The 61,051-nt window shown below is 46.1% G+C and overlaps 1 protein-coding gene, 1 long non-coding RNA gene and 1 pseudogene across 2 annotated transcripts; 1 reads left to right on the top strand and 2 right to left on the bottom strand.

The window, feature by feature from the left end:
* Nucleotides 1-28,713: 28,713 nt before the first annotated feature.
* LOC136471832 (protein NRT1/ PTR FAMILY 4.3-like) lies at nt 28,714-34,677 on the bottom strand. The gene is made up of 5 exons (XM_066469573.1): nt 34,358-34,677; nt 33,991-34,208; nt 30,308-30,766; nt 30,095-30,222; nt 28,714-29,991 (listed from the first exon to the last, which is right to left on the bottom strand). Exons 1-5 carry the CDS (start codon nt 34,452-34,454, stop codon nt 29,088-29,090), a joined length of 1,806 nt encoding a protein of 601 aa, XP_066325670.1. The 5' UTR covers nt 34,455-34,677; the 3' UTR covers nt 28,714-29,087.
* Nucleotides 34,678-43,705: 9,028 nt separating this feature from the next.
* On the bottom strand, nt 43,706-48,357 carry LOC136476262 (receptor-like protein EIX2; annotated as a pseudogene).
* Nucleotides 48,358-50,407: 2,050 nt separating this feature from the next.
* On the top strand, nt 50,408-59,020 carry LOC136476263 (uncharacterized). The gene is made up of 3 exons (XR_010763493.1): nt 50,408-50,468; nt 58,229-58,400; nt 58,501-59,020. It is a non-coding gene; the product is annotated as an uncharacterized lncRNA (long non-coding RNA).
* The last annotated feature ends 2,031 nt before the right edge of the window (nt 59,021-61,051 follow it).

Consider the following 61,051-nt stretch of genomic DNA (forward strand, 5'->3'; position numbering starts at 1 on the left):
TTCCTTGAGTGGTTGGTTTGTTGTAGTCTGGGACTATTGGGGTCGACAACTCCCTGAGCCGTGGGAGCTTGGATGAGTTGATGACGGCAGTGGCGAGCTCGTAATGCTCGCGGTCACACGTGAAGGCGTGCGAGAAGGTGCTACCCATAGTGATGACACCATTCGGTCCTAGCATCTTTAGCTTTAGGTAGGTGTAGTTGGGGACCGCCATGAACTTGGTATAGCACGGCCACCCCAAGATGGCATGGTAAGACCCCGGGAAGTCCACCACCTCGAAGGTAAGCACCTCCGAGCGAAAGTTGGCTCGGTCGCCAAACGTGACGAGCAGGTCGATCTACCGTGCGGGTATGTCTGCGCTCCTAGGATCACGCCGTGGAAGGGAGAGCTCGCTAGTCGGAGTTCTGACCAGGGGATGCACATGGCGTCGAGAGTGTCGACGTAGAGGATGTTGAGGCCACTACCTCCATCCATCAGCATCTTGGTGAGGTGCTTTTTGCGGACGATGGGGTCGATGATGAGTAGGTAGCGTCTTGGTCTAGCGACATGGGAAGAATAGTCCCTCCGATCAAAAGTGATCAGAGATTCCGACCAGCGAAGGAAGGAGGAGACGACCATTTCGGCGACGCACGCCTCTCGATAGCGCACTTTGTGCTGGCGCTTGGAGTAGATGGCATCATATCCCCCGAAGATCATGATGCATTCCTCAGGGTTGGGGAAGCCATCCCCATCCTTGCCTGTCGTGCCTCCTTTCTTGTCTGCTACCTCCTTGCCTTTTCCTTCTTTTGGCCCGCCGTCCTGTTGTAAGAAGCGCTTGAGGAGCTCACAGTCCTTGTAGAGGTGTTTGACGGGATAAGCGTGGTTGGTGCACGGGCTATCCATGAGCTTGCCAAAGTGGTTAAGCAGGCCCTGCTAGGGCTGCCTACCCACGCGATCAGCTACGACGACCAATGTGGAGTTGGGCGGTCAGCGTCGATCCTTCTTATTCTTTTTGCCCCTCTGCATGGAGGGGCCCTCGTCTTGGTCCTCATACTTGGCCTTGCCCTTATCCTGGCCTCTATTGAAGACCGCTCCGACCACCTCCTCATCGGAGGCATGGTTCATGGTGACGTCGAGCAGGTCACAGGTGGTTCGGGGCTTCAGGCAGCCAAGTTTGTGGATCAGGGACTCATAGGTTGTCCCAAAGAGGAATGCGCTGATGACGTTCGCGTTGATGACAACAGGTAGGGAGTTGCACCGCCTTGAGAACATGTGGATGTAATCCTGTAGGAACTCGTTGGGCTCCTATTGGCAGCTCTTGAGGTCCTAGGAGTTTCCAGGGCGGACATACGTCCCCTAGAAGTTCTGAACAAAGACCCTCTTGAGGTCCGCCCAGTCGTAGATGCTGTCATGCGAGAGGATTTTGAGCCACGCTCGAACATGTTCCCCCACATAGATGGGAAGGTACTAAATGATGAAGTGATCATCATCCACTCCCCCGGCTTGATAGGCGAGTCGGAAGTCTTCGAGCCATATACCGAGATTCGTCTCCCTGGTATATTTGGAGATGTTGGTCGATGCTCGGAAGCGCTATGGGAATGATGCTCTCTAGATGCATCGGCCAAAGGCCCATGGTCCTGGTCCATCCGGGCTGGGACTCTGGTCATTCGGTCGACGACCATGCCTGGGGTGCGTCTCCCCGGTCTCCTCGATGGTCCGGTCGAATCCTGTGTCGTCTACTCTCACTACCGCCTGATGGACGTCATCATCAAGTCGGGCCCAATGCTGGTTGCTGATGACACTATGAGCGTCTTGGTTCGGCCCAAGGCATTCGCACATAGGTGGTCGGTGTGGAGCGGGTGCTAGGTCAGGCTGTGGCACAATTGCGCCCTCCTGTTCTACGCTTGGTGGCTGTAGTGGCGAGCGGATGGAGCGATGTGTCTGGTGTGTCCCCGCCCCCTAGTAGAGAGAGAGGTCATGAGTTGGTGTCACGACACAGAGCTCTCCACCTGTTGCATGGCGGTGGTCTCCTCCAGTGCCCAGAGGTTTTGGTGGATCACCTGTTTCTAAGGGTTGTCCGGCTCGAGGAGGCCACGTAGGAGCATCGCCACTACAACGATGTTCTGGCTTGCCCCAGTGAACTATGGGGGATCGCCCCCTGTGGGGGATATACCCCCAGGTACCACAAGATGGTAAATGGGCCACACCATCCGAGGTGGCCCGGCCCGTAAGATCAAGGCGTACACATCAAGATTACAAGTTGTACTAGATATTGCAATAGTACCAAATTGGATACTTTACTTGTAACCTTGTCTCTTCAGAGTATATAAGGAGAGACAAGGGTCCCCTAGAGGATAGGTTAATCTGTATACATCTCAATACAATACACCAAAGACATAGGACATAGGATATTACGTCGATCAGATGGCCCGAACCTATCTAAATCGCTGTCTCTGCGCCTTGTGTCACCATCTGGTTCCTAATTACACGCACCGTCTACCGATAATCTACCACCACGGGCACCCCCTTGGTGGACTACCAACCATATTTCGTCGATAGTGGCGTGCCAGGTAGGGGGTGTGCGTGCTGATCCATGGCAAATCAGATGGGAATTTTCTTCATCAAAGACGTCACGGTAATTCGACTCCCGCGACGGTGTGCTTCGGAGACGAGCCGTGATTCCAGCGCTCCCATGCATCCATGTGTCGCAGCAAGCCACCACTGATGATTCACGGAGTTTAGCGACAGCCTCATGGATCGATAGCATGTGACATGTGGAGCAGAAGTGACGGGGCATCATCGTAACAAGGGCATTCGGCACCTTACTGTGAGGCCTAGATCTGATCTATAGGATCATACAACCTGGAATAAAGCAAGACGTGACCGGCAAAAAGAAAGCAATCAACGTATCATGTATATGCATGTATACATCATGGATGCATGTGCATACAAGGAAAATTCCTTTGATGATCGCCTATGTCTCCAAGATCAGATGACCACTCCGGTTAAATAAGCTAAGTCAAGTCAAGATTTACTATTTAGCAAAATACATATTTTTATATATTATAGTTCTGGCTATGTCTACGTGTCTCCTTGTCTACTATGGGTAGGAATCAGATACGGTACCCTTGCCATATGGGCGGTTTCCCTTATCGACGATGGAAGAATCATCACGGATCATCACGCACATCAAGCGGCACCGCAACACGATTCTGTCCCAACGGCGGACTCTGCGGCAGACAAGAATTAGAAGACGAGTTCACCTGGAGGCTAGCAACGAGGCCGTGGAGTCATGCAGATCACCACGTCGACGGCGCCCTGTCTCCACGAGACGGCGAGATCCGATCTAAAGCCCAAGTATCGTAATCAGAGCATAAGTCGGACTACAACGCCGTCTCCATCTCCAACACGGCAGTCAAGGTTTCGTCGATCAAGACTTTCCTCTTATTATGAGAAAATAGGAAGCAAGCAGGGCTAAGGCATCTATGGATATATGCATGCATTGTATACGGGTATATGCATGTGAACGTCATGGCCATGCAAGCAAACAAGGAGCCACCGTGCTATGTTACAGAACCATGCAACCAAGGAAGCATATATGTGGTACAGGGCCATGCATCAATGGAGTGTGTATACATGTATATGTCACCATTTCTTGCATAGCATCTGATACTTCATACAAGTCCAAGTTAGATCACCACACAAGCCACCGACGACGATGAATACTCCATCAGCGGCAAAGGCTGTTCCTACTGCTCCTACACCATCACCGATTGAGCAACCCGTCCGAGCTCACGTCGACCACGGACCACGTCAACCACGTCCCAAATGGCTACACCGAGCTTCGGCCACGTCGACCACGGACCATGTCCCGAGCGGCTCCGCTGAGCTCCGACCACGTCGACCACGGACCACATTGACCATGTCTCAAGCGGCTCCACTGAGCTCCGACCACGTTGACCACGTCTCGAGCGGCTCCGCCGAGCTCCGACCACATCGACCACGGACCACGTCGACCATGTCCCGAGCGGCTTTGCCAAGCTCCGACCACCTCGACCACCAGACCACGTCGCAATGATGATCGCCACGAAGAATGACGCTACAACAACCGCGACCACTGTGGCAGAACCTCCTAAATTATAGGACCCACATGCACCTGTCACTGTCCAACGACCTCTGACGACTATGCATATGTTTCCGGTAACTTAAGAAGACTGTCGGGTGTCCTCGGGGAACCCCGAATCATCCACGATTTACGAGCAGGATCACATTACAGAGTCATTGCAGTAATACAACATTTATTCAAATATATACATCAGAGTAAAAACAGCGAAAGTCTTACAATAACTTAGTTTACAAACCAGTGATTTCAAACCTTACAAACTAAGTTCGATAGTTAATACAAAATGTAGTAGTGGAGTGGCATTATACATAATACAAAACACACAATAGAACTGCCCTGCCCAAGGGCCACACATTTACTTCTCATCGTCAGATCGAACAATAGTCATGCAGCACGATCCAAAACAGATCTGCTCATGAGGCTCACCTGCAACAAGGGTCAACGAACCCTGAGTACAAAAGTACTCAACAAGACTTAACCGAAATAAAATTGAGAAGACTCAGGAATGCAGGCTCAGGGATTCAAGGTATGGCTTTAGCAATAATCAAAGTTCTTTTGCTTAAAAGCTTTTTAACAAAATTCTTTACTTTAACATGCAAAACTTTATAAGTACCACATATGAATCTGCCATGATCCATAATGAGATCATGAACTTCATATCAATCTCTTTTGCAAACCTTTCTCAAGTTCTAGTTATTATACTACGATGATGAACAGAGAAGTGAGTCTCCATAACCGAGGAGCAACGACGATTCGAACCGATTATAAACCCAGCTGGGGATTCTAGACCACACGACATATGCAGGTCCCCGACCTACATATACCAACCTACCCTTAGGTCCTCTAAAACAAGAACGGGTCCGCGCCACCCGAGAATACAGTACTCCACCAATCCAGCCCATTGCCACGTGGGTACACGCTATTCCCGCCATCTCTCCACTCCCAGTGCGCGAGTAGCCATTCTTGTAATAGAATAGCCAAGTTAAGGCTTACCGGAGTATGTGGTTAGTACTACAAAGTCTCACCGCACACAGTTCAACAACGGTGCGGACCTTAACCGACACAGACGGAAAGAATCCGCTCACAAGACCTCCATGTCTTGTGGCTCACACACACCGAGTCTGCCCGGTCTAGATTTATTACTTCACATGCTCATATTCCATGATAACATAAGTAACCAAAGATCCATTTAAAACTCGTAGGTGACAGGTAATCATCCGACTAAGCATGACTAAGCATAACTAGTCATTTACGAATAAAACAGGTAATCAAGGTAGATACGGAAAAACAAGGCTGGTAATGCACCAATTAGGTTTTCACTTAACTCCTAATCACTTAATGCAGTACTTGAAAGCAAAAGCGATATAAATTTGTAAAACACAAGGTAGGTTTAAATGCATCCGGGGCTTGCCTTCGTTGATGGAAAAGTCCGGTTCCTGCGATGTTCCACAAATATCTGATCCGACCTCAACAGACGAATTAACTTCCTCAACCACTTGATTAACTACCACGTGTTCACCTTCGTTCACTACACGTAGTAACAATGCCATGTTTAACATGATGCGAGATATAAAACATGATGCTCGATGATGGATGCAAAAGTTAATAACTTGAATATAACTTTCCTTCGCGGTACAGTTACAAATAATTATCATAAAGCATTTTTAGTCGTGCTTCTAATAAGTCAAAGGTTCACTTATTATACATGCTTACCAACTAAAGCCTCATCATGAAAAGACATGTATAAACAATATACAAGGAAATGTATAACTTTTACTTTTTACCCAAGAGGTTGCATCTAAGAAGCAATCAAGTTTATTAACATGCATTTACTAACGAAATTCTTAACTAAGTCATTTATAATTATTAACTAAAGGGCGAACCTAAACATATCAAGAAGGTAATCACTTGGCCATGACACAGCAGGGGTGGGGTGTTTCATGATCTATAATCAACTCCAAAATCATTCAGGACATCTCATGATCTATGTTTATCATTTTGACAATTATTAACTAATAATTAAGGCATATAAATAAGAGTATAATTAAACATCATCAAATTAATCCCAAACTTTTTGTGGAGGCAGGTTTTAACAATAAACAAATACACTAAAAATTTCATGGTCACCGGATATTTATTTTGGCCTATAAAAATTACACAGCAAGCATTTCTTAATTAAAAGGACTAATTTTTAAGCATCCAAAAACTGTTGATTTTTATGGTTTCATATTTTTCCTACATAGAGGACATCATGAAGAGGCTACACAAAAAGTTTCATGATTTTAGCGTGCACCAATAAATAGCAATCAAATTCACAAGTTTCAGCTGAAAATAGAAAAAGAAAAAGAAAAACCCTGTAGCGCACTATTTATCTGAGTCACAAGATTCACAATTAGGCCCTTGCCTTTGTTCTAATTGTTGCACGAAGCCCCTGTCGCGATTTCAGAACAGAGGACGTGGAGAAGCTCGATTTCCGGCCGGTGAAGACTCGTCGGCGGCAATTGGAAGGATGGTCGAGCGACGGGGTGGCGAGGCGAGCCTGAGGGTGGTCGCAGCTCGGCTCGTCGCGACCCGTGACGGTCTGGCCACGCGAGCCCGCGGCTCAGCGACGAAGAAGCACGTCGGCAGGGAGTCACGACGGCGAAGCGAGGTCGAAGTGGAGTTGCGGAGGTACAGCTTGGTCCGGGGAGGCTGGTGGCTGTGGTTACTAGGCACAAGGAGACGCAGAGGCTCAGGAGCTAGTGATGGCTGTGGAAACCGGCACGGCGGCCATGGCAGCGAGAAAAGCAGAGGACACAAACGGAGAAGAACGGCGACGTCGGAGGCTTTAAAATGCGGCCAGGAAGAATGAAGAAGCCACGTAGAAGCCTTTCCCACGCCAGCGCGGAGCCGAAGGCGGTCACATGCGCGACTGGAAGACAACCGAAGCTCGTCGTCGGTGAGTTGGTTTCCGCGGGTACTGTTCATCGTATTTACAGAATTGCCACTCACTTAATTTCTCCATTTACTCCAAATTTTATATGGTAACTCAAAAATCTCCAAAAATAAAAGTTGTTCAAAAACAAAAGTTCTACAACTTTGCTTTTATAACCATCCCCTAATTCGGTCTACATTTTGAAATGAAAATTTGAATTAAAAAAATGGGACATTTAAAGAATTTCGCCTTTTCGAATTACTTCAAATTTTTCATAACAACTTTAAAAACTCCAAAAACAAACTTTACATAACTTGACAAGCTCTACACTTTTGCTTTTGGGCTCAGCCCCAAAATATGCTTAGATTTTGAAATGAGTTTTCAGGGTAGAATTTAAATGCTAAAAATCCGGGTTGTCTCGAAAATTCCAAATCCAAACCAAAATTTTGAACTTGATTCAAACAATTCAATTCAACACTCATAACATAAATGTAAACTTGTTTTAGTGAATGCATATCAAAGTTTGCAATATGACCAATGCCTTGCAATGCATATGATGACATGTCCTGTTTTTAATATTTAAACACCCGAGGTGTTACAATCCTTCTCCCTAAAAGAAATCTCGCCCCGAGATTCAAAGCCATAGGGTAAGTAATGGAAAAGGAAATGTGTCGCAAGAACACATACAAAATCTATCCATAAAACAGTTGAGGTCCCTTTACAAAACATAACTAGTAAAACCGAGCTCAACTAACATTACTCTCTATTAACGCAAGAAACTCTAGAAAATTTTCTAATAAGTAATCTTCTGATTCCCAAGTAGCTTCTTCTTCTGAATGTTGATTCCATTGTATCTTGTAGAACTTGATTGTCCTTCTTCGAGTAACACGATCTTTCTGATCCAAAACTCGGATAGGATATTCGGAATAAGTCAAATCTGGTTCAAGTTCCACTCCTTCAACCTCAACATTCTGCTCAGGCACTCGGAGACACTTCTTCAATTGAGAAACATGGAACACATCATGCACAGCTGCGAGATGTTCTGGTAATTTCAAGCGATATGCGACTTTTCCATACCTCTCTAAAATTTGAAATGGTCCAATATATCGAGGTGCCAACTTGCCTTTAACACCAAAACGGGTAACTCCCTTCATTGGTGATACTTTCAGATATACAAAATCTCCTTTGTTAAACACCAACGGTCTACGTCGTCTATCCGCATAACTCTTTTGTCGGGATTGAGCTATCTTCAAATTACTTTGTATTTGCTTAACCTTGTCTTCTGTTTCTTTCACAAGGTCAACCCCAAAGAATCTTCTTTCTCCAGGCTCAGACCAACTCAGCGATGTTCTGCATCTACGACCATAGAGTGCTTCAAATGGAGCTATTCTAATGCTTTCCTGATAACTATTGTTGTATGAGAACTCAGCCAGAGGTAAGCATTCGTCCCACTTAGTGGAATAGTTAAGGACACAACACCTTAACATATCTTCAAGCACCTGATTGACTCTTTCAGTTTGTCCATCAGTCTGCGGATGATAAGCTGTACTAAACAGTAGTTTGGTACCCAATGAAGAATGCAATTATTTCCAAAAATTGGAGACAAACTGTGTACCCCTATCGGACACAATAGTCTTGGGTACTCCGTGAAGACTCACAATTCGCTCTAAATACATCTTGGCATACCGTATAGTGGGATATGTATTCTGAACTGGAAGAAAATGTGCTGATTTGGTTAGTCGATCTACAATAACCCATACTGAATCAAATCCCTTGGATGTCTTGGGTAGACCAACAATAAAATCCATACTTATATCCTCCCACTTCCAAGATGGAATAGGTAATGGTTGTAATTCACCAGCAGACCTCAAATGTATAGCTTTCACCTTTTGACAAGTATCACACTTTGCTATATATCTAGCAACCTCTATTTTCATTTTAGTCCACCAGAATCTTTGCTTCAAGTCATGGTACATCTTGTTGCTTCCTGGATGGATAGATAACCTAGTAGCATGTGCCTCTTCCAGAATTGACTGCCGCAACTCAGGAACCTTTGGTACTACCAGGCGATCCTTGAACCATAACACACCTTCATCATCTATGCTGAAGCATTCTGCTTTTCCATTCTTGACTCTTTCCTTGATATGGGCGATACCCAGGTTTTCCTTCTGAGCAGCAATAACTTGATCTCGAATAGTGGTTTCAACAATTATGTTGGTCAAACTACCTTGTTGAATTACTTCTACGTTCAACTTCTCCATTTCTTGACATAGCATCAAACCCATTGTTCTCACTGCCAGACAATTGCAATAACTTTTGCGACTGAGGGCATCTGCAACCACATTTGCTTTACCGGGGTGATAATGTACTTCCAAGTCATAATCTTTAATCAGTTCTAACCATCTTCTTTGTCGCATGTTCAACTCTGATTGAGTAAAGATATACTTTAAGCTCTTATGGTCTGTATAAATATGGCACGTATTACCAAGCAGGTAATGCCGCCAAATCTTCAGAGCATGGACCACAGCTGCTAACTCCAGATCATGAGTCGGATAGTGTTCTTCATGTAGCTTAAGTTGCCTGGATGCATAGGCAATGACTCGACCTTCTTGCATCAACACACATCCAATACCAATACCTGAAGCATCACAATAAACATCAAATGGCTTCTCAATATTAGGTTGAGCTAATACTGGTGCAGTAGTCAACAGTCTCTTCAAAGTTTGGAAAGCCTCTTCACAATCAGATGACCAGACAAACTTGACTTGGTTCTTCAACAACTCAGTTATGGATTTTGATACTTTAGAGAAATCTGGAATAAACCGACGGTAATACCCTGCCAATCCCAGAAAACTCCGAACTTGATGAACTGTGGTTGGCGGTTTCCAATCAAGCACATCCTTCACTTTGCTTGGATCAACAGCAACGCCTTCAGCTGACAAGACATGTCCAAGAAATTGTACTTCCTTAAGCCAAAAATCACACTTGCTGAACTTGGCATATAGTTGATGTTCTCTCAAGCGGGTCAGAACAATTCTGAGATGTTCCGCATGTTCTTTCTTATTCTTGGAATATACTAGGATGTCATCAATAAACACCACTACAAACTTGTCTAGCTCAAGCATGAATACTGAATTCATCAGATACATGAAATGAGCTGGAGCATTTGTCAATCCAAAAGACATTACCAAGTATTCATATAATCCATATCTTGTGGTAAATGCCGTTTTGGGAATATCTTCAGGCTTTATCTTAATTTGGTGATATCCTGACCTCAAATCGATCTTGGAGAAAGCTTTGGCTCCGGCCAATTGATCAAAAAGCAAATCTATCCGAGGTAAGGGATACTTATTCTTGATGGTCACTTCATTCAACGGACGATAGTCAACACATAACCTTAGGGTCTCATCTTTCTTTTTCACAAAAATTGCCGGACATCCCCAAGGTGATGAACTAGGTTGGATAAACCCCTTCTCAATCAATTCTTGTAACTGAGTCTTCAACTCGGCCAATTCCTTGGGTGGCATCCTATAAGCTCTTCGAGAAATTGGAGCTGTTCCAGGTTGCAATTCTATGTTAAACTGGACATCCCTATCAGGTGGTAGACCGGGTAAATCTTCAGGAAACACATCCGGAAATTCACACACTACCGGAATATCTCTAATCTCTTTGACATCAGTTGCACAAATCTTGCCCACTGATCTTCTTAAGGTTGGAAGTTGGATGAGAAGTTGAGAATTACTATCAGGCAAACTCACCCTTAATGTCCTATTCAAAGCATCTATAACCGCCTTATGCTGATACATCCAATTCATTCCCAAGATTACATCTATATCCTGATCCTTAAGGATAATCATGGTAGTGGGAAAAATATGCCCACCTAGGTTTATGGGTACCCGGTATACCATTTCCTTAGTACACAGACGTCCCCCGGGCGACTGTATAAAGAAATTTTCCTTTGTTGCCCCAATTGAAAGTTCATGCTTTACCACAAATGTTCTATTGATGAATGAATGAGATGCACCCGAATCAAAAAGTATAACTGCAGGGTGATTGGCAACAGGAAACATACCCATCATCACTGGCTCCCCTTCTGGAATTTCTCCAGCTTGAATATAGAACACCCGTCCTGTCTTCCTCTCATCTTTGCCCTTCTGAGCATTCTGATTGGGGTTCTTGTTTGGTGCCTGACCCTGTTGTTGATTGGTAGGGGCCTTCTGATAATTTTGATTAGTCTGCCTGGGATACGGACATTCCCTAGAGAAATGACCGATCCTTCCACAATTGTAACATGGATAATTGTGACCCTGGGACATTGGAGCATTACCACCAGGAGCATTGGTCGACTGTGAACTCGGGTAGGTTATAGCAGGACGGACATTCGACTGTTGCCCGGCTTGAGACTGCGGCGGACGATAAGGAGGACGATTATGATGTACTGGATGATAAATCATCCTCTGCCTCTTCTGATTTCCCCCAAACGATCCAGACGGCATACTCTTCTTCTTTTTGAGCTCCTTATGCTGCCGATACTTTGACTCTGAAGCAATTGCAATATTTACTGCCTCATGATAAGTAACATTAGTACAAGTTGTCATCATTGTCTGCAGCTTGGTATTCAGACCTCTCATAAACCACCTCTTCTTCTTTGCATCAGTATTAACATGTTCGGATGCATATTGTGACAGGTGATTGAATCTTCCCACATACTGCATCACTGTTTGATCTCCTTGCTTCAAAGCAAGGAATTCATCAAGCTTCATAGCCATAACTCCTTCAGGGATATAATGGGCTCTGAAGGCAGTACGGAACTCAGCCCAAGTTATTGGAATGCCAGCAGGTTGCATAGCCACTAAGTTTGCCCACCAAGCACTTGCTGCTCCTCTAAGTTGCTGAGCGGCAAACGCAGGTTTCTGATACTCCGTGCATGGGATAAGATCAAATTTCTGCTCCATGGTTCGAAGCCAGTCATCAGCCTCCAATGGTTCATCTGCCTTGGTGAACACTGGTGGTCTTGTGTCTGTAAAATCAACATATGTGGCCTCCTGTCTGTTATGATGGCGACCACGGTTTCCATGCATCTGATTCTGATTACTCTGAGCTATCTCATGAAGCAAACGAGAATTTTCGGCTGTCACATTGACAAGTGCGGTTATAGCATCCGCCAGATTTGTTGGAACTGGTGGCGGATTTGGAATACCATCCTCATCTTGTGAAGTTCCTGGAATATACGAACCCCGCGTACGACGCATCTGCTCATAATAAACCAAACTTTATTACAAGCCTTTATTGAATTGCACTAAAGCTTACTCCAAACACATTACATAGAGTTTACTAAAACACAAACCCGCAAGTACAAAAATAAGACTACATAACTTAACTAGAACTAACTATTATACAACTCTACTCCTTTCCTTGATTACTTCAAACTTCAGGCTCGGTATCCATTCCAGAAATATTACCGCCTTCATTATCACTTTCATCGATCATTACTAATTCTTCAGGATCTTCTTCTTCTTCTTCTTCTTCTGATTCATCATCATCGGCAAGGATGACACCGGGGTCCATGGCATCAGCTTGGGGTTCATGATTTGGATTTAGTAGATTGCTAAGCCTATGAACTTCCTCATGTAGATAGGTATTATGTTCTTCTAAATCTTCTACATAGAATTCTAGCTCATGAGTTCTAGCTCAAGCTACATCTTCCCTATGCCAAGCTTCATTCCTTCCCTCCATCGTACGAACTAACATGCTTTCACAGTTCCTGTGCGCGGTGGTGAGACGCCTCAATTGATCCTGTAATTCTCCTACCTATATAGCATCCAAAGCCCTATCTCTAGTAGCTTGTGCTAACTCCATAGAAATCCTCTGTATCTCTGCTTGGGGATCAAGCCTAGAGCTGCTACTGCTAGCACCATCATTCCTAGGGGCAAGTTGGTGACGAGGAACTCCTTTGGGTCCAGTGGACTTACGGGGCGTCATCTTGGTACGAGCCATACTGTAGGAAGCCAATTTAATCCAAGTAAGACCACTTGATCAAAGTCTAAAGAGCAGCTAGAATAGATTACATTACTCAAACCAGACTCACTACTCAACTCCAGACTCAGAGGTGAAGGAAGTAACAAGTGAATTAATCATGATGCATGAATCGTTCTTACGAACAAAACCATCAAAGATTATAATACACATAAACAACATTTGTTTTTATATAGGGCATAATAAGATTACTACTCCACCACACAAAACCTTTTTAATCCAATAGGGAATGGTGAGAAAGAAATAAGATAAGTCAGAAGCAATTTGGACCAAATTAACAAGTTAAATTTAGTCATCCCAAATTATTTTGAAGTTTTTGTAAAACAATACAACAAAAACTTTGTAACGATCGCTCTGATACCATTCTGTGGTAGAACCTCCTAAATTATAGGACCCACATGCACCTGTCACTGTCCAACGACCTCTGACGACTATGCATATGTTTCCGGTAACTTAAGAAGACTGTCGGGTGTCCTCGGGGAACCCCGAATCATCCACGATTTACGAGCAGGATCACATTACAGAGTCATTGCAGTAATACAACATTTATTCAAATATATACATCAGAGTAAAAACAGCGAAAGTCTTACAATAACTTAGTTTACAAACCAGTGATTTCAAACCTTACAAACTAAGTTCGATAGTTAATACAAAACGTAGTAGTGGAGTGGCATTATACATAATACAAAACACATAATAGAACTGCCCTGCCCAAGGGCCACACATTTACTTCTCATCGTCAGATCGAACAATAGTCATGCAGCACGATCCAAAACAGATCTGCTCATGAGGCTCACCTGCAACAAGGGTCAACGAACCCTGAGTACAAAAGTACTCAACAAGACTTAACCGAAATAAAATTGAGAAGACTCAGGAATGCAGGCTCAGGGATTCAAGGTATGGCTTTAGCAATAATCAAAGTTCTTTTGCTTAAAAGCTTTTTAACAAAATTCTTTACTTTAACATGCAAAACTTTATAAGTACCACATATGAATCTGCCATGATCCATAATGAGATCATGAACTTCATATCAATCTCTTTTGCAAACCTTTCTCAAGTTCTAGTTATTATACTACGATGATGAACAGAGAAGTGAGTCTCCATAACCGAGGAGCAACGACGATTCGAACCGATTATAAACCCAGCTGGGGATTCTAGACCACACGACATATGCAGGTCCCCGACCTACATATACCAACCTACCCTTAGGTCCTCTAAAACAAGAACGGGTCCGCGCCACCCGAGAATACAGTACTCCACCAATCCAGCCCATTGCCACGTGGGTACACGCTATTCCCGCCATCTCTCCACTCCCAGTGCGCGAGTAGCCATTCTTGTAATAGAATAGCCAAGTTAAGGCTTACCGGAGTATGTGGTTAGTACTACAAAGTCTCACCGCACACAGTTCAACAACGGTGCGGACCTTAACCGACACAGACGGAAAGAATCCGCTCACAAGACCTCCATGTCTTGTGGCTCACACACACCGAGTCCGCCCGGTCTAGATTTATTACTTCACATGCTCATATTCCATGATAACATAAGTAACCAAAGATCCATTTAAAACTCGTAGGTGACAGGTAATCATCCGACTAAGCATGACTAAGCATAACTAGTCATTTACGAATAAAACAGGTAATCAAGGTAGATACGGAAAAACAAGGCTGGTAATGCACCAATTAGGTTTTCACTTAACTCCTAATCACTTAATGCAGTACTTGAAAGCAAAAGCGATATAAATTTGTAAAACACAAGGTAGGTTTAAATGCATCCGGGGCTTGCCTTCGTTGATGGAAAAGTCCGGTTCCTGCGATGTTCCACAAATATCTGATCCGACCTCAACAGACGAATTAACTTCCTCAACCACTTGATTAACTACCACGTGTTCACCTTCGTTCACTACACGTAGTAACAATGCCATGTTTAACATGATGCGAGATATAAAACATGATGCTCGATGATGGATGCAAAAGTTAATAACTTGAATATAACTTTCCTTCGCGGTACAGTTACAAATAATTATCATAAAGCATTTTTAGTCGTGCTTCTAATAAGTCAAAGGTTCACTTATTATACATGCTTACCAACTAAAGCCTCATCATGAAAAGACATGTATAAACAATATACAAGGAAATGTATAACTTTTACTTTTTACCCAAGAGGTTGCATCTAAGAAGCAATCAAGTTTATTAACATGCATTTACTAACGAAATTCTTAACTAAGTCATTTATAATTATTAACTAAAGGGCGAACCTAAACATATCAAGAAGGTAATCACTTGGCCATGACACAGCAGGGGTGGGGTGTTTCATGATCTATAATCAACTCCAAAATCATTCAGGACATCTCATGATCTATGTTTATCATTTTGACAATTATTAACTAATAATTAAGGCATATAAATAAGAGTATAATTAAACATCATCAAATTAATCCCAAACTTTTTGTGGAGGCAGGTTTTAACAATAAACAAATACACTAAAAATTTTATGGTCACCGGATATTTATTTTGGCCTATAAAAATTACACAGCAAGCATTTCTTAATTAAAAGGACTAATTTTTAAGCATCCAAAAACTGTTGATTTTTATGGTTTCATATTTTTCCTACATAGAGGACATCATGAAGAGGCTACACAAAAAGTTTCATGATTTTAGCGTGCACCAATAAATAGCAATCAAATTCACAAGTTTCAGCTGAAAATAGAAAAAGAAAAAGAAAAACCCTGTAGCGCACTATTTATCTGAGTCACAAGATTCACAATTAGGCCCTTGCCTTTGTTCTAATTGTTGCACGAAGCCCCTGTCGCGATTTCAGAACAGAGGACGTGGAGAAGCTCGATTTCCGGCCGGTGAAGACTCGTCGGCGGCAATTGGAAGGATGGTCGAGCGACGGGGTGGCGAGGCGAGCCTGAGGGTGGTCGCAGCTCGGCTCGTCGCGACCCGTGACGGTCTGGCCACGCGAGCCCGCGGCTCAGCGACGAAGAAGCACGTCGGCAGGGAGTCACGACGGCGAAGCGAGGTCGAAGTGGAGTTGCGGAGGTACAGCTTGGTCCGGGGAGGCTGGTGGCTGTGGTTACTAGGCACAAGGAGACGCAGAGGCTCAGGAGCTAGTGATGGCTGTGGAAACCGGCACGGCGGCCATGGCAGCGAGAAAAGCAGAGGACACAAACGGAGAAGAACGGCGACGTCGGAGGCTTTAAAATGCGGCCAGGAAGAATGAAGAAGCCACGTAGAAGCCTTTCCCACGCCAGCGCGGAGCCGAAGGCGGTCACATGCGCGACTGGAAGACAACCGAAGCTCATCGTATTTACAGAATTGCCACTCACTTAATTTCCCCATTTACTCCAAATTTTATATGGTAACTCAAAAATCTCCAAAAATAAAAGTTGTTCAAAAACAAAAGTTCTACAACTTTGCTTTTATAACCATCCCCTAATTCGGTCTACATTTTGAAATGAAAATTTGAATTAAAAAAATGGGACATTTAAAGAATTTCGCCTTTTCGAATTACTTCAAATTTTTCATAACAACTTTAAAAACTCCAAAAACAAACTTTGCATAACTTGACAAGCTCTACACTTTTGCTTTTGGGCTCAGCCCCAAAATATGCTTAGATTTTGAAATGAGTTTTCAGGGTAGAATTTAAATGCTAAAAATCCGGGTTGTCTCGAAAATTCCAAATCCAAACCAAAATTTTGAACTTGATTCAAACAATTCAATTCAACACTCATAACATAAATGTAAACTTGTTTTAGTGAATGCATATCAAAGTTTGCAATATGACCAATGCCTTGCAATGCATATGATGACATGTCCTGTTTTTAATATTTAAACACCCGAGGTGTTACAACCACCGTCATGACAATAGGTCGGAAAGCTCGAGGACCGGACGACTTCATCACCGCCGACCAGATTTCTATCCAAAGATAAGTACACTTCTAATATTTATATTTAATATAATTTTTCATTACGACATTTCTCCACAAACGTCCTCGTCATGATTATTCTTCAAATAACGTTTGTCCATGTATACCATCTTAAATATAACATACAGCTATACTTAATGTAAATCCTCGACCAGTCATGTTGACGCTCGATGTTTCCAGAAAAGGCCCTGTCTTCGGCTCCTCCCTACACGTGCACGAGCGTCTGCCCTCTGCGTTATGGGTGGTCGGCAGCGGCTCCTTAGCGATGCTTTGTTCTTCCTACACGTGCACGGGCTCCGCGCCCCGCGTTATGGTTAACGGGCTAGCTAGGGCTGGAGGCTTAGCTACATACTAACTGGTTGGACGATTTATATTAAGTATAAACACAAACTTCATATTAACACTGATGTTTACAAAGCACCAACTGCTTTATCACATCATGCTCATTTGCAAATGACTGCTGAGCGTTGTTTCTTCACCGCTGATTTTTTCTCCATAATTTATTATTTTGTACATCATGTACTACAATTCTACATATTTATATTACAGTAATTTCGAGCTATGCTCGGGGACTTCGTCGCTCGCTTCTTGACCTACACTCGGGGACTGCCTCGATCACTCTCCGACCATGGCTCGGGGACTTCGTCGCTCGCTTCTCGACCTACGCTCGGGGACTGCCTCGATCACTCTCCGACCATGGCTCGGGGACTTCGTCTCTCGCTCCTCGACCTGTGCTCGGGGACTGCCTCGATCACTCTCCGACCACGGCTCGGGGACTTCATCGCTCGCTTCTTGACCTACGCTTAGGGACTGCCTCGATCACTCTCCGACCATGGCTCGGAGACTTCGTCGCTCGCTCCTCGACCTGTGCTCGGGGACTGCCTCGATCACTCTCTGACTACGGCTCGGGGACTTCGTCGCTCGCTCCTCGACCTGTGCTCAGGGACTGCCTCGATCACTCTCTGACCACGGCTCGGGGACTTCGTTGCTCGCTCCTCGACCTCTGCTTGGGGACTGCCTCGATCACTCTCCGACCACGGCTCGAGGAATTCGTCGCTCGCTCCTCAACCTATGCTCGGGGACTGCCTCGATCACTCTCCGACCATGGCTCAGGGACTTCGTCGCTCGCTCGTCGACCCGTGCTCAGGGACTGCCTCGACCACTCTCCGACCATAGCTCGGGGACTTTGCGTCTCGGCTACATGTGACTAGCAACTCGCATACAGTTGGGATATTTTTTCTCACTTAGACCTTGCTACAAGGCTCATACCTCGCTTTCCAGCAAGCTCGAGGACTACATCGGTACGATGCACCTGCCGATGCATCTCGTATCGCCTGTACGACGATTAAGTTCTCAACTTAACTGGGAATTCTTTTTAGACCCTGGCACCACGTGCCTATGTCACCTACTACCAGGCTCAGGGACTAAGTGGGCACACTTCACCTTGCGGTGAATGTGTTTGTTTTTCGACCCCTATGCCTCTGATGATCAAGGACGCTACGCTTTAAGACGCACTTACGTTTCTTTTCAGAAATACAAGTGGGCACACTTCCTAGGACGGAAATCTTTTTCTTTCTTCTTAAGAGCACCATACATTCTTTGGACAACCTACTTCTCCGACGACAATGGTGGTTGAAGATGTCAAGAACTCAAGCCTCACTATTCGGAGAAGGTGAAAATGGCGTGTCGCATCAGAATACATGGCGCTCGGGGACTAGCTATGGGGGATATACCCCTGGGTACCACAAGATGGTACATGGGCCGCACCATTCGAGGTGGTCCGGCCTATAAGATCAAGGCGTACACATCAAGATTACAAGTTGTACTAGATATTGCAATAGTACCAAATTGGATACTTTACTTGTAACCTTGTCTCTTCGGAGTATATAAGGAGAGACAAGGGTCCCCTAGAGGGCAGGTTAATCTATATACATCTCAATACAATACACCAAAGACACAGGACGTAGGGTATTACGTCAATCAGACGGCCCGAACCTGTCTAAATTGTTGTCTCTGCGCCTTGTGTCACCATCTGGTTCCTGATTACACGCACCGTCTACCGATAATCTACCACCATGGGCACCCCCCTCGGTGGACTACCGACCATATTTCGTCGACAGTGGCGCGCTAGGTAGGGGGTGTGCATGCTGATCCATGGCGAATTAGATGGGAATTTTCTTCATCAAAGATGTCACGGTAATTCGACTCCCGCGACGGTGTGCTTCGGAGACGAGCCATGATTCCAGCGCTCCCACGCATCCGTGTGTCGCAGCAAGCCACCACTGATGATTCATGGAGTTTAGCGACAGCCTCGTGGATCGACAGCATGTGACGTGTGGAGCAGAAGCAACGGGGCATCATCGTAACAAGGGCATTCGGCACCTTACTGTGAGGCCTAGATCTAATCTACAGGATCATACAACCTGGAATAAAGCAAGACGTGACCGGCAAAAAGAAAGCAATCAACGTATCATGTATATGCATGTATACATCACGGATGCATGTGCATACAAGGAAAATTCCTTTGATGATCGCCTATGTCTCCAAGATCAGATGACCACTCCGGTTAAATAAGCTAAGTCAAGTCAAGATTTACTATTTAGCAAAATACATATTTTTATATATTATAGTTCTAGCTATGTCTACGTGTCTCCCTGTCTACTATGGGCAGGAATCAGATACGGTACCCTTGCCATATGGGCGGTTTCCCTTATCGACGATGGAAGAATCATCATGGATCATCACGCACATCAAGCGGCACCGCAACACGATTCCGTCCCGATGGCGGACTCTGCGGCAGACAAGAATTAGAAGACGAGTTCACCTGGAGGCTAGCAACGAGGCTGCGGAGTCATGCAGATCACCACGTCGACGGCGCCCTATCTCCACGAGACGGCGAGATCCGATCTAAAGCCCAAGTATCATAATCAGAGCACAAGTCGGACTACAACGCCGTCTCCATCTCCAACATGGCAGTCAAGGTTTCGTCGATCAAGACTTTCCTCTTATTACGAGAAAATAGGAAGCAAGCAGGGCCAAGGCATCTATGGATATATGCATGCATCGTATACAGGTATATGCATGTGAACGTCATGGCCATGCAAGCAAACAAGGAGCCACCGTGCTATGTTACAGAACCATGCAACCAAGGAAGCATATATGTGGTACAGGGCCATGCATCAATGGAGTGTGTATACATGTATATGTCACCGTTTCTTGCATAGCATCTGATACTTCATACAAGTCCAAGTTAGATCACCACACAAGCCACCGACGACGATGAATACTCCATCAGCGGCAAAGGCTGTTCCTACTGCTCCTACACCATCACCGATTGAGCAAGCCGTCTGAGCTCACGTCGACCACGGACCACGTCGACCACGTCCCAAATGGCTACACCGAGCTCCGGCCACGTCGACCACGTCCTGAGCGGCTCCGCTGAGCTCCGACCATGTCGACCATGGACCACGTTGACCACGTCTCAAGCGGCTCCGCCGAGCTCTGACCACGTCGACCACAGACCACGTTGACCACGTCTCGAGCGGCTCCGCCGAGCTCCGACCACATCGACCACAGACCACGTCGACCACGTCCCGAGCGGCTCTACCAAGCTCCAACCACCTCGACCACTAGACCACGTCGCAATGATGATCGCCGCGAAGAACGGCGCTACGACAACCGCGACCACCGTCATGACGATAGGTCGGAAAGCTCGAGGACCGGACGACTTCATCACCGCCGACCAGATTTCTATCCAAAGATAAGTACACTTCTAATATTTATATTTAATATAATTTTTCATTACGACATTTCTCCACAAACGTCCTCGTCATGATTATTCTTCAAATAACGTTTGTCCATGTATACCATCTTAAATATAACATACAGCTATACTTAATGCAAATCCTCGACCAGTCATGTTGACACTCGATGTTTCCAGAAAAGGACCTGTCTTCGGCTCCTCCCTACACGTGCACGAGCATCTACCCTCTGCGTTATGGATGGTCGGCAGTGGCTCCTTAGCGATGCTTTGTTCTTCCTACACATGCACGGGCTCTACGCCCCGCGTTATGGTTAACGGGCTAGCTAGGGCTGGAGGCTTAGCTACATACTAACTGGTCGGACGATTTATATTAAGTATAAACACAAACTTCATATTAACACTGATGTTTACAAAGCACCAACTGCTTTATCACATCATGGTCATTTGCAAATGACTGCTGAGCGTTGTTTCTTCACCGCTGATTTTTTTTCCATAATTTATTATTTTGTACATCATGTACTACCATTCTACATATTTATATTACAGTAATTTCGAGCTATGCTCGGGGACTTCGTTGCTCGCTTCTTGACCTACGCTCGGGGACTGCCTCGATCACTCTCCGACCACGGCTCGGGGACTTCGTCGCTCGCTTCTCGACCTACGCTCGAGGACTGCCTCGATCACTCTCCGACCATGGCTCGGGGACTTCGTCTCTCGCTCCTCGACCTGTGCTTGGGGACTGCCTCGATCACTCTCCGACCATGGCTCGGGGACTTCGTCGCTCGCTTCTTGACCTATGCTCAGGGACTGCCTTGATCACTCTCTGACCACGGCTCGGGGACTTCGTCGCTCGCTCCTTGACCTGTGCTCAGGGACTGCCTCGATCACTCTCTGACTACGGCTCGGGGACTTCATCGCTCGCTCCTCGACCTATGCTTGGGGACTACCTCGATCACTCTCCGACCATGGCTCGGGGACTTCGTCGCTCGCTCCTCGACCTCTGCTCGAGGACTGCCTCGATCACTCTCCGACCACGGCTCGAGGAATTCGTCGCTCGCTCCTCAACCTATGCTCGGGGACTGCCTCGATCACTCTCCAACCATGGCTCAGGGACTTCGTCGCTCGCTCCTCGACCCGTGCTCAGGGACTGCCTCGACCACTCTCCGACCACAGCTCGAGGACTTTGTGTCTCGGCTACATGTGACTGGCAACTCGCATACAGTTGGGATATTTTTTCTCACTTAGACCTTGCTACAAGGCTCATACCTCGCTTTCCAGCAAGCTCGAGGACTACATCGGTACGATGCACCTGCCGGTCCATCTCGTATCACCTGTACGACGATTGGGTTCTCAACTTAACTGGGAATTCTTTTTAGACCCTGACACCACGTGCCTATGTCACCTACTACCAGGCTCGGGGACTAAGTGGGCACTCTTCACCTTGTGGTGAATGTGTTTGTTTTTTGACCCCTATGCCTCTGATGATCAAGGACGCTACGCTTCAAGACGCACTTACGTTTCTTTTTAGAAATACAAGTGGGCACACTTCCTAGGACGGAAATCTTTTTCTTTCTTCTTAAGAGCACCATACATTCTTCGGACAACCTACTTCTCCGACAACAACGGTGGTCGAAGATGTCAAGAACTCAAGCCTCACTGTTCGGCGAAGGTTAAAATGGCGTATCGCATCAGAATATATGGCGCTCGGGGACTAGCTGTGGGGGATATACCCCCGGGTACCACAAGATGGTACATGGGCTGCACCATCCGAGGTGGCCTGGCCCGTAAGATAAAGGCGTACACATCAAGATTACAAGTTGTACTAGATATTATAATAGTACCAAATTGGATACTTTACTTGTAACCTTGTCTCTTCTGAGTATATAAGGAGAGACAAGGGTCCACTAGAGGACAGGTTAATCTGTATACATCTCAATACAATACACCAAAGACACAGGACATAGGGTATTACATCGATCAGACGGCCCGAACCTATCTAAATCACTGTCTCTGCGCCTTGTGTCACCATCTGGCTCCTGATTACACGCACCATCTACCGATAATCTACCACCACGGTGAAAGGTCCTAATGGCTAGAGGGGGGGTGAATAGCCTAATAAAAATTTCTACAACAACACTTAACCAAATGGTTAGACAATTATGAGGCGAAGCAAGTGTTGCGCTAGCCTACTCAAAATGCAAGCCATCTACCACAATTCTAGTTTAGATAGTGTCAATTCACACAAGAGCAATGACACTACCCTATGTTAGTGTGCTCTCAAAGGCTAACTAAAGAGCCACACCAACCAAGCATGCAAGCTCTCACAACTAGCTACACTAAAGAGCTTGTCAACTAGTTTGCGGTAAAGTAAAGAGAGTGATCAAGAGGGTTATACCACCGTGTAGATGAATGTACCAATCAATCACGAAGATGAATAACAATGATGACCAATCACCTCGGAATCAATGATGAACATAATGATTTTTACCGAGGTTCACTTGCTTGCCGGCAAGCTAGTCCTTGTTGTGGCGATTCACTCACTTGGAGGTTCACGCGCTAACTGGCTTCACACGCCAAACCCTCAATAGGGTGCCGCACAACCAACACAAGATGAGGATCACACAAGCCACGAGCAATTCACTAGAGTACCTTTTGGCTCTCCGCCGGGGAAAGGTCAAGAACCCCTCACAATCACCATGATCGGAGCTGAAGACAATCACCACCTCCGCTCGACCATCCTCGCTGCTCCAAGCCGTCTAGGTGGCGGCAACCACCAAGAGTAACAAGCGAAATCCGCAGCGAAACACGAACACCAAGTGCCTCTAGATGCAATCACTCAAGCAATGCACTTGGATCACTCCCAATCTCACTATGATGATGAATCAATGATGTAGATGAGTGGGAGGACTTTGGCTTAGCTCACAAGGTTCCTATGTCAATGAAAATGGCCAAAGATGTGAGCCACAGCCAGCCATGGGGCTTAAATAGAAGCCCCCACGAAATAGAGCCGTTGTACCCCTTCATTGGGTACTCTACGCTCTGACCGGACGCTCCGGTCCACTTGACTGGACCCTAGACTCAACGTCCGGTCCACAGATGGACACCACGTGTCATCGCCTTCAAACGTTGTTCGTCAGATTCCAACGGCTATGACGCTGACCGGACGCTCCGGTTAAAACTGACCGGACGCTGGAACTTCAGCGTCCGATCGAGTACAGTAAGGGTCAAAACCTGGTTTTCCTCGACTGGACACGTCCGGTCCACCTCGACCGGACACAGCCCAGCGTCCGGTGGTAAACCCTAGCCACGGTACCGACAGTCAACGCAATCAGACGTAGGCAGTCAGCGTCCGGTGCTTCTGGATTTAGCATCCGGTCACTGGACCGATGCTGGCATCAGCTCTGTTCTCACTTCTATCTTCTCCACCCTTGCTCCAATGTGCCAACCACCAAGAATTTGCATCCAACGCAATAGAAAATAGGCATTTTATTTTCCCGAAAGCGCCGAATCCCGTCGAGCAAGCTCGGCGGGAGGGAGAGAGGGACCCAAACCCATCTCAACCCTGCAAACACCTTGTGCACATGTGTTAGCATATTTTCACAAATATTATCAAGGGTGTTAGCACTCCACTAGATCCTAAATGCATATGCAATGAGTTAGAGCATCTAGTGGCACTTTGATAACCTCATTCCGATACGAGTTTCACCCCTCTTAATAGTACGGCTATCAAACCTAAATGTGATCACACTCTCTAAGTGTCTTGATCACCAAAACAAAATAGCTCCTACAAGTTATACCTTTGCCTTGAGCTTTTTGTTTTTCTCTTTCTTCTATTCAAGTTTAAGCCCTTGATCATCTCCATGCTATCACCATTGTCATGTTATGATCTTCATTTGCTTCTGTACTTGAAGTGTGCTACCTATCTCATAATCACTTGATGAACTAGGTTAGCACTTAGGGTTTCATCAATTCACCAAAACCAAACTAGAGCTTTCACACGGGCACCCCCCTCAGTGGACTGCCGACCATATTTCATCGACACCCCCCCTCCCGTGGATGATGTCGCGCTGGACCTAGCGAGCGTGACCCTGGGCGCCGCTCACCGAGTTACGTGCATGGGGCACATCGTGGTGCACCAAGCATGCTGGAGCAGGTGGCGGCTGTTTCTGCCACCTTTGTCGTAGCTCCTCATCGTGCGCCTAGGCACATGCGAGGGCATCCGCACGAGGGTCCGGAGGGGTGTGGGTCTGAATAGACTCCACTACCATAGGTGGCTGTCCCGAAGCATCCACCATAGCGCACTCCTAGGATAGAGGGTGGCTAGGTGCCACGGCATCATCGATGCTGGAGCCGTCGCTCTCAACATTGTCATCCAGGAGGTCATGAAAAAAGGCAGGAGCATAGCTCGCCATCCCCACGACTTCGAATGTGAGAGGGGCGGTGCCAGCATCCTTCAGAGCCCTCGGGCGTACGCGTCCGTGGGGGACGCGAGGCCATAGGGGAACCGGTTGCATGGCGGTCACGGTAGGGACAACGGGGTCCCTCCGGAGAATCGGCGAAAGACAGTAAATAGCGAGTAAATAACAAAGTGTACATTACTCACAGTGGGGTTTGAGTAGAGCATATGCTCAGAAGTCAGAACGAAGCGTAGACGCCTCACCGTTGAAGTTGTCGGGTGTCCCGGAGCCAATGGAGGACGTGTCTCCTCCGACGGGCGTCGGAACAAGTGCCTCCTCGTGGAGGTGCAGCACGCCAAGCCAGTCGGCGACGAAGTCCAGCCTTTCAAAGAGGAAGGCCTGGGATGGCTCGAAGATGGGTGAACCCACATCCCAATAGGTGGGAGTGCGGGAAACTCCAGTGAGCCGAAGTGAGTCATATCGCTTGAGCCTGCCATGGCGAAGATGGCGGAAAAGTGGGACATCTGATGACCAAAAGTGTGAACATACAGTGTCTTCCCCATGGACGGCGCCAACTGTCGGTGCAGAAAGTGACCAACACATAAATATTTGTAGTTTTCCCGTACGTTGTGATCAGATGTGGCCTAGCACTCAATGACACATGGTTATACTGGTTCAGGCAATGTGCCCTACGTCCAGTTTGAGTCGATCGGTGACTTTATTCGTAAGCCTAGGTGCTCAAAGTTTGCTGTGGGGTTACAAACGGAAGGGACAAAGATGGGGGTGCAAGAGATCTAGTCGGACTCTGGTCTAAAGGGCCGAGAGTGACGGGAGCTCTACTGAGCGCTAAGTGTTCGAACGTCTATTTTTCATTGGGATCCTTGGTCGCTCGGATTGTGTGTGTGTTGTTTGAGCTATGAACTGATTGATCTCTCCGTTGGGAGAGAGCACATCTCCTTTTATAGATAAAGGGGATGGCCTTTACAAGTGAGTGAGAGAGAGTGAGAGTACATATGCTACTAAGTCTTGTTGTCCACGTCGTCGGTTACAAGATGATGGTAGGCGCCCCTAACACTGTTTGTGTCAGACGCATGTGGGAGGTTTTACCGTATTCACCATGTATGACAAATGACGGCGCCCACAACACTGTCGATGCCTAGAGGCATGTGTGGGGGGGGGGGTTTACCGTGTTTGCCTGGTATGGGAACTAATGGTGCCCACAATATTGTAGGGCAAATCGTCGGCGCCCACAACACTGCTTGGGTTCTGACATGCCTGGAAGGTTGCAGGGCACCCTTCTGGCATGTCATGTCGGTACTGTCCTATAGGTGTACAGGGTACGGTTCTTGATTTTGCGGTTGACTTGAGCATCCTGCCTTACTTGCTCTGTCTGTTTCCTGGTCCTCGCTGAGCGGGCGTCCCCGGCCGGTTGGTTCCAGTCGTCTCCGACTGCGCCCATTGGAGAAGAGTTGTAAGCAGAGGTTCGGTGTAACCCCGGTCGAAGACGCGGGTCAGAGTCGGAAGCGTTGTTGGCCAGTCCTTCCGGTTGGAGAGGCGGGTCAGAGTCGAAAGCGAGGCCTTCCGGTCGGAGAGGCGGGTCAAAGTCGGAAGCGGGCGCCGTTCCTCCCTGGCCAGGCCTTCCGGTTGGAGATTGGATCGTCTTTCTGGCCTGTCGTTAGGTTTTTGGGCCGGCCCAAGAGTTGTGCATCGTTCGCAACGTCGTCTGCTGGGCAAGTTTTTGTTGGGAAGCAGGTCCATGAGGGACCCCGGGTTTATGAACCCGATACAACATTTATTTTGTTTTCCTTTTTTATTAAGAAAGATGGAGAAGCCTACTGAGAACATCTCCATTAGTTCCCCTTTTCTATCCCCAATATAAAAAAAATTATCCATATTGGGGATAGAGGGACTATTTAGCTCCTCCCAGTACCACATTACCAACCCCTTTTATTGGTCGCCTCCAAAAATCAACTCATCTCTCCTTAAATAAGATGGGAGATACAACTCCCCTAATATACTGACGCGTAGCCCAAATACCACAAACTTGATTTTTTCGCCCTCTACTCCCGCTCCGCTGCTCTCTACAAAGCGTGGAAAGCCATCGGTGCGTCGCTGCGCACATGTCGGCTCCAACCTCGCCTAACCCACGCGAGCGTGATGGAGGATGCCGTCGTCATCCATCAAGTTCAAAGAAGAGCTAGATTCGTAGCTGGAAGAAAGAAGAGAATATAGCGGAGGAGGGCATGAGAGGGAGTCGCCATGGCCAAATCGGGAGGCCGCCATGGCCGTCGTCAAGAAGGAAGAAACATCGCGGCCCTTTGCTCAGGGAAGAAAGTGGTGGCCACAGAGAGATGAGGCGCGGGGAGATTATGGAAAGAGAAGAGATCTGATCTAAGTTGTCTGGCACCAGCGTCCATGGAGTTAGGCAGTCCGCGACGTATCCAGAGTCGGGCCTGGCGTGGGGTAGGAGGTCGCGAGGGAGAGAGGAGGACAAGAAAGGCTTACAGCCAAACTAGGTGCTTGTTTAGTTCCCATTCAAATTCCCAAAAAGTGCTACAGTAGCCATCACATCGAATCTTGCGATACGTGTATGGAGCATTAAATGTAGACGAAAAAAAACTAATTGCACAGTTTGGTTGGAAATTACGAGACGAACGTTTTGAGCCTAATTAGTCCATGATTGGACACTAATTGCTAAATAAAAACGAAAGTGTTATAGTAGCCAAATTCTCAAAATTTACGAACTAAACACGCACTAGTATAGGCCCTGTTTGTTTCCGCTTATAAGCGACTTATCGGTGGAAATAAGCGAGAATCCCACCAAACGCTTTGCTTATTTCCACCGATTCTCGCTTATGTGGTAAGCCGCTTCAGAGATTTGAACTACGAGAAGCGAAAAGCGAGAAACGAGAAAATCTTCGCTTAGATTATAATCCAAGCGTGTCTGGGAGAAGCGGAAACCAACAGGGCCACAGAGAGATGGGAGAAGCGACTGACATACGGACCGAAATGTATATTGCGGTTGATGTATTGTTTATCTGCTGTAATAACTCTCCTAAGAATCTGAAAAAAAAATATTATTAGTGGTAACCAATACTGCCATATTAGCATGTTTTATTAGTGAGCTCGAGATGGTGTGATGGCGAGCGAGTTGCGTGACAGCATGAGAGGACCGTTGTGGATGTGGCTAAGGTAGTGTGAGGGTTATACTTGTCAGCGCCTATTGACAAGGCTGGGAGAGTGGGAGCCAGAGTACAAACGACGAGGGACAGAGTGTGCATTTTTCAATATAGGGCCTTGTTTAGATTGTGAATAATTTCAACCTGATGAATAGTAGCACTTTCGTCTTATTTGGTAAATATTGTCCAATCGTGGACCAACTAGGCTCAAAAGATTTATCTCGTGATTTTCAACTAAACTGTGTAATTAGTTATTTTTTTTACCTATATTTAATACTCCATGCAAGCGTCCAAAAATTGATGTGATGGAGAGAGAGTGAAAAAACTTGGAATTTTGATGTAAACTGAACAAGGCCTAGGAGAGACAAGTCATCAAACTCTAGCTTTTGATCCAAACAAGCCATTTTTTAGCTTTTACCATTCCACAAGCCACAAACCCCTTTACAATTCCACACGCTACAAACGAGTTTCCACAGTCTTGTGCGGATCAAACAGACTCTAAAACACCTATGCATTGCCCCCAAAAAAAAAACTATGCCCAAGTAGTCGTTCCTGTGAATAGCTCACGGATGAGATGTAATATACACGACGATGTGGCATGTTTGACATCTTATAAGCCTATCCTCGTGTCGTCGCAACCTTGTGTGCATTATTTTCTACTCTTCTATATGTAGGAGACCTTGTATATATGCTTTGTATGAAAAGAGGTGTGTGCGTCGAATGATTGCACACCAGTGATCAGTTTTAGTACCATGCTCGTTGCTGTGTTCTTCAGATGAGCCCCTTGCCATCGTCCTCCTCCTCAGAGGCGACCTCGCCGGAGGCAGCTCCATCAGGTTCAGAGCCGCCGGCACCAGAATTATACCACCTCGCACACAGTAGGTAGCAAAAGAAGTTGAGCACGCTGATCGCGGCGAGCACCCAGTAGAAGAGGTCCAGCCTGTCCTTGTTAAGGTCATTGTCGCCGAGCCAGCCCCGGCGGCCGCCGCTCGCCGTGACCCTGTTCACCAGCGAGACGAGCACGGAGCTGAGGAAGAACCCGAACGAGAAGGAGCAGTAGAAGAAGGCCATGAAGAAGGCCTGCATCTGCATCGCCCCGGCGGTCGCCGCCTGCTTGTAGAAGAACTCCATGAGCCCGACGTTGGTGAACAGCTCCGACACGCCGAAGACGAAGAACTGCGGCACGAGCCAAAGCACGGACAGCTGGTGCACGCCTCCGGAGCCGGACGAGACGGCGGCGTCCCGGCGCCTGCGCTCGACGGCCGCGGCGGAGGCCATGGACAGCGCGACGAGGCAGAGGCCGACGCCGATGCGCTGGAGCGGGGTGATCCCGGACCGCGTGCCCGTGAGCCTCCGCGTGAGCGGCACGAGGAGGAGCTCGTAGGCCGGGACGAGTGCCAGCAGCATGGCGTAGGGGATGGCCTGCAGCGACGCCGGCGGGATGCGGAAGGAGGAGGAGGAGCCCGGCGCCAGCCTGGTGTCCATGACGCTGCCCTGCTGCACCGAGAACGTCTGCAGCTGCGCGAGCACGGTGTTGGTGACGACGGTGCACGCCACGATGGGCAGCACGGCCAGGAGTGTCTTGGTCTGCTGCACCTCGCCCGCCGTGCACAGCCGCCACTCGCTCTCCGGCACCGTGTCCGCCGCGTCCCTGATGCACGCCTTGTCCAAGAACCTGTGCCGAAGTTTTTTTTTAAAAAAATTCTCACTTTGGTCAGGTCAGGTGTCTGAAACTCTGAATACTGAATGTGCGGATGGTGCACGAGCTAGATGGTGACCTGAACTTGTTGGCGTGGCGGAAGTCGCCGTCGCCGACGACCGCCGGATCTCCGGCTGCGGTGTGGGCAGGATTGGAGGAGCCGGAAGGGCAGATTTGCTTCCTCTTGCTGAATGCAGCCACGAAAACCTGACAAATTTTACAATTGCACAGTCAGGCAACCGTATTTGGCACAAGGAAACCTACGAGATTTTGAAAGTTCTCTTCTTCTCACCCTTGCAATGGGTGTAAAGATGACGCTGCCCCGCGGGGGCTTGTTCCGGTACAACACCGCGCCGGAGACGAGGGTGATGAGCCCGGCGCCCAAGGCGGCGGCGGCGAGGCCAAAACCAACGGCCATCCCGAAGCGCGTTTGCGCCCAGACCACGGCCACGAGCGCGACGACCTCAGCGACGCAGTAGCCGAAGTAGGAGAGGTTGAAGTAGGTGGAGAGCCTCTTGCTGGCGTCCTTCTCCGCCGCGCCGGCGCGGGCGCCGGCGAACTGGTCGCCGCCGTACGTGGTCATGTTGGGCATCACGCAGCCGCTGCCGAGCGCCACCAGGTAGAGCGCCACGAAGAAGATGGCGGCCTTGAACCCGCTGGCCCGCTCGCAGCTGCCCGCCATGGTTAGCATGTTGCACGGCGCCGACTTGAGCTGTGTAAGATGTGCTTGTACCGCCAGTAATACCAGGCCCTGGTAAAACACACGATAAAAAAGAGCTTTATCACACATATATCAACACCGTAAGCTATGCTTTGCTATTTAAATGTACCAGGACCAAATGTACCTAACTTACTGGATGGCCACATTTTTTTAGCAGAGGTGTCTAGAGACATAGATTCATGAAGATTCATCTGTCCTTGTTATCCAGATTCACAAGCTCTTAAAATTATATTTAAGTCAAACTAATTTTAAATTTATAGGAAAAAAACACTAACACGTCTGACATCAAACAAATATATCATGAAAATATATTTCATGGTGTATTGAATAATGTAAATTTGGTGTCATAAATTGATACTTTTTTTAAAGCTAAAGATATTTTACTTAGAACAACTTTATAAGTTAATTTATTTTGAGACACGTGTAGTAATAAATATGTGCTACGGCCTCATAATATGGCTCACATTTAACAGTATAGCATTATACACAAGGCCTCTTATGCCCATGGTTTGAAAGTTGGCATATCATTTCCCATTTCCGAAATTTTGCAACCATTGTTAGAGTACTGCAAAACAGATGAGGTCCTTTTCTGTTTCTGAATACATATCCTGAGAGGACAGCAAATATTAATCTGCAACCGTTCTTCCAAAGATCCAGCCAAACGAATAGATTCTTCGTGAAAAGTTCAAACGCAAAAGTTCAAAATATTAGGTAGATCGCCATAAATAAGATATGAGATCCCATGGAGAACACCTACCGGTCATCCAGTGACCACTAGTACCGGCCCACCTCACAAGTCAGATGTCACAACACCAAACACTAGCACGGTATCACCGGTCCTACCCTACCCACCACAGTCCACAGTGAATGAACTGTACCCAGTAGCTAAAAAAATATCTTGGGAAATGCAGCATACTCTGCGCGTGCCAAGTCGTCGTCGGTTCGTCCCCGTTAAATTAAAATAAAATTGAACAGTTTTGAATCTAATCAAATCTACATAGACCGATGTTAACATTTATGGCACTGAATTGGCATCATTAAATTAATCATGAAATGGAATTTCTAAGTATATTTGTTTGAAGTTACAACTGTTAGTAATATTTTTTCTATAAACTTGGGTCAGTTTGTCTCGATTCAAATTCAGAATTGCATCTTTTTTTAGGACAGAGATATAGTAGCATATGACTAAATCTTCACTCCCTTAGTTCCAAATTATAAGATGCTTTGCTATTTAATATATAGTTTTTTGTTACACATTTAGACATACGCTATTTTCTAGATATAATATATAGTAAAACAATATATTTAAAAAATTAAAATATATTATAATTTGTAAAAAGAGGTGATACCATTTATGCTGTTCTATTTGACATGGTTTACAGATGTTGATTATTATAGGGTACTTAGAAACTAAACAAAAGTTCAAAACTAGAAACATAACCGAGTCTATATGCATTGAAAATAAAATACTCCACCTGTTGTAAATTATAAATAACTTCGAAATTATGACAAGTCAAACTTTTTAACTTTGATCAAATTTGTTGACGAAATATGCTAAGCTTAAAATTAATATAACTAGTCCTAGGTAATGGTTCATTTGATAGGGCAACTTATGAGTAATGGTTTACTTCAACTGGATAATAGAAATCTGTATAGTACTTAAATTTCATATCACTAGTCCTAGGTGATGCTTAACTTCATTTGAATAGTGTATCCCTAATTTAGTATTATTATGGTCTGAAACTATAGAATCAATGATTAAAAATTATGTATTTTTTTATACATAAGTTGTGTTGTCGTTTAATCCTCTCAAAATCTGAACTTGAAATTCAGCCTGTGTTATGTTTTTTTTATACATAAGTTGTGTTGTCGTTTAATTTGTCTCCTCTCAAAATCTGAACTTGAAATTCAGCCTGTGTTTGGACTTTGGAGAACAGAAACTTAAAAATCATATCTCATTTGGCATAGATAGACTGGAGCAATCAAAATAGTTTGAGCAGTAAACTGAGGATAATTAAGTTATATATATATAACCAGATAAAGTGGAAGTAGAGATAGATCTTTTTTGGAAAATTAGAAGTACAATCTGTAACAACTCAATGATGCAACGATTTGGACCCAGAGGCTCAATGATACCATCGTCAGCATGTTCGGTTGACTGGTTCGTATCATTACTGGTACGTAAAGAAGTATGGCTGGCTAATTTATGTGAAAGAAAAATACTATTCTAACTAAAAATTTACAATCATTTACGATGAGCCATGGCCAAACGAACCGGCTGCGTATCCTTTTGGCCCAAACTCCTCGAGGATGCACCTGATTAAATTATTATTACTGGCGAGAGGCTCAATGATACCACATATCCTTTTGGCCCAGGGCCCCAGCATGGAAAATTCAATGCCATCCGCCAAACCAGTACCCACACGCAAAAGCCAACAGGCACACAACACACGGGCAGGTTGCAAAAACTTTTGCAGGAGGGAAGGCCCGAAGGCGGTTGCCAGATCCAGAATTCCAGATGGACCACACCCCTCGTGAATCCCAATGTTCCTGTCGGAATCCCGCTCAGGCGGTTTGAACTGGAGATCTCTTTGCAGTTTGCACTGAAGACTGAACTGTGAGCAGACATTTGAAGGCTTGCGCCTCTTCTTCTTCTTCTTTTTCTTTCTTTCTTCTTTCTTCTTTTTTTTTTGATTTGATAAAAGAAGAGGAGACTACTTGGTGGTGCTGAATGCTGATGGATCCAAACTCCCAAAAATGCTCCTCTCCCCCTCCCGGCACTTGATTTCGTGCAAACTAAAAACTAAAACTGGTATCGAGTCCAGCTGTGTGCAAGCATGTGAGCGGCTGCGAATTCGTTGCTGCAACCAGCGACTTTTGGTTGTATTTTTTCTTTTCTTTTTTGTGATTAAAAAAAAATGAAAGCGTTGTTGGTGATGCTTGGTCATGGTGATGGGCGATTTTTCCGGGCCATGCATATCATGCATCCATGCCCATGACCCTACCATGTTCTCATGTTTCAGTTCATCTCCCTTACCACGAACATGAAAAGCCGGCTAGCTGGTCCATATCCATGTCCATGTCGCTGTCCATGAGAGTGATGCTACATAGGATAGCTGGATAGGAGTACGACTACTAACTGTCCAATCCATCAAGGAAGAAGCTACAGAAGGAAGAAGAGGGACGAGGAGGAGGAAGGACGGACCAGCGAGTGTTGAGAGGAGGTGGTAATAATCAAGAGGATGTAGTAGTACCGCGAGCTCGACGGCGGCGAATGATAGCAGCGTCCAGAAGCATCCGGCGTAGGAGTCGGAGAGGAATCCGCCGAGCGGGGAGAGGATGAAGACGGTGCCGACGAAGTTGGTCACCACGTTGGCGGCCTGCGACAGCGGGAAGTGCAGCTCCCCGAAGACGAACGTGATCAGGTTGCTCCCCACCGCCGCCAGCGCCACCGTCTGCGACGCCTGGAACACTGCATGGATGCAGCAGCTCAGGCATTAATTACATCCACCTTGTTGTTTGCACTGCGCATTTGTCGCCGTCGGTCTTCTCCGCCTTGCGTTCTTCCTTGTAGGAGCAGGAATCCAAGGAGCAAGAGGCAGCAAAAACGCACGCACGCACCTAGGATGAAGACGGCGGCGCGCATGCCGCCGTGGCGCTGCCGGCACGGGCGGCCACGCCAGTCGACGGGCGCCAGGGATCTCTCTGCGTCGTCCATGGCTCTCCTCCAAACTCTCTCCCCTCCTACCTCTGCTCTGCTACACACACTATCCCTCTCTCTGTGTCTGTGTCTGTCTCTCCCCTCCCTTCCTGGAGCCGGAGGAGCGAGTTGACTGGCGTTTCGAGTCGAGGCTGGGAACGAACGAAGATTTTAGCCAGCTGGTCGAGCAGGATTGGACTTGGATTGGGAAGCAAGCTCTGCGCTCAGCGTGAACAAGCTGGCGCGGGCTATATATAGGGCATGATTGGTGGTAGAAAGTCACGAGTCAGGATGACCAGGCTACGTAGAAGCAAAGAAGCTATGTTGAACTTGTACGAGCGGTCGTGTTTGGTTATTTTTATTGTTAGGCCTCGTTTAGATGCTGAAAAAATTTCAGCTCGATGAATAGTATCACTTTCGTCTTATTTGACAAATATTGTCCAATCGTGGATCAACTAGGCTCAAAAGATTCATCTCGTGATTTCCAACTAAACTGTGTAATTAGTTATTTTTTTTACCTACATTTAATACTCCATGCAAGCGGCTAAAAATTGATGTGATGGAGAGAGAGTGAAAAAACTTGGAATTTTGGTGGCATCTAAACAAGGCCTTAGTTTAGTATGAGACAAGATTGTGTTTGGTTGTTTGTATGCATCAGTTTTTTTAGTGTCTGGCGTATGGGTTCCTCTATCTTGGGTGAATCAAGTCATCCTGCATTACGAGGGAAGAAGAAATCCAGAAGACATAGACGTGCGGGATAAAGGAGGGCAAACGAATGAAAAGATGCAGGCTAAAAATACGAGCAGAGCAATCAAACACAACGTAAGTGTACGGAGAGATGCAGACACTACTACAAAAACAAATTTGCGCAGCGTTGCGATAACGCTCTCCGCGGCGGGCTCCTATTTTTGCCCGCTGCGGTAAATCTCACGATTTACCGCGGCGGGCATTTTTTATTTACTGAGGCGGGCACTTTTGCCCGCCAAGGTAAATCGATTTACCGTGGCGGGCATCCTATAAAGCCCGCCTCGGTTAAGGCCGAGGCCCAATAGGCCCAGGGCGAGGCCCGTAGCGGGTACTGGTATAAAATGAACACTTAGGGTTTCAGTCCTCTTACCTCTCATTCCCCTCCGCCGCCCTACGCGCAACAGGTCCCCGTCCAGATTCATCCACTCCTCTTCCCCTTCGTCTCGGTCCGCTCCGCCCCTTTTCCCCTTCTTGTCGTCGCAACCGTCGCCCATCCGGGGCTTGGATTGGCCTTCCCCCACTGCTGCTGGTAGGCAAGGAACCCCTTCCGCTCTTCGCTCCGACGGATTTGCTCGTTCCGTTTGTCTCTGGTAGAATCTGTTCGCCTACCGCTGCCTCGAATCCGTTTGTCTCCGGAGCAGCGATGGAGCACTAATACTTACAATTTTCCGATGGTTTGTCATGTTCCCAGGTGGATGTGCCCTTGACTGCCCAGCGCCCGCCCGCCCGCCCGCCTTCCCGCAGCAGCAATGGACGACGGGGACCTGGATTTGTCCAACTCGGACACGTACCTGTGCCCGGCGCTCGGCACCGACCCGCCTAGCAGCTACTCCATGGACAGCTACTTCGACGAGATCCTCGAGGACACGGAGCACCACGCCTGCACGCCGCCGTGCCCGGTATCTCTCTCTCCCTCTCTCTCCCACCCTCTCTCTCCTCTCAGTACCTCCCTCATCTCTCTCTCGTAGGCGAGGAGCTGCGTGGCGCGCAGGGACGGGTGATCCACACAGCGGTGGATCCAGGCGGCCGCGTCGAGTCCCTACGACGTGGATCCACACGGCGGTGGATCCAGGGCGGCCGTGTCTACTCCCTGCTCCCACGACGTGGATCCACACGGCGACGACACAGATCCACGGTGAGATGGCCCCAACCTGCGGCAATGGCGTAGATCCTGCGAGGATGACCTCCCCGGCAGCAGATCCGGCAAGGTGGAGACCCTGGCGGCGGATCCCGCGAGGTGCGGTGGCGCCAGTATTGTGTTGTGAATGGGCTCGTCAGTGGGCTCGAGAATGGGCTCGCTGGTGGGTTCCTGGTTTTTTTTTGTTTTTTTTGAAACGTTTAACCGCGGCGGGCATCCTAACGTGCCCGCCGCAGGAACTCGATTAACCGCAGCGGGCAAAGCGGTCCGCCGCGGGAAGGCCACGATTTACCGTGACCTTTTCACGTTGGCGGATGCGTTTGCCCGCTGCGCAAAAGCAAATTCACCCGCCGCGGAAAACGTTTCTGTAGCAGTGAGAATGTCCCTTCGAATGTCCTGTTCGAACAACCAATCACCCTGTATGGAACGCAACCGCGGAACAGGCCAAGGCGGCGTGCGGTGTGGATGTGGATGTGGATGTGGATGTGGTTGGGCTCCTTCTCTTCTCAGCTTGGAGTTTGGACGTAGGACTCGTACAAGCAAGCGGAGCAGAGCAGAGCAGAGCACGGCACAGGTAGCAGTTGAGCACAGTGCGCGCGCGTTTCGTCGTCTGGCCCAAAGTGGCTCTCCGACCGCCCAAAGAAAACACTTCCCTTTCACATTGCGACTGTTTACTTTCGACAGCATCGGGCTTTGGGACTGACAGACTGGTTGAAATAGTCACACTGTTGGCTCGTTGGAACCACCCAGTCAACAGTATTTTTCTCTCGCAACACACCAACAACAGCTAGTCCAAATCAACCCAGAAACCAACCAGCGAACAGGCCAAGTGTCCTCTGCCTTGCATTTCGTCGATGGCAAAAAAGTAATCCCCCCTCACTCTGTCCATGGAAGTACGATTAAGCCCTTGTTTAGTTCTCCAAAATACACTATATAAAAAGAAAATTCTCCGTCACATCAAACTTGCGGTACATGTATGGAGTATTAAATGTAGACGAAATCAAAAACTAATTGCACAGTTTGCTTTAACTTTGCGAGACGAATCTTTTGAGCCTAATTAGTCAATGTTTGGACAATAATTTACAAATACAAACGAAATACTACAGCGAAGAATCGTGCACTATGCAAAATTTGTAGGTGCAAACTTTGCCGAACTAAACGTGCCCTAATCTACCGCACGTTCCAGCATTCCCCATCAATCAAAGAAATATACAGTAGTAGTACTGTAGTGCCATGCATCCATATGGGTTAAGGCTGTGTTTAGTTCGCGAAATGAAAAATTTTGGATGTCACATTGGATGTTTTATGGATGTCGAAAGGGGTTTTTGGATACTAATAAAAAAACTAATTACATAGCTCGCCTGGAAACTGCGAGACGAATTTATTAAGCCTAATTAATCCATCATTATCGCATGTTAGTACGGTAGCACTTATGGCTAATATGAACTAATTAATCTTAAAACATTCGTCTCGCGATTTCTAACTAAATTGTGCAATTAATTTTTTTTATCTATATTTAATACTCCATACATGTGCCACAAGATTCGATATAATAGTTTAGGTAAAATTTTTTTAAACTAAACCAGGCCTAATTTCCCGTCCTCTTTTGTTTCCATATTATCGAGTACTACTACTAGTAACAACTTTTTCGATGCATATACAGTAGTACTACGCATAGAGGGTCACTACTACTAGTACTAGAGATCTTTCATCTCACGACTCCACCGACGGTGCCCTGTGATCCGTTTTTAGAAGCACCGATAGGTGAACCCCTTTGGACCAGTCAATCATGCCCGTCTCTCTTCTCCCCCCGTGACGTCCCTCCCTGTCAGCGCCAACCTTTAAACTTGGCCAAATGGTCCGCCCGGCACGGGCACGGGTACGGGCAAGGTCAGGTACGGCACGGCTAGACACAGCGTGCTTGGTAGTGTCGTCGTGTCAAAGTACTGGCCCAGACATGATACTATAAGTGCTTAGTCGCGCCGTGCCACTTAACACGGCGGCACTGCAGTGCTCGTGTCGGTACGGGCACTAAAGTGTCTGACCCCTCAAATGACTCAGAATGAGCATATGACTTCAACAAAAATGATATAGACCAGCAGATATGTCACTTTATTTATTAAATTGAGATCAAACTTATAATAAAAAACACATAACTGCATTCCATAGCACAATTAACACAAACACAGGCAAAGATAACAAAATAACAGTTTATAGAGAGCTTTAGTGCAATGACTACCTCATTCAAAACATATCTAGGTAAAACTCACCCTGGTGAGAAACCCTAAACAGAGAAAAAGATTATAGCCCAACTCCAATTATAAAGTTCATTGTCTTTACATTAAAGTCCAGTCCATAATATTATAGTCCCATTATATAAATCATAACTAATCAAGATAAAGTTCTTCAAATGCTTCTTCAAGCTCCTTGTCCTCCACCATGTGTTGCAGCCTTGCTCCTGTAGCCTCTCAATCTTTGATGCATGTCAGCATCTCCACCATTTTAGGCTTTAGCTTCCTCCGCCGCTCCTCGATAATCCTGATAGTCATACTAAAAGTGGATTCTGAAGATATGGTGGACATAGAAATAGTTAAAACATCTTTAGCCATGATTGACAGCACTGGATATGTGAGTTTGTGCTGATGCCACCAGTTCAAGATATTAAAATCACCATCTAACTGGTTCACAGTGTCACAGTCCAAGTAAGAAACAAGTTCAGAAACATTAGAAGCTGAAGAACTTGTAGCCTACAGCAGGGTAGTTACAGAGATATCTCTAGCCATGTTTAGAGTAGCAGCTAAAGGATGCATACCACCAGCAGAACCACAAACATCATCATCATCATAAATTTCATCCTAAGCAGATCTTTTTTTACTAGGTAGGTTAGGAGGGACAACCCTCTTCAACCTAACAGCTCCATATTTCTTCTCATACTTATTGTAGACATCAGTAAGTCGAGCTTTAGTACCCAACTGGTAAGTAGTATAATCTGTACTAGTAAGGTTACCCAACCTCCTAAGCACTCTATTGAAACCTTTTATTTTAGCTCTAGGGTCCATAATAAATACAAAAGAATAAAGCAAATGTATGTCTCTCCAATATTTATTATATTTGTTTATCATAGGTTGAACCACAGGTCTGATGTGACTATCATTCGCATAATTCTTTAGGTGTATAGCAATCTTAACAAGATAATGAATCATAAGTGGAAATGTAGAATAGTACACACCAGACAATGCAACTGTAGAATCATAAAACAGTTCAAGAAATTTAAGCACTTTTTCTGCCATAGCCCAATGATCATCAGTAAAAGCAACTGATCATCTTCAGCCCTAGGATATTGAGCATGCATGAAAGTAGTGAATGGGGCCTTATGAGGAAACAAATACTTAAGCATTACATATGTAGAATTCCACCTAACTTCCATGTCCAGCTGAAACTTTCTAGGCCTAACACCAGTGGCAATGCAGTAATTTTTATATGCAACAATTCTCTGGTTAGATGAGTTTAAAAATGATATTGCAATTCTAAATGTTTCAATCAAAGACTTAAGAGCCTCAAGGATCTCCTTAACAATCAGATTGATAATATGACATGCACAACGCTAATGCAAGAACATTGAATTAACTGTAGTAAGGGATGATACATTGTTTAATTATGATTCAACAGGATCATCTACAACCTCAATACCAAGATATTTAGACAACACAGATCTAAGTTTACGCATAGCTAATACATTAGATGATGCATTGTCCAAAATAACAGCAAACATTTTTTCAGTCAAATCATAATCAGCCAGCACAAATGGAACACGATCGGCAATGTTTTTTTCCATTGTGGGAACAATCAATAAGCCTAAGACCAAGCACTCTCTTCTCTAGTTGCCAATCAAAGTTTATGTAGTGAGCAACAATACTAAGGCAGTCCTCTTTGGCATTATCGGACCAAAATATCAAAGGTTAGACACACACAATTAACACTAGCAGAACTAACAGTCTCAACAAGCTTAGCCTTGCAATCAGTGAAGTATTTCAGCATGTCTCTAGTAGTGGCTTGCCTAGAGACTGGAACATATTTAGGATTATGAGCAGTTTTAATGTACTATTCAAATACATCAGATTCTTCCAAAGAGACATGAACATCAAGCCTAGCAAGCAATCAAACCAGTTGAGTACGAGCAACAATAGAACAGTACTCCCAATTATGCATACTACCATCAAGATTAAAAGAGATCTATGACTGAAACATGCGAGATTTTTCACACCTCCTAGGGCGTTTATCCCTATACTGGGTGAGGTGACCAGTGCCACAACTAGAGAGCGCAGAGTATTCCTTAGAGCAATGGATGCACTTAGCTCCATACCTGACTTTCTTACCATCCACTTTTTTGAAGAGCTTCTTAAAATCCAACCACGCTGCCGAGGTAGAGGGACGTGAGCGCTTGGCGCTATTCTCATCCCCGTCTCCTTCCCGACGTTTGTTGCCCCGCCTTCTTGATCATCGCCGACATCGATTGGAGCTTGAACGCTATGGCCGAACAGCTCCTCGGCGTCCTCGCACAGGTCGTCCTCGTCATCATCTCCTAAACTCAAGATGGCAACGGGTACGTACCCGATGGGTACTGGCCACCCGTACCCACACCCGCCAGATCAAAATCTTACCCGTCGGGTTACCCGTACCCGTAGGCGGGTAGAAAATTCATTCCATACCCGCACCCGACGGGTAATTCTTACCCGACAATATACCCGAGTTCACACACCAAAATATAATAGCTTCCAGCAAAACAAATCAACAATAGAGCAGCAAAACAGAAATATGGGCTGGTGGAGTGGAGTGGAGTGAGGATGAGGATTAGGGTTTGAGGGAGTTCTAGAATATATATACTCATATGCTTATATGGGCCAAATATGGGCTATATGCTTATATGGGCTAAAATTGCAGAGGTTGGATATTATTTATGCGGATTTTTTTTACCCGCGGGTATGCGGGTATGGGTAGTATACACCCACACCCGTACCCGCATATCCGATGGGTACAAGAATTCGTCCAATAACGTACCCGCGGGTGTAAAATGTCTTCCATACCCGCCTCCTTAACGGGTAAAACCCGTCGGATACTCGGGTTTCGGGTATCCGTTGCCATCTTGATCCTAAACTGACCAAGTATATATAACCCCAGGAAGGCAAGGGCGAGTCCTCTGATCCGAACTTACCACTCTTCCTGCCTGTTCGTTTGGCACACAACATTGTCGTCAGGGCAAGCGTTGAGGCGTGGACTCTCTGCTACTGATTTTAATTCAGCATTTTTCCACTGGCTGTTGGTTGGCAAGGTATAAGAACATGGCAGTTCCTCTTCCTCCAAAAGCTAAGTACGCACTCCTCTAGATTTTCTTTAAGCTACATATATTATTTGATCATTTTCTTAGTATCTGTTGAGATATCAATCTTAACACAACTTCCTAATTTGGTCTGCATGCACATGCCACTTTCTGCAGTTCTGCTAGCAATAACGTAAGTATTTTTTTATTTCTCAGTGCTTTATGTCATTTGATTTCCCTCTTTAGCACCAACCATTATGTCATTCTATATAAATGGATTAGTCATATGATTATTAAGGTACTCACAATGATGACTTTTCATTCCCCTAGGAGAAGTACTACGACTACAGCTGAGATTTTGGAACTCTCATGAAGGGCGTGTTTGGATCGAAGGAAAATTGGAGGAAAAATACATGAATGCAATTCCTTCAAAAAGACTTTCTCTCTCACCGTTTAGAACGTAGGAAGTGATACAAAACTTTCCAGAGAAAAGACTTAGGAAGTTGTACTTTTAGAGGAATATGAAAATGAGCTTTGAGTCAAGGGAAACTTTCCTGTGGCCACTTGCTGCTTTCTCGTTGCATCGAAAGCTATTAACATGTTACTTCCTGTATTTTTTCTGTGTTATGGATTCCTGCGTTCCAAACACCCCTTCTAGTTATTTTCCGTGTTTTTCCTTTTATCTATTTTACCACTACACACTCATCCTATTCCTGTGTTTTGATTCCTATGTTCCAAACAGACCCGAATCCTTCATAACAACTATATAGCAGGTACTGCTGTGCTATTTTTCTTAGGTTTATACAGTCTATGGTTGCTCCCTACAGCAAGGCCATGCTTCTATGTTGTCAGATATTCACAGCGCAGCACAGGTAGGTAATGGTCATGACCCACGGTTCACATTAGGAGGAAGATGCCTTCACAACGCGTTCCTTTTGGTAGCAGTTTTCGCAGGCCATCTACACGTCCTGATGACACAAGAACTTCCTCCTACATGTACATCAACATGCAACATACAACCCTTTGCATCGCCTCCGCTAACCTAATCTATCCCATTTATATTTTAAGAAGAAATAAAGCTACAAAGACAAGCACCGAACGTATCTTGGATCATCAGAAGGTTAGTACTTTCTCAAACCCAATCTATTCTTACCACAAACTGACAATTTTTGTGTTGTACATCAAGTTACAAATATTATCCTCCACACCTTAGTGACCCATGTTTTCTTTGATGAAGTTGAAGATCCAAGATTAGCATGGTGCCTTTTTCTTTAGTTCATTATTGAAATTACTTTTACATTCCTCTTAACTCGATTGAAATTATTTTTACATGCCCGCAGCAACGCGCGGGGAATTCACCTAGTTTCAAGTGTTTTAGACGCTTAAAGGTACGTTGAAAGTGTTTTATATGGATATTGCAAAAATATAGCAGGGGATGTTTGTACATGTTGCATATGTTGCAAGTGTTTCAAAGGCATGTTGCAAGTGTTTTAGAGATTTGTTCAAAATATTTCATCTGTTGCAGACCTATCTTGCAAGAGTTCTGATCTGGATATTGCATATGTTTCACACACATTTGTTGCAATAATATGTTCTAAATATTTCAGTCTTATGTTTCAGTAATTGTTTTCATGTTGCAAGTTGCAAGTGTTTTATCTGGGTTGCATATATTTCACATATATGTTGCAAGTGTATGTTCCAAATGTTTCATCAATTTTATAGGTATGTTGCATTTAAGTGTTTCATGTTGCACGTGTTTCAAGTTGTTCGCGGAGTCAGGGGACGCGGGGAGTGATGGTGGCACAGCACGTACGTTGGGGAATGGGGTGCAACGAGCTGGGGGTCGGCGGTCGGGGCGCGCTTGGGGCGGGGTGCGCGTGGGGGGCGGGGCGAACGGTCTCGAATCCAGGCGGATAGGGCGGGTTACGCGTGTGAGGCGAGTCGTCCGGACGCACGGGCGCTGCGACAGGGTGGGGTGCGCGTGCGGGGCGGAAAACAAATCAGCGGACTTGGCAGGCTATACGGGCGTCCCGCATCCGTCCAAACGTCCGGACGCTAGCACTTTGTATCATGTTACAACTGTTCGATGGCGATTGCCAGGTGAAACTGGGCCTAATCTACTTGCTCCACTCTGGGCCCGATACTTTTGAGTTAGGTTCCTTGGGCCTTTTCCTTCTTGGGCCTTTGGGCACTGCAGTAGTGGTTCCCATGTCCGTGACATTGAAGCGGGGCTCGGCGATGGCGTGGAGGCAGGTCTGAAGCTTTGGCACTGTCTCGGTAAGGAGGCGCACCTCTAGACCGGAGGCGGAGGTCCGCGGTTGCCGTGGGCTCAGGCGCCGGCGGCGTCAGATGCGGGGCGCAAGAGAGACTCGGCACCCGGGCGTTACATCGTCTCAGGTGCTCGCCGGAGGTTCGCCGGATCTACACCGTGCTTCCTGGTTTTCTCCCCTGTCCCCAGTGGCCCAGTCCTGCAGGCGCCGTTGTCGCTCTTTTCGCGCGGAGCGGCAGTCTGGCGGAGAAGGAATAGCTCGCCGTTGCCCAGTCCTGCGGAGGCTCGTTGCCAGCGGCGGCGCTCGCTCCTCACGTTGCCAGCGATGTGGCCTTCGGTCGCACCAATACTAATCATCGTTTGTTACTCGTTTCAATTTCTATAGACCAGGGGAGGGTGCACGCCCGAAAAGTGTTCGACGGAATGCGCGGTCAATGCCCCACCGTGACTCGCGCCCGCGGGCCGTTTCCAAGCTCATCTGCTACACCAAACCGGGGAAGGGGACGACGACGCCAGTGGAGGGTGCACGCCCGAAAAGTGTTCAGACTGGACTAACCTCGTCTGCCTCAACAGCCAACACTATCCGTGGATCTGTGGTTCAAATTGACGAGCGCGCGCAGAGGTTGATGCCAATTGGTGACACAGCACAATGACAAATCAGGCTTAATGCCTACACCGTGTCACCGCAAGTGCAGAGTTATTCTTTAACAGGTAATGCCCTGGATCCTGCAAAAGATTCATACATCAGTTTCATCACGTCTTCATATGACTGGCACGTCTTCCACCACGCATAAACTGAAGCATAGAAACAACTGCATAAATCCTTGCTGTAGCGTGCATTACAGCATATGCAGAAGTAGTGTTTCCTTAATTGTCTATCACTTTAGTATTAATTATAAATGACTAAAATATTATACCTATTTTTCATTCCAAAACTACACATCACTTCAAATTAAGAATGCCAGTGAATTGAAGAGGGGGAAAAGGTATTGCTAGCCACATAAAAATTCTGGTAACTATTTAAACAAGTAACTTACTAATAATAAGGAAGTATATAGAAATTAGGAATACATCTTCATGTACTATAAGGACTGACCAATATATATTGCCTTTGTTTAGATGAAAATACAACTATACAAGCCATATGACATCACATATGTCAGCAGGGTCTTCTTCCTCACTATGATTCAAACATAGCCGCCTGAATTGGTCTTGGCGGGAACATGTGTTCCATAAGGTATTTGTTTATTCTGCAGCTTTACTTACTAGTCAAAGTTGCCCACGTTACCACAACAAACACATAAACTCTGTCATAGAGGTTGTCAAAGAGCCGGAAATAAGCAATTCTCCATGACTTCATGAACAACAGTAGACAAAACACCATCCACAGCCCCACCACAAATCCCAATATAAGACCAAGATACAAGGACAAGGGTTCGAGTTCGTGCCCGTTGTTTCTGTTCTGACCATCGGTGGGTGTATCATTTCCTGATGAACAATTCTTCTGAAGAGGGGGCCCACAGAGTCCATCATTGCCGATGTACATAAGTGATGGATTGTCCACACTGAGGGTATCAAGTTGCCTACCTGAGGGTATCCTTCCAGACAAACTGTTGTAGGACAAGTTCAAGTAGCTTAGTGATGTCAAATTTGATAAGTTTGGTGGGATTTCTCCAGAAAGATGGTTCTCCGAGAGATCGAGTGATTCCAATGACTGCAAGGCCCCAATTTTGTTAGGAATTTTTCCAGTCAGGCGGTTGGATGATACATTCAGATTTATTAATGCATCAAGGGAAGTGATATCCAAGGGAATTTCACCGGTCAAAGAGTTGCCTGATAAATCAATGTTTATGAAATATGCCAATGTGCGACCATACCTAAGCAGTTGCCCTTTCATAATTATTGGTATGATTTCTCCAAACTGACCAGTTATGGGCATGCCTTCCCCTGAAAACTGAGGATCTCCATCTGGGAAAGGACCCATTGCTGTACCCGATAAAAGCCTTGACCCCTTCAATGTCATAGCTGTCAGGCTTGACAGATGCCAAGGTATAACACCAGATAAGTTATTGCTTGATAGATCCAGGTATTGCAGATGGCCAAGATTTGTGATTTCTGCTGGAATATTTCCTGAAAATGTATTGTGGCTTAGTCGAAGAAACTGTAAATTTGTCAGTTCCCCAATCCATTCAGGTAACCTTCCAAAGAAGCTATTCCATGCAAGATCCAGGAACTGTAGGCCCGTGCACTTCTGCAAAAATGCTGGGAATTCTCCTGACAAACTGTTATTGCCTAGAAGCAATTCTATAAATTGACTGGATTCAGTCTCAAAACATCGTGGAATTTCACCCTCCAAAAGATTGTTTGACAAGTCTAGGTCAGACAGCAGATTCAGTTTGCACAAAGATCCTGGAATGCTGCCACCAATTTTATTTGAATACATAAGCAATGTTTGCAGTTGTGGAGCTCCAAGATTCGAAGGTAGTGTTCCTGAAAATGAATTGCTGGACATGTCCAAGATGGAGATATTTGTTGGTAGCGGTGGTATTGGTCCACTAAGCAGGTTTGAACTGATGTTTAGCTCTACAAAGGCCATGTCAGCTAGATTTGCCGGCAAGCTGCCACTTAACTGATTGTTAGAGAGGTCGATATATATGGCCTGTGAAAATGTAGGCCAGAACCAATCGGGAATCTTGTCCATTAGAACTGTACTTGAAACGTCAAGTTTAGTGATCTCTGGCTGCCACTGAAGCCAAGCAGGAAAAAGAGGACCCATTTGGCAAGATGCAAAAAGTGCAACCTCCAGGCTGAAGATAGGGATCCAATCTGTATCCACTGACAGCTTCAAATTGGTTGAAGATAGGTCTAGTTTCTTTAAGCTTATTAGAGCTGCAAAGTGTTCTTCCATGATGATACCGCTGAAGTTGTTGTTGCTTAGAACCAACCAAGTCAAATTAGTGAGGGCTCCGAGTTCCGTAGGTACACTTCCACTGAGATGATTATTGGACAAATCAAGGGTGACCAAACCAGTTAGACTCCTAAACTCTGGCCCTAGAGGTCCAACAATTCTATTGTTGGAGAGGTCGAGGGTGTTTAGGTGTGTGCAGTTACTGAGCTCTGGTGGGATGTTTCCAGCAAGGTTGTTCGTGGAGAGGTTAAGTACAGTCAATGCGGTGAAGCGGCCTATCAAATTTGGAAGGGTTCCAGTGATATTATTAGAGTAGAGATGCAGCTCCTGCAGTGTATCCCATACACATTGTGGCAAGCTCGCCATCAATACTGCTATGTCTCCACTCATTCCATTGTCAGTGAGGTCTAGGATTTCTAAACTACATAGGTTCTTAAAGTTTCCTTCCATGACCAGCCCTTGATTAAGACCGAAGGACAAATCAAGGACTTGGAGAGATGTCATGTTTTCTAGTGCATCATGAAATTGGCCAAATAACCTGTTACCCCCAAGATAGAGGTATCTGAGGCTCGTCACCTTCCAAAACCAACTAGATGCAATTCCGTGGTCAAAATTATTACTCGAGAGATCAAGCTTATTGAGTTTTGTGAGATTTAGTAGAGGAAGTGATTGGTTTGCACTAGCAAGCGAGCAGAATGAAAGATCAACGACTCTCAGAGATGGAATCCTATTTAGCACATGAGGTCAGTTAGATACCTGTGAGAGATTTACATTGCTCATGCCAAGGTATTGTAAAGGTAGATGTTGTAACCAAGTGATGTCTGCTGAGTACATCATGTAATCAAGATCTTGGGAGCCAAGATCAAGGTACTGCAACTCAGACAGATTACCAAGCTGAGGAGGCACTTCACCGCTAAATGGTATACCAGAGAGATTCAGATATCTCAGACTCTTCATCAGGGCCAGGAACAGAGGTATAGTCTTTTGATGCTCTGATGTCAAGCAATTCCTGCTGAGGTCCAAGTGCTGTAGTTGTTCAAGGGAAAGCAGAGAGGGACTTATCTCGCCGAGCAGAGCGTTTACGTCGTCGCATCCGGTGTCGGAGCCGGTGCTTGGATTTCGATTGCCAAGGTCAAGCTCGAGGATGCGGCCGGTATGGTTGCTACACCTGACGCCTCTCCACCGGCAGCAGTCTCTACCGTGCCATGAAGCAAGGCGGTTGGTGAGGTCAGCTGTGATGCCCTTCCTGAAGGAGAGCAAGGCGGCCCTCTCAGCTGGGATGCAGCCGCTGCGATGGGAGCCATGTTGTTCAGCTTGAAGCGCAGCGACAGTCAGGAACAAACTGGTGTCTATGATGAGGATCAAGAGGAGGACGAGCGAGGGATTGGTTGTTCTGGGATGCATGCTGGGAAAACAGTGTAGCAAGAAGGCCGAGAAAGGTATGAGCTGCTTCGGTGCCCTGCCCCTTGTTTTATAGCTCCGTCCCTCCACCACAGCTGTTTGAAACATTCCCCTGCTTCTACTGATGTTCATATTTGTATTAAAAATGGATGATTTTAGAGGGGCTACACCGCAGGGAAGGTTAAACAAAGGAGCTTTATGGGCTTTGACCGTGGACTAGTCCGGAGCCGCAGGACCCACGTTTGCCGGTCTTTATGGGCGAGCCGCAGGACCCACGTCTGCCGGTCTTTATGGGCTCCGGACTTTGACCGTCTCCAGAAGAGGAGGATGCCCATGCCCAGCCCACCATGGGATAGGATAGGAGGGTCACGGGCGCAGCGAAGACTTGCCTTGTCGTGCGTGCGGGAGACGTCATGGTCCACGGCCTCAACGGCAGCGGCAGCTTCTCGGCTCCTTCCGTCCTGCCGATTGCTTCTGCTGTCTCTGGCTCTCTGCCCGAATTTGATTGATTGATTTAAGTCACAAGGGTTAATAGTTATATATTATATTATATATATAAATATAATATGGCCTGTCAGTCTCAGTCATGACTAATGGGAACACAAAGGGTAGTGTGACTAGCCATTCGACCGCGGCCATGTTCAGTTCGCTTATTTTCCAGATTTTGGCACTATGGCCTTGTTTAGATTGCAACTTTTTTCAACCCGATGAATAGTACCACTTTCGTCTTATTTGGCAAATATTGTCCAATCGTGAACCAACTAGGCTCAAAAGATTCATCTCGTGATTTCCAACTAAACTGTGTAATTAGTTATTTTTTTTACCTATATTTAATACTCCATACAAACAGCTAAAAATTGATGTGATGGAGAGAGAGTGAAAAAACTTGGAATTTGGATGGTATCTAAACAAGGCCTATGTAAAAAGAAGATTCCTCGTTACATCAAATTTACGGTACATACATAGAGTACTAAATGTTAACAAAATCAAAAACTAATTGCACAGTTTGGTTGTACTTTGAGAGATGAATGTTTTGAGCCTAATTAGTCAACAATTAGATAATTATTACCAAATACGAACAAAACGCTACAGCGTTGCTACAGTGTCACTGAATTCCGGTGGCGCCAAATCGGTGCCAACTAAACATGGCCCGCGTTGAAGGAAAGGAATGCAAAACAGAAACAGGCCAGATTTTGGGGGCCCCGTCGGCGTCGGCCCTGTCGTGAGTAATGAAAACGCATTCAAACGAAAACAGCAAACTGACAAGACAGACCAGCCAAACAGGAATGCGCTACGTAAGCTACTACTCCTTCCCCACGGAGGAAGACTTGGCCAAGACAGAACAGAGTCAACAATCAGTTGACTCAAACGTCCAAACAGATGTGTACGCCTGGTGCAGCTTGTGGTGAGTGCTAGGACCAAGTCGTTAGCGGCTTAAGTAACTTGACACAGTCACACCGTAATGTCCAAGTCCGACATGAAGTTGTGATTTTTTTTACTTTCAAAGTTTTTTAAACAATATTTTAGCTAGCGCAAGTATATTGGTGTTGTCTCGTGTACGGTCTCATACAGTGCCACGTAATTTAAAGACAATTTAATAGACAACATATACGATGGTTGTCTTTTAAGTCTCTCTTAGAGTAACTCATAATTTTTTAATTTGTGCATAGAATAAAAGTAAGTTATAAGTTGCATGACCACAACTCGTAAATTGATACAATAGTTGTCTTATAATTCTAAATCTTAACTCATGAGGTAGTTGTTTCGCGAAACAATACCTCTTTGTCTCTCCTCTCTCTCTCTCTTTCATTTCTCTAGCAAAAATTCTACATGACACTGCATGAGATGGAGTATGAGACCGTTAATGTGTAGCGATGTACTTGCCCTTAACTTTAGACCGTATAAAAAGCTATTTATAGATCTAACAATTTTGATCGCGATAGATCGTTGATCATAATAAAATCACTCTATCGTGCCACGATGCAAATCATTTTATCGCGCCACAATGCATGCAGATGTGACAAGGTATATCTCACTAGAGCGCCTATATTTTACAATGCCACTTGACTAGCGTGACAAGTTCCGACCTTGATAAAATCATATTTTTTTCATATGAAGCTCGAATGGAGGTGGCCGACGTCTTGGAAGACATATGAAGGTGAAACCAGTTGGGCAGAAGAATTATTAACATAGCTCAAGTACAAGGGACTCTCGGACTTCTCTCGAAGCTATAGATCTGGTGTATCCCCAAGGTAAGCTTATATTCAAACACAAAAAAGATAGGGTAGGACTCCGCCTGCTTATTCGGTCATGTGTTACAAGGAAAAGCTCCCATCTAAGAGTATATAACATAACATTATTAAAAGCAAGAGTGATTTGTTCGGACATCGTCGCTCCATAAAAAAATATTCTCCCCACACTGCCGCCGCAACACCTCCGTCCTGTCGTCTCCCCACGTCGTCATTGCACAGGTTCCATCCCACGCTGCCGGCGCATCTCTTCCTTCCCGCACCACCACTGCTCTCGCCTCGCGGCGCTGTCCCGCGCCAGCGCTGCACGCGAGACGGCCGTGTTAGAACTGTAGGATCAACTAGGTATAGATCTAGCGGGTACAATTTGACTAGAATATGATGAACAAACCCTAGAACATGAACTACGAGATCTAGGTGGAGAAGAAGGGAGAAGGGCAGTGGTCTCTGACTGTCGGAGGGCTTGGCGGAGGAGCTCCTGGAGCCGTCCATGGCGATGGCGGTGGTGCAGTCCGAGTCGATGAAGGCGGTGGCGATGTAGCAGTGAAGTCCGGTGACGCAGTCCTGTGGCGGCGAGGCAATGGAGCTTTCCGTCACTGGCTGAGCACGCTCTAGATCGAATTAGGGTTATGTCGGTTGGGCGACTTTGGCTGCTTACGGTGAACCTCGTGAAGAGAGTCGTCGGTCCCCACCTCTCTTTTTATAGCGCAGTGTGACGGGGGTCCACCAACCATGTAGGGTTGGGCGACCCCGATCAGGGCGCGGATCCAAGGGCCCAATTGGTCGTTGGAGATCATCTAACATTCTCCCTCTTGATCTCACCTTATGACTTAATCTCAACTTACTTACTTTATCTCGTTCCCATTCCATCACAGATCAGTGCATAGAGCGTGCCTCATCGTCACGGTCAGTTATCATTAGATTAAACAGCTACAATGCACCTCTCTATTTTGAAGCAGATTCTCAACTAGGCCCTTATTGTCCAGCAATCATAGGCTTTCGCTTAAACCCATGTCGGCTAAGTGTTCTCTAAACACGCTGGGTGGTAAGCCTTTTGTAAACGGATCCACGAGCATCTTTTCTGTTCTTATATGCTTAAGACTAATTATATGATCCCGAACTTTGTCTTTCACAACATAATACTTTATGTCAATGTGTTTGGCAGCACCACTTGACTTATTGTTGTGAGCATAATATACTGCTGTATTATTATCGCAGTATAACTTGAGTGGTTTGTGTATGTCGTCTACCACTTTCAACCCGGGCATGGATTTCTTCAGCCAATGCACCTGCCCTGTGGCCTCATAACATGCTACAAACTCGGCATACATTGTGGACGATGTAGTGACGGTTTGCTTTGAGCTTTTCCACGATAGAGCTCCTCCTATGAGAGTGAATATGTATCCTAACTTGGATTTTCTGTCATCTCCCGCATAATCAGAATCTGTATGTGTAGGGAATCAGATCTTCTGTATATTAGTATGAGACCCTTCGTACCTTGCAGGTAACGCAAAACTTTCTTTACTAATTTTCAGTGTTCTATTCCTGGATTACTCTGATATCTGCCAAGTAACCCGGTAACAAATGCTAAGTCAGGGCAAGTACACATTTGAGCATATTGTAAACTTCCGACAACTGAACTATATGGAACCGCTTTCATTTGATCGATCTCATATTGGTTCCTGGGACATTGAAATTCTCCATATCTGTCGCCCTTGACTATGGGAGCAGGTGAAGACTTACAATTTTGCATACTGTATTTCTTTAGAACTTTTTCTAAATATGCCTTTTGTGATAATCCTAAAATTCCCTTTTCTCTATCTCGGTGAATCTCTATTCCTAGGACGAACGAAGCTTCACCGAGACCATTCATATCAAACTTTGAGGACAAGAACTTCTTTGTTTCTAGTAGTAGATTAACATCATTGCTGGCGAGCAAGATGTCATCCACATACAAGACTAGGAAAATGTATTTCCCATTCTTGAACTTTGCATAAATGCAATTGTCCTCTACATTTTCTTGAACCCAAACTTTCTTATTGTACTATCAAACTTCAAATACCACTGCCTTGAAGATTGTTTTAATCCGTAGATGGATTTCTTTAGGCGGTATCCCATACATTCTTTTTCTTCCACAACAAAACCCTTCGGTTGTGTCATGTAAATATTTTCCTCCAGATCCCCATTTAGGAATGCCGTCTTTACATACATCTGATGTAATTCTAAATCGTAATATGCTACAAGCACCATTATGATTCTAAAAGAATCCTTACATGAGACTGGATAAAATGTCTCATTATAATCTACACCTTCTATTTGCATGAAGCCTTTCGCCACAAGTCGCGCTTTAAATGTTTCTATATTCCCTTTGAAGTTATGTTTAGTTTTATAGACCCATTTATAGCCTACTGTCTTGGCTCCTTTAGAAATCGTTTCTAAGTCCCAAACACTGTTGGTTTTCATTGATTTTATTTCATCTTCCATGGCATCAAGCCACTTGGATGAGTGACTGCTTCTCATGGCTTCTTCAAATGAGGTGGGATCACCCTCTATTTGAAATTCCTCACATTCATAAACTTCATAATAATCAGGAATGGCTGATCTCCTGACTCTTTGAGACCTTCTAGGAGGCCTCGTTAGATAACGCTTGTTCTATATGAGGTTGTTGTTGCTCTCCCTCATGTGTGACAACGGGTTCTTAGGGATCCTGAAGGATAGGTTCCTCATGTTCATTTATTATTGCCACAGGAGAACTAACAACAGGTGCTGTTACTACAGTGTCTTGCACTGTTGGTACAGCAACAATAGGTAGCATAAAGAATGGCTCCTGAACCATAGGAGTGGGCACATATACCCGCTTCTCTTCAAAACTAATTTCACGTGCTACCTTGCTCCCCCTGATCATATCTTCCTCTAAAAAGACAGCATGTCTTGTTTCTACAAACTTCATTTGTCTGTCAGGACAATAGAAGCGATAACCTTTTGACTTTTTTGGATAGCCAATGAAATGGCAACTAACTATCTTGGAGCCCAGCTTCCCTATGTTTGGGTTAATTACTTTTGCCTCAGCTGGATAACCCCACATACGTAACAGTTTAGTGATGGTTTCTTTCCTGTCCACAACTCATACGGTGTTTTGGGCACCGACTTACTTGGCACTCGATTAAGAATATGAATGACGATTTTTAATGCCTCCATCCATAAACTTATGGGTAAGTAGAGTAACTTATCATGCTTCTCACCATATCTATTAAGGTACGGTTGCGTCTTTCAGCTACTCCATTCTGCTGAGGCTCGTTCGGTGTAGAATACTAGGCTACTATGCTATTTTCCTATAAGTACCTTGCAAAGGGTCTAGGAACTTGGTCATATGGGGTGTGTCGACCGTAGTACTCTTCCCCACGGTCGGACCTTACTACCTTAATCTTTAAGTTGTGCTGATTTTCTACTTCAACCTTGAATATCTTAAATTTATTCAATGCTTCCGATCTTTCCTTAATTGGATAAATATAGCCAAATGAGAGTAGTTATCTGTGAATGTTATAAATGAATCATAACCATCCACACTCTTCACAGAAAAAGGACCACAGATGTCTGTGTGAATTATTTCTAAAATTCCTGCGCTTCGTTTGACATCTTTCTTATTTTCTTAACGTACTTTTGTTTTATGCAATCTATGCATTGTTCTAAATTTGAAAATTCTAACGGCAGAAGAATTGATTTCTTAATCAATCGCTCTATTCTCCCCCTCGAAATATGGCCTAAACGACAGTGCCATAATTTCGAAGATACATGATGCACTCTCTTTCGCTTATTTGTTGTATTCATAGACGAGGAAGCATTCTCATTCTCAGTATTTACATGATTCACATTCTCAAAAAGTGATAATAAATAAAGCTTATTTTATCGGAAGACAAGACCAACACATTTATTATTAGAAACAATCTAACTTTGCCATTACCAAAATGGCAATCATATCCATCGTCATCTAAACGTGAAACACTTATTAAGTTTCTTCGCAAAGTGGGTACAAATAGAACGTCTGAAAGCTTAAGTAGAAAACCATCAACTAATTCTAGAGAGAGATCTCCAATGGCTTTAACTTCAGCTTCAATTCCATTTGCTACTTTAATTCTTCTTTCTCCTCTTTGCAGGGTCCTCCTCGTACGAAATCCCTGTAATGAATTTGTAACGTGAACAGTTGCATCTGAATCAATCCACCAAGTAGATTTTACATAACTTAAATACAAGGATTCATCTATAAATATAATAAAATCCTCATCTCTCTTCAAAAGGTTCTTGAGGAAGTCTGGACAGTCCGTCTGGTAGTGTCCATGCTTCTTGCACCATTTGCACTGATTCTTTTCAACTTGAGCATTGTTGTTCTTCTGATGATGCTCAATCTGAGGGGCTTTTCTTTGAGGTTTGGCATTCTTATTGAAGTTCTTTTTCTTGTTGTCCTTCACAAGGTTAGCAGAGTCACCTTGTAAGGATTTCAGCCTCTACTCTTTTTGAACACATATTGCGATGAGCTTCTCTATATCCCACTTATCAGGCTGCATATTGTAATTAACAACAAAGGTTTCATATTCCTTTGACAAGAAAGCAAAAACTAAATGAATCAGGAACTCATCCTTGAGCTCCAAATCTATTGGCTTCAGCTTTGAAGCCGTGTTGCTCATCTTCAATATGTGTTCTCTTATACCTCCACAAGAGTATTTCTCATTGAATAATTTCTTTATCAAGGTGCTTGCATAAGCCTTTGAAGAGCCAGTAAACTGACTCTCCACTTTCTTAAGATACTCGGTGGCGGTATCACAATCTGAGATTGATCCCCTTATAGCATCTGAGATAGTGGACTTAGCCACCATCAAGCACTTGCGGTTCGAGATGTCCTATTTCTTCTGATCAAGATCGTATTTCATTCTAACTTTTGCATGATCTCGCTTTCGAGCATTAAAATCAGCATCAGACTCATTTTCTGCCCTCATCGGGTCCTCTGGCTCAGTAGGACATGGAGAGGTAAGTGCTAAGTCATTCTCGGACAGCGCAAGTGCGAGCTCATACTTCTCTCACCATACTCTGTAATTGCCCTCTTCAAGAGGCGGAATATGCGAGATAAAAGCCATTGGGTTAAGTCCTGAAAAATAGTGTCAGAGAAAGTGAGAAAATAAAACAAAATAATTGCGTGCCTTAATTTTACGTTGGACAAAATTAAAACATACAACTTCTTCTACATTAATTCTACATTACCGTTGGATAGAAAATAGAATTAATGCATAAACGCATAAATCAAACATTTATAATATTGCTATCAACAACTTTGGTCAGAAAATAGCAAAATCATAAATTTACTTCGCAGCGAAAACATAAATAAATAATAATTATCTATTTTTTAGAAGCATTTTTATATTCATATCTACTTTCTGGAAAAAAGTAACACGTTGGTGCAATTTTACCCTAAATTTTAAACCTTCGAAATTCATCAAAATTCATTCAAATCTGCTTCTGAAAATAAATAAACTTTAAACGTCATTTGCTGTTCATTTTGGCTCGGCCTGCAGCAGCAGTAAGCGGCCCAGTAGCAACAGTGCGTGGCCCGGCAGCAGCGGCGGCTCGCGCGCACGAGCTCGCGGTGCCTCCCACGCGCCTAGGCTGCAACCTGGGCCTGGGCCGGGAAAGCTCTCGCCCGCCTGGGCTCAATCTGCCCCGAGTGTTCTCGGTCGTTCATCTACATCGGACGGTCGAGCGCGCGCGTCGGCCGAACAAAAACCTGGCGCCGCGGCCACCCCCCGAAACCCTATCTCATTTCTTCCCTCTCCCTCTCCCAGCGCGAAGCAGAGCAGCGTCGGCGGCCACCCGCAGCGCAGCCTAAGGAAGGAAGGTCGACGGCGCCGCCATAGGCCCCCTCGCTGGCGCGCGAGTTCACCCGAGGGTGAGCGCGCCGTCGTCGAGCGGTCTTGCTACGGTGCCCTGAGTCTAGACCCGGTAGGGTACACGCGGCGGCGAGGCCGCGCCCTCCGGCGGCTCTCTTGCCGCGCGCCGGCGAAGCGACGACGCGGTCTTCTTCCCGCGCAAACGGCGGTGTCGACGGAGGCAAGGTATGTTCCTCTCCTTTGTTCGTCCTTTCCCCTTTAGGGTTAGGGTTAGGATTTTGAAACCGAAATCGATTCGAATCCTCTCCTTCTTAATGCTTCTACTGTAGTACCCCAAACTAGATCTACAGCAAGATCCGGCGAACTGATACCATTGTTAAAACTGAAGGATCAACAAGGCATAGATCTAGCGGGTACAACTTGACTAGAACATGATGAACAAACCCTAGAACATGAACTACGAGATATAGCTGGAGAAGAAGGGAGAGGGGCAGTGGTCTCTGACCGTCAGAGGGCTTGGCGGAGGAGCTGCCGGAGCCGTCCATGGCGATGGTGGTGGAGCGGTCCGAGTCGATGAAGGCGGTGGCGATGTAGCAGTGAAGTCCGGTGACGCAGTCCTGTGGCGGCGAGGCAATGGAGCTTCCCGTCACTAGCTGCGCACCCTCTAGATCAGATTAGGGTTATGTCGTTGGGACGACTTTGGCTGCTCACGGTGAACCTCATGAAGAGAGCCACCGGCCTCCACATCTCTTTTTATAGCGCAGTGCGATGGAGGTCCACCAACCATGTATGGTTAGGCGTCTCCGATTAGGGCGTAGATCCGAGGGCCAAATTGGCCGTGGTTGGAGATCGTCTCACAGGCCGCTCCTCCCGTCCGACCGCAGCACCGCCGCTTCTCCTGTCCGCACGCAGGCGCAGCCTCGCCGCTCCCCCGTCCGCACACAGGGCCGAGGAGCTCGAAACAGGAAAGAACGGTGGACCGGTGCCAGATTAGGACCTCCGGCCGACGGCTGCGGAGGAAGAACCGTTGTTTGGGGCTTCCGAATGCAGGCGACACGCGGGCCACCGGAGTTGCGTTCCCATGCACAGGGTGGCTGGGTGTACTACTCGACACCTGATGCTGGAGCGGCGGCTTCACCATGCCAACATCATATCGGCAATGCGAGTTCTCCGAGAGGCCATGGTCTAGCTATACGGGATTGTCGGGTGCATTAACGAAATAGGAAGTGAAAGTGGCTTGTATCAGTTATGTCCCTGGCGTGTCCAAGTCCAACACACACAAAAAAAAAAGGGAAAAAGAGGCATTATTATATAGAGTTGTTTGTAACGCATAGGAGCGATCTCCAAGAGTTCCCAAAACAATCTTCTAATTCTTGATTTTTTTTGCAAGATTGACAAAAACACATCTCCAACAACTCACAATCCCACCTTCTAATTTTTTGGCACTCTGAAAAACTCTACCCCATGCATGCAAAGATCAGCGGACTCGCGTCGCGCGCGTAAACTCCTGCGCGTCCAGTTTTCCGGCCTTTACTTGCAGGTGCGCGTCGGCGTGCCGCGCATCCTGACGAGCACGTTGGATGGGTTCAGGTCGCCGTGGTAGATCTTCCTCGAGTGCAGGTACTCCATGCCCCGCGCAATCTGCAGCATCACGTCGACGACGACGCGGCACCTTTTTCCAATTGCGATATGCTGCAGCTTTGACTCATTGCCTGCTGGCGGGCGTCCTGCACTCCTGGCAGCGTGTTCTTGCTCGTTGCTTTTGCTTTGCTTCATTCAGCTCTGGCAGATCGCTGGATCAGCTAGCCATGGATATGCCTTTGCTGGTACGTTCTGATGTGCTTGGCTTTCACTGATAGAAAGGTCGTTGCGCTCCATCCAATGCAGTGGCCGGTGGAGGAGATCGAGACGCTGCGGAGGGAGCGAGTCGCGCTGCTGCAGGTGGAGATCGGCTCCGGCGGCCTGCACGAGATCGCCAGCGTCGAGAGCCTACAGGCGGACGTGGAGTTCGTGTTCGAGGTCCCGAGCCTGGAGGATCAATTTTTTTGATATTTTAGGGGTGAGTTTTTGAAAAGTATTATTTTTGGCATCTTGGAAAACTCAGTGATTTTAGAAACTATTTTTTGGGTACTCTGCTCTAACGATTAGTTTTTTTTCAGAATTTAAAGGCTACAGGAATCCGTTGCCTACCAAAAGTTCCTTCCGCAATCCTCGCTCCAGAAGAAGAACAGCTCGCTCCTGCCGATCTTCTTCTTAATAGCCCAGCCCTCCTCGCCGCTCTCCTCATCATCTATATTCCAAGTTCGCCGGCACCCACACCAACAGCAGACTCCAACTCCGATCATCCTCCGGGAACACCGCTTCCTTTGCTCTCGTTTGAGCCGTCCTCCGCACCAGCACCCTGCTCTCTTGGAGGAATCGTCATGGCTGCATCAGCGACGACGACAGATCCGGAAACCAAGGAAACGGTGTCCCGGTGCACCACGGTGGCGGAGAAGGGCGCGCACACGTTCGAGATCGTCGGGTACAGCCTCAAGACGAAGGGCCTCGGCGTCGGCAAGTCCGTACGTTCCGGCACCTTCGCCGTCGGCGGGTGCGACTGGGTTCTCCGTTTCTGTCCCAAGTTTGGCGGCAGCTCGTCGGACGCCGCCTTCATCCACGTCGAGCTGCTGACCAAGAACGTGGAGGTGCACGAGCGGTACGAGGTGTGGCTGGTGGAGCGGCCGTCGGGGTCGCTGGGCACCATCTTGTACCCTTGCTATTAAATGATTCTTGTCATTGAAATCTTTGATATAATAATTACACGCAAAATATCATAAATAGCTAAATTTTAGAATTTTTGTTTGTTTTGTCATCGAAATAGATTCTGATTGCTTAGAATGATTTTACTCTAAAAGATATGTGTTTTTGATCGATTGGATTCATCGATCGGTTATGAATCTCTCATTTACAGAGAGGATGGTCTTATCCTATGGGGATCGAGATCCTATACAAATCCACACAAAATAAAACAAATAAGTTATTGACAACAAATATTGACTTAGGCCTGTTTGCACAGTACCAGGAACCGGCCTAAGCCAGTTTTCACGGGGAAAACTCCAGAAAGTGTGATTTTCTCATTGTCGTGGGTTCGATTCCATGACAGTATTCTAACCGATTCGACGTAGGTCCATGCACGTGAGTCTCCGGTGACTTAAGCAGTCAAAACACAAGTAGTTTACCCTGGTTCGGGCGTCTAAGCCCTATGCCAGCAATGATGTTCTTCGGGTTAACATGCTCAATTGAGTTCTTAGAGCATCTTCAGAGTTTGCTAAATCCCTTCCTAATCCTTGGTTTTTAGAAAGATGAGAAAAAACCCTCTTCAACAACTTCTAGTCCATCCTCCTAAACTTTTAGCACTTGGAAAAAAACCCCACATCCGCGTAAAGTTACGCGCTCTCTCCGTCGCGCGTATATTGTTTTCCCATACGGTCTCCTCCATCGCGCGGACTTTTTGCCGCGGTTCTTTCCTTCGTGCCAAAGCACGCCGTCCAGAGGAGAAGATCGTCGCGTGAGGTAGATCGGGAAGCAGCCCACGCGGAGCACGCTAGGGACGACGACGTACATAGCGCCCAGGCTGATGAGCTGCTCCACGCCTTTGCCGATGGCGTCCACGATGGTGGCGCTCTGCCCGCTCGCCTGCTCCGCGGTGTCGCCACCGAAGATCGACATGCGTCCGTGCATGGGATTTATATTTAATGGCGAGCGCGGCCGGCCGGCATTGATGCCGTGTCGTGCACCACGTGCGTACGTACCCTGCGTGGAGCCGCAGATGGACAACATCAGCTGCTGGAACCACTAGATCTGGCTGTTGAGGGGCCACGGCCGGCTGGGAGGAGGCCAACGCCGGCTGGGAGGTGCAGGGCTAGGGCAACACGAAGGAAAGGAGCACGGCGGTGGCGTACGTATGTGCGAGCACGAAAAGTTCCGCGCGTAAAAAAATGAACCACAAAAAAAACCAAATAGAACTAAAATTTGATTTTTTAGAAGTGAAGTATTAGGAACTATTGGAGATGTCATTCTTTTTTTTTCTCCTAATACGTTTTAGGAGTTGGAAAACATGGAGTTTTTAGGAGAAATATTTAGGGAACTCTTGGAGATGCTCAGTGGAGAGAGATGGTAGGAGAGCACTAAGGTACTAATCTACGACTTTGGTCGGATTCAATGGGTCCGATCACTTGGTCTATGGTTTGATTGTTCGATTCCCCTACAGGATCCCGTGTCCAACCTTATATACTGGAGGGCAATGGGAGTACAAGTTACATGGTTTTGGGGGGTTTCTATGGTTTCAAGTCCTAATCTTCGACTAGTGGCGGTGTCGTGCGCCGTCTCCCATAGTGGTCGTCCACAGTGCCCAACTACCTCGAACATCCTCTGCTATAGCCTAGAGTTGACTGTCAAGTGTTGCCTGTTGCCACTGTGCCTTCCCTAGGTTTGCCTTCTCGTGGCGTCCATCGCACGCCTGCGGTCCGCCCGATTGCTGGATGAGGGTACCATGCGGTCCAAGACTCATCTGCCTATAGGGGGCGCGATGACCCTTGTCGCGTTGCGTCATGCCCTAGGCGTGACCCTGTATTCTGGGAGTGGCTGACACATCCTAGCTCGTGGGAACGAGCGAATAGAGCCCCGACATGACCTGGCACCCTGCGGCTTTGTTGTGTGTCAGGATCT

The sequence above is a fragment of the Miscanthus floridulus genome, chromosome 8 (genome assembly GCF_019320115.1).
Source record: "Miscanthus floridulus cultivar M001 chromosome 8, ASM1932011v1, whole genome shotgun sequence".
NCBI classification, from domain to species: Eukaryota; Viridiplantae; Streptophyta; class Magnoliopsida; order Poales; family Poaceae; genus Miscanthus; species Miscanthus floridulus.

Coding starts and splice junctions, on each gene's coding strand:
- LOC136471832 (XM_066469573.1), bottom strand. CDS start 34,454: ATGGACGACGCAGAGAGATCCCTGGCGCCCGTCGACTGGCGTGGCCGC. Junction 34,209..34,357: donor CGCCGCCGTCTTCATCCTAG/GTGCGTGCGTGC, acceptor GCATCCATGCAG/TGTTCCAGGCGTCGCAGACG. Junction 30,223..30,307: donor TCTTTACACCCATTGCAAGG/GTGAGAAGAAGA, acceptor AAAATTTGTCAG/GTTTTCGTGGCTGCATTCAG.